General features: G+C 53.2%; 3 protein-coding genes across 5 annotated transcripts in view; 2 read left to right on the top strand and 1 right to left on the bottom strand.

The window, feature by feature from the left end:
- Positions 1 to 3,182: 3,182 nt before the first annotated feature.
- On the bottom strand, positions 3,183 to 22,585 carry KAT7 (lysine acetyltransferase 7). Of its 2 annotated transcripts, none has more exons than XM_056512317.1 (15): positions 22,342 to 22,585; positions 20,931 to 21,078; positions 19,624 to 19,800; positions 18,572 to 18,811; positions 16,140 to 16,222; positions 15,863 to 15,952; positions 14,122 to 14,220; positions 13,883 to 13,993; positions 12,348 to 12,539; positions 10,062 to 10,151; positions 8,115 to 8,255; positions 7,675 to 7,768; positions 6,879 to 7,025; positions 5,148 to 5,254; positions 3,183 to 3,758 (listed from the first exon to the last, which is right to left on the bottom strand). In XM_056512317.1, the coding sequence occupies exons 1-15, from the start codon at positions 22,354 to 22,356 to the stop codon at positions 3,657 to 3,659; spliced, it is 1,836 nt and encodes a 611-aa protein (XP_056368292.1). In that variant the 5' UTR covers positions 22,357 to 22,585; the 3' UTR covers positions 3,183 to 3,656. The 2 variants fall into 2 exon arrangements, with proteins under 2 accessions (XP_056368292.1, XP_056368291.1); XM_056512316.1 differs by lacking the exon at positions 22,342 to 22,585 and adding an exon at positions 21,536 to 22,076.
- A 766-nt stretch (positions 22,586 to 23,351) lies between these two features.
- On the top strand, positions 23,352 to 31,639 carry SLC35B1 (solute carrier family 35 member B1). Its single transcript, XM_056512200.1, has 9 exons — positions 23,352 to 23,548; positions 23,776 to 23,879; positions 24,371 to 24,501; positions 25,571 to 25,601; positions 26,057 to 26,214; positions 26,723 to 26,849; positions 27,946 to 28,052; positions 29,175 to 29,328; positions 31,276 to 31,639. The coding sequence occupies exons 1-9, from the start codon at positions 23,370 to 23,372 to the stop codon at positions 31,326 to 31,328; spliced, it is 1,044 nt and encodes a 347-aa protein (XP_056368175.1). The 5' UTR covers positions 23,352 to 23,369; the 3' UTR covers positions 31,329 to 31,639.
- A 6,762-nt stretch (positions 31,640 to 38,401) lies between these two features.
- Positions 38,402 to 60,473, top strand: part of SPOP (speckle type BTB/POZ protein) — a 25,317-nt gene continuing 3,245 nt past the window's right edge. Inside the window, exons 1-9 of one of the 2 annotated variants that reach the window (XM_056512298.1) lie at positions 38,402 to 38,700; positions 46,668 to 46,797; positions 48,343 to 48,464; positions 50,434 to 50,585; positions 51,398 to 51,495; positions 54,963 to 55,140; positions 56,370 to 56,425; positions 57,063 to 57,185; positions 59,619 to 59,761. In XM_056512298.1, coding sequence (XP_056368273.1) covers positions 46,720 to 46,797; positions 48,343 to 48,464; positions 50,434 to 50,585; positions 51,398 to 51,495; positions 54,963 to 55,140; positions 56,370 to 56,425; positions 57,063 to 57,185; positions 59,619 to 59,761 — 950 coding nt within the window. In that variant the 5' untranslated portion in view covers positions 38,402 to 38,700; positions 46,668 to 46,719. Of the gene's footprint in view, positions 38,701 to 46,667; positions 46,798 to 48,342; positions 48,465 to 50,433; positions 50,586 to 51,367; positions 51,496 to 54,962; positions 55,141 to 56,369; positions 56,426 to 57,062; positions 57,186 to 59,618; positions 59,762 to 60,473 lie in introns of both variants that reach the window. The other variant, XM_056512296.1, reaches the window with a different exon arrangement.

Here is a 60,473-nt window from a genome sequence, read left to right as displayed (position 1 = left end):
GATGATCCCAGGAATAGCTGAACTGCCCTGGGCAGGAGCTGCGTGGGGAGGCTCAAACCCAGAGCCAGGGACACTCAAACACTTGGGGACACTCAGGGACACTGGGGACACTCAGGGACACTGGGGGACACTCAGGAACACTGGGGACACTCAGGGACACTTGGGGACACTCAGGACACTTGGGGACACTCAGGGACACTGGGGACACTCAGGGACACTGGGGACACTCAGAACACTTGGGGACACTCAGGGACACTGGGGACACTCAGGGACACTGGGGACACTCAGGACACTGGGGGACACTCAGGGACACTGGGGACACTCAAACACTTGGGGACACTCAGGAACACTGGGGACACTCAGGGACACTGGGGACACTCAAACACTTGGGGACACTCAGGAACACTGGGGACACTCAGGAACTCTTGGGGACACTCAGGGACACTGGGGACACTCAAACACTTGGGGACACTCAGGAACACTGGGGACACTCAAACACTTGGGGACACTCAGACACTGGGGGACACTCAGGACACTTGGGGACACTCAGGAACACTTGGGGACACTCCTTGGGGACACTCAGGGACACTTGGGGACACTCAGGGACACTCAAACACTTGGGGACACTCAGGACACTTGGGGACACTCAGGAACACTTGGGGACACTCAGGGACACTCAGGAACACTGGGGACACTCAGGAACTCTTGGGGACACTCAGGAACACTGGGGACACTCAGGGACACTGGGGACACTCAGGACACTGGGGGACACTCAGGGACACTGGGGACACTCAAACACTTGGGGACACTCAGGAACACTTGGGGACACTCAGGAACACTGGGGGACACTCAAACACTTGGGGACACTCAGGAACACTTGGGGACACTCAGGACACTGGGGGACACTCAGGAACTCTTGGGGACACTCAGGAACACTTGGGGACACTCAGGAACACTGGGGACACTCAGGAACACTTGGGGACACTCAGGCACACTGGGGGACACTCAAACACTTGGGGACACTCAGGGACACTCAGGGACACTCAGGGACACTTGGGGACACTCAGGGACACTCAGGGACACTGGGGACACTCAGGGACACTCAAACACTTGGGGACACTCAGGGACACTTGGGGACACTCAGAAACACTTGGGGACACTCAGAAACACTGGGGGACACTCAAACACTTGGGGACACTCAGGAACTCTTGGGGACACTCAGGAACTCTTGGGGACACTCAGAGACACTTGGGGACACTCAGGAACACTGGGGACACTCAAACACTTGGGGACACTCAGGGACACTCAGGCACAGCCCCTGTTCCCTCCTGGCTGTGCCAGCACATCCTGTCCCATGAAAGGCAGAAGCCAGCAGGAATTCCAGCAGCAGAAGGATCAGGAGGCACAGAGCAGCTCCTGCAAATTCAGGGAATTTTCCTTCAGCACTTTCCCTCAGCTTGGGGAAAACTCTTCTTGTCCCTGGTTGTGCCAGGGTTTGGGATGGAGATCAGGGAGAAATTCCATCGTGGAAAGGGGAAACTCTTTGTCATTCCTGTAACAGCTCCAGGTTGTGCCAGGGGAGGTTTGGGATGAACAGCAGAGAAAAATTCCCTGATGGAAAGGGTTTAAAGCACTGGAAGTGTCCAGAGCAGGATATTTAGGGACAGACTCAAGGCTGCTCCAGCCCCACTCCCAAACCCCCAGGCTGGGATCCAGAGCAGCAGCGGGGGAAGCAAGGCCACGGCTGGAGCAGAACGTGCTTTTATTGAGGAGGGGGCACAGCAGCGACTGCCAGCAGGGCGGGAACAGGAGCAGGGATGGGAACCCCCCCGGGCTGCCCTGACCCCTGGGACACTCTGGGACACTCCTGGGACACTCCTGGGACACTCTGGGACACTCCTGGGACACTCCTGGGACACCCTGGGACACTCTGGGACACTCTGGGACACTCTGGGACACTCTGGGACACCCTGGGACACTCCTGGGACACTCTGGGACATTCCTGGGACACCCTGGGACACTCCTGGGACACCCTGGGACACCCTGGGACACTCTGGGACACTCCTGGGACACTCCTGGGACACCCTGGGACACTCCTGGGACACTCTGGGACACCCTGGGACACTCCTGGGACACTCTGGGACACTCCTGGGACACCCTGGGACACTCCTGGGACACTCCTGGGACACACATGGGACACTCCTGGGACACTCTGGGAATCTGCAGCAGAGTCAGGAATGCCCACACTGACACAGGGGCTGGGTGGAGGTTCCAGGATGAAGGAGGGAACTTTCCCAGTCAGGATGGGGCAGTGGGGAATGGGAATGGATCCAACCTGCCCAGGAGTGCCTCAGGGCCCAGCCTGGAGCGGGAGGAGCTGCTGGGATGGAGAAACCAGTGCTGGGATGGAGAAATCAGTGCTGGGATGGAGAAATCAGTGTCAGGACCACTGAAATTTGGGCTGGGACTGAGGAAATCAGCACTGGGATCACTGGAATCAGAGCTGGGATTGAGGAAATCAGCGCTGGGATCACTGGAATCAGCGCTGGGATCACTGGAATCAGAACTGGGATCAGGGGATCAGCACTGGGATCACTGGAATCAGCACTGGGATCACTGGAATCAGAACTGGGATCACTGGAAACAGAACTGGGATCACTGGAATCAGAGCTGGGATCACGGAATCAGCACTGGGATCACTGGAATCAGAACTGGGATCACTGGAATCAGCACTGGGATCACTGGAATCAGCACTGGGATCACTGGAATCAGTGTTTGGATCAGGGGATCAGAACTGGGATCACTGGAATCAGCACTGGGATCACTGGAATCAGCACTGGGATGCCACCAGCCCTTCCCAGAGCTGTCCCCCTGTCAGTGACACTGGAGCCACCCAGGGACAGGTGACACAAGGACAGTGGTTTTACTGGGAGGCCATTCCAGGATATTTCTGCTGATGGGAGGGAGGAATCAAAGCTTTTTGTTTTTTATCTTTCAGGGAATCCATCCCTCCCTGGGCACAGCAGCCCAACAGCTCCTGGGATTGGAGCTGGGAGCTCCTGGGGCTCTTTGGGAAAGGCCAAAGTTTGGATTCCTTCAGCCTGGGATGGGAAAAAAACCCCAAAAAACTCCACTGAAAAGGGACCTGCAACTGCAGGGAAGCTGCTCTGGGAAAAAACATCTCCAGGGGAACACACTCAGTAGGTTGTTTATGTACAGGAACTCAGCAATTCCAGGAGACACACACAGGGAAAAGGGGAATTGTAACCCAGAGGTGGCTCCAGCAGGGCTGGGGGTGCAGGAGGGGGACAGGAGCACCCAGGGGTCCCCCAGGGCAGCTCTGGCTGGACAGGAGCAGTTGAGTGAGGATGTGCTGGAGAAGGGGGGATGATCCCACTAAAGCTATGTCAGACATGGGATGGGAGCAGCACTGGGGCTGCCCCACAGGGCCAGAGGGACAGAGGGACAGAGGAGGGACAGAGGGACAGGCTCAGAGCCCCCCCAGCTCCCTGGGGCTCCAACTCTTTGCAGTCCTGGCGGCCTCACTGAGGCTGAAACTGGCCAGTTCCTCAGAACTGTGGGGAGGCCAGGGGGGTGACCTGTGAGCTGCCCTGGGGACACTGCAGCTGCTCCACTGGGGACACTGCTGGGGACACCTAGGTGCCCTTGGGGGGGCTCCACTTGAGGCAGCTGGGGTCCATGGTCTTGTTGCTGTTGGACCTCTTGGCCTCCTTGGCGATCCACTCGTCGATCAGGTCCTGGGGAGAGGGGGAGTGAGGGCTGGGGAGCACCCAGGGCAGGATGGATGGGCCAGGGAGGAGCCAAACAGCAGCAAAATAACAGAAAAATAGCAGAAAAACTGCAGCAGAACAACAGCAAAATAACAGCAAAATAACAGCAAAATGGATGGGCCAGAGAGCAGCACAACAGCAGCAAAGGAACAGCAAAATAACAGAAAAACTGCAGCAGAACAACAGCAAACTAACAGCAAACTAACAGCAAAATAACAGAAAAATGGATGGGCCAGAGAGCAGCAAAACAGCAGCAAAATAACAGAAAAATAACAGAAAAATGGATGGGCCAGAGAGGAGCCAAACTGCAGCAAAGGAACAGAAAAGTAACAGAAAAATAACAGCAAATGGATGGGCCAGAGAGCAGCACAACAGCAGCAAAATAACAGAAAAAATAACAGAAAAATAACAGAAAAATAACAGAAAAAAATAACAGAAAAAAATAACAGAAAAAAATAACAGAAAAAAATAACAGAAAAAAATAACAGAAAAAAATAACAGAAAAAAATAACAGAAAAAAATAACAGAAAAATAACAGCAAATCTGCAGCAGAACAACAGCGAAACAGCAGCAAAATGGATGGGCCAGAGAGCAGCACAACAGCAGCAAAGTAACAGCAAAATAACAGAAAAACTGCAGCAGAACAACAGCAAACTAACAGCAAACTAACAGCAAAATAACAGAAAAATAACAGAAAAATGGATGGGCCAGAGAGGAGCAAAACAGCAGCAAAGGAACAGAAAAGTAACAGAAAAGAACAGCAAATGGATGGGTCAGAGAGCAGCACAACAGCAGCAAAATAACAGAAAAAAAAAAACAGAAAAATAACAGAAAAATAACAGAAAAATAACAGAAAAAAATAACAGAAAAAAATAACAGAAAAAAATAACAGAAAAAAATAACAGAAAAAAATAACAGAAAAAAATAACAGAAAAATAACAGAAAAATGGATGGGCCAGAGAGCAGCAAAACAGCAGCAAAGGAACAGCAAAACTGCAGCAAAACTGCAGCAGAAAAGCAGCAAAAGAACAGCAAAGGAACAGCAAAATGGATGGGCCAGAAAGCAGCAAAATAGCAGCAAAAGAACAGAAAAAGAACAGAAAAATAACAGCAAAACAACAGCAAAGGAACAGAAAAATAACAGCAAAATAACAGAAAAAGAACAGCAGCAGAACAACAGCAAAACTACAGCAGAGCTACAGCAGAGCTATAGCAGAGCTACAGCAGAGCTACAGCAGAACTACAGCAGAACTGCAGCAGAGCTACAGCAGAACTGCAGCAGAGCTACAGCAGAGCTACAGCAGAACTACAGCAGAACAGCAGCAGAACAGCAGCAGGAAGGCCCAGCTGGCTGACCTGTCTCTTCAGCACCAGGTGTTTGCCCTTCCAGTACTTGAGCATCTGCAGGGCCTGCAGGGTGCTGACGATGTCCACGGGGTTCACAGCTGTCTCCTGGCTGATCTCTGCAAGCACAGCCTGCCTCAGAGCCCCCCCAAAAACAGACCCAAAACACCCCAAAAACTGACCCAAAAACTGACCCAGAGCCCAAAACAGCCTCAGAGCCCCAAACAGCCCCAAAACCAGCCCCAAAAACAGACCCAGAGCCCCAAAAACAGCCCCAAAACAGCCCCAAAAACTGACCCAGAGCCCCAAACAGCCCAAAAACAGCCCCAAAAACAGCCCCAAAAACAGCCTAAAACAGCCCCAAAAACAGCCCCAAAAACAGCCCAAAACCAGCCCCAAAAACAGCCCCAAAAACAGCCCCAAAACAGCCTCAGGGCCCCAAACAGCCCCAAAAACAGACCCAGAGCCCCAAAACAGCCACAGGGCCCCCCAAAAACAGACCCAGAGCCCCAAAAACAGCCCCAAAAACAGCCCCAGGGCCCCCCAAAAACAGCCCCAAAAACAGCCTCAGAGCCCCAAAAACAGCCACAGGGCCCCAAAAACTGACCCAGGGCCCCAAAAACTGACCCAGGGCCCCCCAAAACCAGACCCAAAGCCCCCCAAAACCAGACCCAAAAACAGCCACAGGGCCCCCCAAAAACAGCCACAGGGCCCCCCAAAAACAGACCCAGAGCCCCAAAAACAGACCCATGACACCTGGGATCCCCCAAAACAACCCAAGAACCCCCAGAACAGCCCTAATACACAGCTGGACTAAACTTTTTTTTTTTTTTTTCTGAATCTTTCTAAAATCATATTTTTTTTCACAAAGCAGCCAATCCAGCCTTTCAAAACTCTGAAAATCTTTGCTGCTGGCAGGGGTGGGAAGGAGCCATTCCCAACCACAGGAATAGCCCATTAAATATAAATATAAATATAAATATAAATATAAATATAAATATAAATATAAATATAAATATAAATATAAATATAAATATAAATTAAATAGTATAAAATATTAAAATAAAATAAATATAAATAGTATATGATAAATATTGTAAATATTATTAATATGATAAATATTATAAATATTAATATGAATATATAAATACAAGTACAAATATAAATATTATAAAATATAAAAATAAAAATAACTGTTATAACTATTATAACTATTATAACTATGATGAATATGAATATTAATGTAAATATAAATATTATAAAACATAAAAATAAATACACATATAAATATTATAAATATAATAAATGTTATAAATATTATAAATATGGATATGAATGTTAATATATAAATACAAGTACAAATATAAATATAAATTATAAAAAAAAAATAACTGTTATAACTATTATAACTATGATGAATATGAATATAAATATATAATGTAAAATATAAAACAAAATATCTATTATAAATATGATAAATTGATAAATATGATAAATATGATAAATATGATAAATATGAATATGCATATGAATATCCATAGTATAAATATATTATGTTTATAATATAAATGAATATCTATAGATCTAAAGTATAAATATAAATAAAAATAAAATTAAATAAAATAAATATAAATATAAATATAAATATAAATATAAAAATTAAAATTAAAATTAAAATAGAAATAAAAATAAAAATATAAATATATAAATGTAAATGTAAATATGCCCAAAATTCCCCCTGACCTTTGATGGAGATCTCCTTGCCCTGGAAGTTGTGCAGGTACCTCAGCAGAACTTCCTTCCAGTAGCTCCTGTAGCTGATCAGGCCCAGGTCAGACAGGGGACGCTCAGGGGAACCAACTTTTTCTTCTACTTTAGACAGCAAATAACCTAAAAAACAACAAAAAAATAAAAATAAAATATTTATTTAATTTAAACATATTTTTAAATTATTTAAACTCAGCAATGAGCCAGGATGAAAGGCTGCCCCAGCAGAGATTTCCTGGTGGAGCTGGAGGAATTTGGAAATTTTGCCCTGGAATTTCCAGGCAATTCCCTGGAATTTTTCTCCCTGGAATTTCCAGGCAATTCCCTGGAATTTCTGCCCTGGAATTTCCAGGCAATTCCCTGGAATTTTTCTCCCTGGAATTTCCAGGCAATTCCCTGGAACTTTTCTCCCTGGAATTTCCAGGCAATTCCCTGGAACTTTTCTCCCTGGAATTTCCAGGCAATTCCCTGGAACTTTTCTCCCTGGAATTTCCAGGCAATTCCCTGGAATTTCTGCCCTGGAATTTCCAGGCAATTCCCTGGAATTTTTCTCCCTGGAATTTCTGCCCTGGAATTTCCAGGCAATTCCCTGGAATTTCTGCCCTGGAATTTCCAGGCAATTCCCTGGAATTTTCTCCCTGGAATTTCCAGGCAATTCCCTGGAATTTTTCTCCCTGGAATTTCCAGGCAATTCCCTGGAATTTCTGCCCTGGAATTTCCAGGCAATTCCCTGGAACTTTCTCCCTGGGATTCCCCCTCCCCACACACTCACTGAAGTCAATGAGCATTTTGCCATAGCCTTGTCTCATGTACTGGGGCATGGTCAGGATGCAGGACACGTTGTAGTTGAGGAAGGAATTCTTCTCCTGGCAACAAGAACAGGGGGACAAAAGTCAGAATTTTTATTCTTTTAACTATTTTATTTAAAAAAAAAAAAAAAAAAAAGGTGATTAATATTTATTTTAATGCATTTTTCTCCACATTCCTTCCCATTTTTTTTTTTTTTTTCTCCCTAATGAAACTCTGCTTCCTGCAACCACCAATTCCTCAGAGCTGGTTTGGTTTTTGGCTGGGAATGAGATGGAGCAGCTGCAATCCCTCACCCAAGAGGGATTTTTGTCTTGGATTTTGTCCTGTTCCCAAAGCAGCAGAGGGGATTCAGGGCTGAAAAGGGCCCTAAATCCCATTTTTGGGAGGGGGTTTTGCACTGACCTTGGAGAAATACCCAATCAGGTGGCAGCCAGTGTTGTCAGCCTCTGTCATGACATAGAACAGGAAGGGCTCCACGTCGTAATAAAGAGTTTTGTGGTCCAGGAAAAGCTTTGCCAGCAGACACAGGTTCTGACAGTAAATCTGGGCACAAAATAAAGGAATAAATATAAAAAATAGATGCAGGTTTTTATTCCAGTGGGATACCCCAAATGTGGGCAAAACCACCTGGGAAAGGACAAGAAAAATAATTCAGAATTATCTGAGAAATGATGGGGGACAGAGCAGCTGGGCCAGGAAATAATTCCACGTGATGGGGATGGATGAACCTGGATCCTGCCCTGTGAGGAAACAAAATTCCTGCAGGAACAGGAACCCAGCAGCCCCTCTGTGAGCAGGGCCTGCAGGGCCACTGGGAGGCTCTGTAAAGGTCTGTTAAAAAGTTCTGCTTGCCCAGACCTGGGTAGTTTCCTCTGTACTTGACAAGGACTAATTGCTGCCGGATTTTTGAGATTGACACATTGTTGTGTTCATGAGAAAGTTTATGTGGTTTTGTGAAAAAAAATTGGGGAAAACTTTTTTATTTCTGTTTTTTTAAAAGGTAACACCACCCTGGACCCTTTCTAAAACAAACTAAATTGTTTTCTGAACATTTTCAGTATTAAAAAAAAAAGCATAAGAGAAAAGAAAAAGCAGTCTGAAGTTTTATTCTAAGTTTGGCTTTTTGTTTTTATTATGGTCTCTAGTAATAAAGTTTCTCCTTATATTTAAAGTTATATCTGTATTGCCTTCATCCTAATTCTATCTTAGAGAAAAAAAAATTAAAATTGGTGAAGCAAGAGCAGTAGGGCAACCCTGGTTACCTGTGGAGCCACCCTGGCCACCTTCAGGGCCACCCTGGCCCCCTGCAGAGCCACCCTGGCCACCTGCAGGGCCACCCTGGCCACCTGCAGAGCCACCCTGGCCACCTGTAGAGCCACCCTGGCCACCTCCAGGGCCACCCTGGTACCTTCAGAGCCACCCTGGCCACCTGCAGGGCCACCCTGGCCACCTGTGGAGCCACCCTGGCCACCTGCAGGGCCACCCTGGTACCTTCAGAGCCACCCTGGCCACCTTCAGGGCCACCCTGGCCACCTGCAGAGCCACCCTGGTCACCTGCAGGGCCACCCTGGCCACCTGCAGAACCACCCTGGCCACCTGCAGAACCACCCTGGCCACCTGCAGAGCCACCCTGGTACCTTCAGAGCCACCCTGGCCACCTCCAGGGCCACCCTGGCCACCTGTGGAACCATACTGGCCACCTGCAGGGCCACCCTGGTTACCTGCAGAGCCACCCTGGCCACCTGTAGAGCCACCCTGGCCACCTGCAGGGCCACCCTGGTACCTTCAGAGCCACCCTGGTCACCTGTGGAGCCACCCTGGCCACCTGCAGGGCCACCCTGGCCACCTGTGGAGCCACCCTGGCCACCTGCAGGGCCACCCTGGGTACCTGCAGGGCCACCCTGGCCACCTGCAGGGCCACCCTGGTACCTTCAGAGCCACCCTGGCCACCTGCAGGGCCACCCTGGCCACCTGTGGAGCCACCCTGGCCACCTCCAGGGCCACCCTGGTTACCTGTAGAGCCACCCTGGCCACCTCCAGGGCCACCCTGGTACCTTCAGAGCCCCCCTGGCCACCTGCAGGGCCACCCTGGCCACCTGCAGAGCCACCCTGGCCACCTGCAGAGCCACCCTGGCCACCTGCAGAGCCACCCTGGTACCTTCAGAGCCACCCTGGCCACCTGCAGGGCCATCCTGGCCACCTGCAGAGCCATCCTGGTACCTTCAGAGCCACCCTGGCCACCTCCAGGGCCACCCTGGTCACCTGCAGGGCCACCCTGGTCACCTGCAGAGCCACCCTGGTACCTTCAGAGCCACCCTGGCCACCTCCAGGGCCACCCAGACCCCTCACCTTGTTTTTCTTGCCATCCACCTCGAAGACAGAGATGGAGCCCTTGCGGTAGATCTCGTCCCCTGGGGGGTGTTTCCAGACACACTTGGCCTGTGACAGGGACACAGAGCAGGGCTGGGGACAGCCAGGGCTGCAGGGGACAGTACAGGGCTGCAGGGGACAGCACAGGGATGGGGACAGCACAGGGCTGGGGACAGCCAGGGCTGCAGGGGACAGCACAGGGCTGGGGACAGCACAGGGATGGGGACAGCACAGGGCTGCAGGGGACAGCACAGGGATGGGGACAGCACAGGGATGGGGACAGCCAGGGCTGCAGGGGACAGCACAGGGCTGCAGGGGACAGCACAGGGATGGGGACAGCACAGGGATGGGGACAGCCAGGGCTGCAGGGGACAGCACAGGGCTGGGGACAGCACAGGGATGGGGACAGCACAGGGCTGCAGGGGACAGCACAGGGATGGGGACAGCACAGGGCTGCAGGGGACAGCACAGGGCTGCAGGGGGACAGCACAGGGATGGGGACAGCACAGGGATGGGGACAGCACAGGGCTGCAGGGGACAGCCAGGGCTGCAGGGGGACAGCACAGGGATGGGGACAGCACAGGGATGGGGACAGCACAGGGCTGCAGGGGACAGCCAGGGCTGCAGGGGACAGCACAGGGCTGCAGGGGCAGCACAGGGCTGCAGGGGACAGCCAGGGCTGCAGGGGACAGCACAGGGCTGCAGGGGCAGCACAGGGATGGGGACAGCACAGGGCTGCAGGGGACAGCACAGGGATGGGGACAGCCAGGGCTGCAGGGGACAGCACAGGGCTGCAGGGGACAGCACAGGGATGGGGACAGCACAGGGCTGCAGGGGACAGCCAGGGCTGCAGGGGACAGCACAGGGATGGGGACAGTACAGGGATGGGGACAGCACAGGGCTGGGGGACAGCGCAGGGCAGCCTGGCCCCCCAGAGACCCCCAGAGCCCCCCAGGCAGGGTGTCAGAACTGTTCATGTGCAGGGCTGGGCACCAGGGACACAGCAGGATCCTTATTGGGAATGGGCCCATGGACAGAGCAGGATTCCCATTAGGAATGAGCTCATGGGACAGGATTCCCATGGGAATGGGCCCATGGACAGAGCAGCATTCCCAGTGGGAATGAACCCATGGACAGAGCAGCATTCCCAGTGGGAATGAACCCATGGACAGAGCAGCATTCCCAGTGGGAATGAACCCATGGACAGAGCAGCATTCCCAGTGGGAATGAACCCATGGACAGAGCAGCATTCCCAGTGGAGATGAACCCACCCCCAGAGCAGGATTCCCATGGGAATGAGCTCAGGAACAGAGCAGGATTCCCAGTGGAACTGAGCCCTTCAGTGGTCCCAGAGCAGAATTCCCAGCAGGAATTAAACCCTCCCCATCCATCCCCTGTACAGCACTCCCAGCAGGAATTAACCCTTCAGTGGTTGCACAGCAGCACTCCCAGCAGGACTGAACCCTTCAGGGATCCTAGAGCAGAGTTCCCAGCAGGAATGAACCCCTCCCCACCCCAGAGCAGAACTCCCAGCAGGAATTAACCCCTCCCTGGTCCCAGAGCAGAATTCCCTGCAGGAATTAACCCCATCCCATCCCCTGTACAGCACTCCCAACAGGAGTGAACCCCTCCCCATCCCACAGCAGGGTTGCCAGCAGGAGTTAACCCTTCAGGGATCCCACAGCAGGGCTCCCAGCAGGAATGAACCCCATCCCATCCCACAGTGGCACTCCCAGCAGGAATTAACCCTTCAGTGGTCCCACAGCAGGTTCCCAGCAGGAGTTAACCCCATCCCATCCCATCCCATCCCATCCCATCCCATCCCATCCCATCCCATCCCATCCCATCCCATCCCATCCCATCCCATCCCATCCCCTGTACAGCACTCCCAGCAGGAGTTAACCCTTCAGGGTCCCACAGCAGGAGTGAGCCCCTCCCCACCCCACAGCAGGCTCCCAGCAGGAGTGAGCCCCTCCCCACCCCACAGCAGGTTCCCAACAGGAGTTAACCCCTCCCCACCCCACAGCAGGTTCCCAGCAGGAGTTAACCCCTCCCCACCCCACAGCAGGCTCCCAGCAGGAGTTAACCCCTCCCCACCCCACAGCACGTTCCCAGCAGGAGTTAACCCCTCCCCACCCCACAGCAGGCTCCCAGCAGGAATTAACCCCTCCCCACCCCACAGCAGGCTCCCAGCAGGAGTTAACCCCTCCCCACCCCACAGCAGGCTCCCAGCAGCAGTGAGCCCCTCCCCAGCCCCGCCCTGACCATGTGCCTGCGCAGGATGGTCTGGCTCTTCATGTACTTGAGGCAGAACTCGCACATGTAGAGGCGGCCGAGGCGCGCGTACTCCTCGGGGTAGGGCGAGTGGTACCACGTGTCCAGCTCGTAGCGCCCGAACGCGATCGTCTTGATCATGTTACTGCCCTCCGTGATCTGCCCCTGCAGCCGCAGCTTCTCCTGCCCAGGGACAACATGGTCAAAAGCAGCTGGAGGAGAATGGGATTGGTTTGTTTTGCTGTGGGAAATTTGCTTCTGAATTGATCTTTCGTTAAACTCCTCACTACTCCCCGATCCTCTCCTGACACAGGGCAGGAGCAGCTGGGGGTGTTATCCTGGGAAAAGGGTCAGAGGACATCTCATTGCTCCCCAAAACTCCAGACACAGGAGGAGCACAGCTGGAGGAGAAGTGGGATTGGTTTGTTTTGCTGTGGGAAATTTGTTTCTGAATTCATCTTTCATTAAACTCCTCGCTACTCCTTGATCCTTTCCTGACACAGGGCAGGAGCTGCTGGGGGTGTTATCCTGGGAAAAGGGTCAGGGGACATCTCATTGCTCCCCAAAACCTCTGAAACAGGACTGGAGTGTTGTGAGGAGCACAGCTGGAGGAGAATCTGGACTTTTTTTTGTTTTCCTGTGGGAAATTTGTTTCTGAATTCATCTTTCATTAAACTCCTCGCTACTCCTTGATCCTCTCCTGACACAGGGCAGGAGCTGCTGGGGGTGTTTATTCAGGGGAGATCTCACTGCTCCCCAAAGCCCCTGACACAGGACAGGAGTGCAGTGAGGAGCGCAGCTGGAGGAGAATTGGGATTTTTTTTGTTTTGCTGTGGGAAATTGATTTCTGAATTGATCTTTTGTTAAACTCCTCACTACTCCTCGATCCTTTCCTGGACAGGGACAGGACAGGAGTGAAGGGAGGAGCTGCTGGGGGTGTTCATCCTGGGAAAAGGGTCAGGGGGGTTCTCACTGCTCCCCACAACCCCTGACAGGAGGGTGAAGCTCAGGCTCTGCTCCCAGGGAACATCAGGACAGGGGGACACAGTCCAAGCTGTGCCAGGGCAGGTTTAGGTGGACAGGAGGAGGAATTTCTTCCCAGAAAGAGGGATTGGGAATGAGAAGGGGCTGCCCAGGGAAGTGTCACCATCCCTGAGGTGTTTGGAAGGGCCTGGATGTGGCACTGGGTGGTGCCAGGTCAGGGTGGCACTCGATGATGTCACTCTGTGGCTCTGTGACACAGCCCAAGGCTCAGCCCCAGGAAAGCATCAAAGGATTGTTTGATCCCTCCCTGGGATGGGATGTGGCTTTGGGAAGCTCCACAGGAGCTGTGAGCTCACTCAGGGGCTAAGGCTGAGCTGGCTTTTGCTGCCACCAGCCCTCAGCAGGGCAGCTGGAGCTGTCACTGCCCCTGGGAGCAGCCCTGGAACGTCTCTGTGCATTCCTGACACAGAGCTCAGCTGCTGCTGCCCCTCCAGCCCTGTGCTGCCCCTGCCCTGTGCCCCCAGCCCCAGGCAGGGTCTCACCAGGTCCTCAGAGGCGCGGGCCTGGGCCCTCCTGAACAGCTCCAGGTCGTACTCGCTGGTCAGGTTCTCCAGCAGGGGCTCCCTGGTGTTGCCATAGGTTTGCCTGTGCTCCTGCAACACCAAGCACAGCACTTTGGGTCCTGGATCCTGCAGCTTTTCCAGCTGGGAATGCTGCAGGATGACTGGGAGAGCTAAACTGCACCCCAGGGGGAATGGAAGGACCAAATTCCTGCCTTTACCATGTATTTCTCCTTCTGCTCCTTGCTCAGCCCAGAGTTCCTCTTCTTCCTGAGCTCGGCCACCTTCTCTTTGTAGCGCAGCTGCCTCTCTGTGGGGGCCTGAAAACAAAACCATGAGGGGCTCCAGCCCCTCCAGACACTGCTGCACCCCCAGCACTGGGAATTCCATCCTGGCTGCTGCTCTAGGAGCTCTGAATTCCAAAATCAGGGGAAGGATTATCCTGAGAACACAGCTCTGCAGGAATCCCAGATTTAGGGAGGGATCACCCTGAGAACACAGCTCTGCAGAATCCCAGATTTAGGGATGGATCACCCTGAGAACACAGCTCTGCAGGAATTCCTGATTTAGGGAGGGATCACCCTGAGAACACAGCTCTGCAGGAATTCCTGATTTAGGGAAGGATCACCCTGAGAACACAGCTCTGCAGGAATTCCAGATTCAGGGGAAGGATTATCCTGAGAACACAGCTCTGCAGGAATTCCTGATTTAGGGAGGGATCACCCTGAGAACACAGCTCTGCAGAATCCCAGATTTAGGGAGGGATCACCCTGAGAACACAGCTCTGCAGGAATTCCAGATTTAGGGATGGATCACCCTGAGAACACAGCTCTGCAGGAATCCCAGATTTAGGGATGGATCACCCTGAGAACACAGCTCTGCAGGAATTCCAGATTTAGGGATGGATCACCCTGAGAACACAGCTCTGCAGGAATTCCAGACTCAGGGAAGGATTATCCTGAGAACACAGCTCTGCAGGAATTCCAGACTCAGGGAAGGATTATCCTGAGAACACAGCTCTGCAGGAATTCCTGATTTAGGGAAGGATCACCCTGAGAACACAGCTCTGCAGGAATTCCTGATTTAGGGAAAGGATCTCCCTGAGAACACAGCTCTGCAGGAATCCCAGATTCAGGGGAAGGATTATCCTGAGAACACAGCTCTGCAGGAATCCCAGATTTAGGGAGGGATCACCCTGAGAACACAGCTCTGCAGGAATTCCTGATTTAGGGAAGGATCACCCTGAGAACACAGCTCTGCAGGAATCCCAGATTCAGGGGAAGGATTATCCTGAGAACACAGCTCTGCAGGAATCCCAGATTTAGGGAGGGATCACCCTGAGAACACAGCTCTGCAGAATCCCAGATTTAGGGAAAGGATCACCCTGAGAACACAGCTCTGCAGGAATTCCTGATTTAGGGAAGGATCACCCTGAGAACACAGCTCTGCAGGAATCCCAGATTTAGGGAGGGATCACCCTGAGAACACAGCTCTGCAGGAATCCCTGATTTAGGGAGGGATCACCCTGAGAACACAGCTCTGCAGGAATTCCAGATTTAGGGAGGGATCACCCTGAGAACACAGCTCTGCAGGAATTCCTGATTTAGGGAAGGATCACCCTGAGAACACAGCTCTGCAGGAATTCCAGATTTAGGGAGGGATCACCCTGAGAACACAGCTCTGCAGGAATCCCTGATTTAGGGAAGGATCACCCTGAGAACACAGCTCTGCAGGAATCCCAGATTTAGGGAAAAGATCTCCCTGAGAACACAGCTCTGCAGGAATCCCAGATTTAGGGATGGATCACCCTGAGAACACAGCTCTGCAGGAATCCCAGATTTAGGGAAGGATCACCCTGAGAACACAGCTCTGCAGGAATCCCAGATTCAGGGAAGGATCACCTGAGGCTGTGGGGAAGGAGCCCAGGCTGTGCTGCAGCAGCAGCTCAGGCTGTGCCCTCACCTGGTGCCTGGTGGCGTGCCTGTTGTTGTCATCCTGCCTGTGGGCCAACATCCTCTCCTCAATCTGCTTGTCCCGGCTCTGGGCTCGCACCTGGAGGCCAAAATTCACCTGTCAGGGCTGCAGGCAGCTCCTGTGCCCCCTTCCTCCCAGGTGAGCTCCAGCTCACAGATGCTGTGCCTCACACCTGGCAGCTGCTCTCTGCTCACACATGACAAGGTCAGCACCTAAAAATGATCCCAGAGGAGGAGAAATGAGGAGGAAAAAGCATCAGTCTCACCTTGCACTCGTCTGCTGACAGGTTGTGGTACAGGGGGCAGCCCGAGATGGAGAAGTGGCGCTCGTGTTTCCCAGTCAGGTGTCCTGCAGAGGGGCAGCAACAACAAAAATCCTGAGAAATGACCCCAGGGAGGTGGGAAAGGCTCTCCAGAGGGGCAGAACCCTCAGCAGCCTGCTCAGTCACTGGTATGGGGAGGGGAGGAGGAAACTTCCCAGTTTAGAAAGCAAGGAGAATATTTCTCACACTCAACCAGAGCAATAATTTGGGATTAAAATCCTATTTCTGGCAGAAAACAGCTCCCTGCACATAAATCTGAAATTTCTCCCACACCTGAACCTCCAATCTGGTTCCTTTTCCTATCACCCCCCCCAAAAAACACCTCCAGCAACATCACCCCTGCACTTACACCTCACATCCCCTCCCCAGACCCATTTCTGACATTCCTGATCTGTTGGGAAGGATAAGGAGTTGACAGGAAGGAATCACAGTGTATAACAGAAAAATATCTGAATGTAGAATCTGAAGAAAGGATATAAATTACAGCAAGTTTTGATGTAGAAGAAAAGAATTGCTAAGTGAGTTTTACTGGGTAACTAAAAAGGTAAAGGATAAAATGAATGGGAAGGGGATTTTATGACTCTGAGCAAAGATAAATCCACCTCAAACAAAAAGATGTTTTTACCAAGCAGAAAGACTTTTTACAGATAAATAAAAGTGCCATGTTGCAAGAAGAGAAAAGATCTCAGAATTTTCCACTGCAAGAAAACTGAGAAACAACTTCTAGCTTAAACTGGAACACACAACTTTTCTAATTGAAAAACAAACAAAAAAAAATATACATATACTAGATAATAGAATATATATATATATATATACCCACAGCTCTGGGCTGGGCTCTGTCACCCATCACCCGTGGGTGCATGGCTGCATCATTTTAATATAATAAAAAGCATTTTAAATGCAATTAACAGCATATTAAATACAATAAACAGCATCTTAAAGAGCCCATCTTGGAGGTGATTTTGGAGACGATTTCGGGGGGATTTTGGGGGGAATTTGGAGGGAATTTGGAGGTGATATTGAGGTGATTTTGGAGGCGATTTTGGAGTGATTTTGGAGTAATTTTGGATGTGATATCGAGTTGATTTTGGAGGTGATTTTCGAGGGATTTTAAAGGTGATATTGAGGTGATTTTAGGGGGATTTTGGGGTAATTTTGGAGGTGATATTGAGGTAATTTTGAAGGGATTTTGGAGGTGATATTGAGGTAATTTTAGAGGTATTTTCGAGTGATCTTGGAGGTGATATTGAGGTGATTTTGGGGTACTTTTGGGCTGATTTTGGAGAGATTCTGGAGGGATTTTAGAGGTGGTATTGAGGTGATTTTGGGGTAATTTTGGAGTGATTCTGGAGGTGATTTTGGAGTGACCTTGAGTTCATTTTTGGAGTTGATTTTGGGGTAATTTTGGAGTGATTTTGGAGAGGTTTTCGAGGTGGTATTGAGGTGATTTTGGGGGGAATTTTGGAGAGATTTTAGAGGTGATATTGAGGTAATTCTGGGCTGATTTTGGAGTGATTTTGGAAAGATTTTAGAGGTGATATTGAGATTTTGGGGTAATTTTGGGCTGATTTTGGAGTGATTCTGGAGGGATTTTAGAGGTGGTATTGAGGTGATTTTGGGCTAATTTGGGAGGTGATTTTGGAGGGATTTTGAAGGGATTTTAGAGCTGATATTGAGGTGATTTTGGGGTAATTTTGGGCTGATTTTGGAGTGATTTTGGAGAGATTTTAGATGTGATATTGAGGTGATTTTGGGGTAATTTTGGAGTGATTCTGGAGGTGACTTTGGAGTGACCTTGAGTTCATTTTTGGAGTTGATTTTGGGGTAATCTTGGAGTGATTTTGGAGAGGTTTTCGAGGTGATATTGAGGTAATTTTGGGCTGATTTTGGAGTGATTTTGGAGGGGTTTTCGAGGTGGTATTGAGGTAATTTTGGGCTGATTTTGGAGTGATTTTGGAGGGGTTTTCGAGGTGGTATTGAGGTAATTTTGGGCTGATTTTGGAGTGATTTTGGAGAGATTTTCGAGGTGGTATTGAGGTGATTTTGGGCTGATTTGGGGGGGAATTTTGGAGAGATTTTCGAGGTGGTATTGAGGTGATTTTGGACTGATTTTGGAGTGATTTTGGAGAGATTTTCGAGGTGGTATTGAGGTGCTTTTGGGGGGAATTTTGGAGAGATTTTCGAGGTGGTATTGAGGTGATTTTGGGGGGAATTTTGGAGAGATTTTCGAGGTGATATTGAAGTAATTTTGGACTGATTTTGGAGTGATTTTCGAGGTGGTATTGAGGTGATTTTGGGGTAATTTTTCACACGATACCGAGCACATTTTGGAGGTGCCTGCACCCCCAGCCCTCATCTCAGCCCCCCCTCACCCAGCGAGTTGCAGCCTGGCGTGGGACACTTCATGTTGAAGTTGTAGCTCTCGTGGAAGCGGCGGCGCTTGGGCCGGTGGGACAGGTCGCTGCCCGAGTCCTTGAGCGACGGCTCCTTGGCCAGGCTCTCGTCGTGGGACGCGCTGGGGCTGGAGATGTCGATGTCCGACTCCGAGGAGGGCGCGTTGCCCGTGGGCGTGCGCGGGGGAGACTCGTCCTGCTCGGCCGCGGCCTTGGTGTCTGCGGGGGCAGCGCCGAGATGGGGCTGCCAGGGCGGCTGGGGAGGGAGGGACTGCCCGGGATTGGGGTGGGAGGGACTGCCCGGGATTGGGGAGGGAGGGACTGCCCGGGATTGGGGTGGGAGGGACTGCCCGGGATCGGGGTGGGAGGGACTGCCCGGGATCGGGGTGGGAGGGACTGCCCGGGATTGGGGAGGGAGGGACTGCCCGGGATTGGGGTGGGAGGGACTGCCCGGGATTGGGGTGGGAGGGACTGCCCGGGATTGGGGTGGGAGGGACTGCCCGGGATTGGGGTGGGAGGGACTGCCCGGGATTGGGTGGGAGCTCCCTGAGAGTGACCATTCCCTGTCTGACAGTGGCCATTCCTGTCCTTGAGTGGCCATTCCCTGTCTGAGAGTGGCCATTCCCTGTCTGACAGTGGCCATTCCTTGTCCTTGAGTGGCCATTCCCTGTCTGACAGTGGCCATTCCCTGTCCTTGAGTGGCCATTCCTGTCCTTGAGTGGCCATTCCCTGTCCTTGAGTGGCCATTCCTTGTCCTTGAGTGGCCATTCCTTGTCCTTGAGTGGCCATTCCCTGTCTGAGGGTGGCCATTCTTGTCCTTGAGTGGCCATTCCCTGCCCTGAATGACCACTCCCTGCCCTCAGTGGCCACTCCCTGCCCTCAGTGGCCACTCCCTGCCCTCAGTGACCACTCCCTGCCCCTCAGTGGCCACTCCCCGCCCCTCAGTGGCCACTCCCTGCCCTCACTGACCACTCCCTGCCCTCAGTGGCCACTCCCCGCCCCTCAGTGGCCACTCCCTGCCCCGCACACACCTCTGTCCGAGAAGTCCACGGCCTGCTCGGTCTCGGAGCCCGAGGAGCGGGTCTGGCGCAGCGGGTACTTCTTGGGGGTGACAGGGGCCGGCTGCTGCTGGCTGCGGGTCACCCTCCGGGTGGAGTACACGGGCTCGTCCGGGCCCAGCGACGGCGCCGTGCGCACCGGGCTGGAGTCTGGGGGGACAGGTTACAGGGGGGACAGGGTTACAGGGGGGGACAGGTTACAGGGGGGGCAGGGTTACAGGGGGACAGGGTTACAGGGGGACAGGGTTACAGGGGGGGACAGGGTTACAGGGGGGGACAGGGTTCCAGGGGGGACAGGGTTACAGGGGGGACAGGGTTACAGGGGACAGGGGCAGAGGAACATACGGGACAGGACAGTTATACAGGGGGGACAGGGTTACAGGGGGGGACAGGGGGGACAGGGTTACAGGGGGGACAGGTTACAGGGGGGGACAGGTTACAGGGGGGACAGGGTTACAGGGGGGGACAGGGGGGACAGGGTTACAGGGGGGCAGGGTTACGGGGGGGACAGGGTTACGGGGGGGACAGAGGGGGACAGGGGGGACAGGGTTACAGGGGGGGCAGAGGGGGACAGGGTTACAAGGAGGACAGGGTTACAGGGGCACAGCACAATTATACTGGGGGGGCAGGGTTACAGGGGGGACAGGGTTACAGGGGGGCAGAGGGGGACAGGGTTACGGGGGGGCAGAGGGGGACAGGGTTACGGGGGGGACAGCACAGTTATACTGGGGACAGGGTTACAGGGGGGACAGCACAGTTATACTGGGGACAGGGTTACAGGGGGAAGGAACAGCGTGGTGACAGCAGAGTTATACTGAGAGGACACAGGGTTACAGGGGGGCACAGTGTGAGGACACCACAGTTATACTGGGGGGACACCCAGGAACCATGGGGACACCAAAGAGGAGCCTTTCCCTGGTTTAAGGAGGAGCCTTTGCCCAGTTTAAAGAGGAGCTTTTGCCCAGTTTAGAGAAGCCTTTCCCCGGTTTAAGGAGAAGCTTTTGCCCAGTTTCAGGAGCAGCCTCTGCCCAGTTTCAGGAGAAGCCTCTGCCCAGTTCAGAGCAGGCTTCCCCTGGTTTCAGGAGGAGCCTTGCCCAGTTCAGAGAAGGCTTTCTCTGGTTTCAGAGGAGCTTTTGCCCAGTTTCAGGAGCAGCCTCTGCCCAGTTCAGAGAAGGCTTCCCCTGGTCTCAGAGCAGCCTTGCCCAGCTCAGAGCAGGCTCTCCCCGGCCTCAGAGCAGCCTTGCCCAGTTCGGAGCAGCGTTCCCCGTCCCCAGGCTCACCCTGGGAGCTCTGGCTGAGGCGGGCCGAGGAGCGGGTGACGCGGGCGGACCTGCGGGAGGTGCCATCGCTCTCCGAGCTGTCCGTGTGCTCGGGGTCCGTGGAGAAATCCGAGTCCTCCGTCCCGTCCGAGCTGCTGCCCGCGTTCCTCTGAAACACAGCGTTAACTGCACCCCTCTCGTTAAAGAAACACAAAAATGGGAGCGGGTATTTCACCTTCTCCACCCCTCCCAGCCACTTCAGCTTGGGAGGTTTATGTGGTTTATCCCACCTCAGCAACTCTTTTTTTCCCCCTTTCTTTTCCTGTCTCCTGCTCTGCCAGTGAGGCAGAGTTTCTTCAATAAGAAACTAGGATAGGTGATCCCACCTGGCTCCCACCACAGAGCATCATTCCCACTCTATAAACTGAAGGAATTTTCGGGAATTATCCCAAAGTGGGGGGAGCACTCTGGATATCGAAAGGGGGCCTGGAAACTATCAGCAATTGCTACTTTTTCTCTTTCTATTACCACAGTTATTTAACACTATTACAGCATTTTACTCCACTTCTCATTATTAAACAGTACGTGTATCAACCTACAAGCTTTAATTTTGTTTCCCCCCATACCAGGTTTGTGCGTAATTTGCAGCTGCGGTTAAGCCGTAACACCTTGAGGGGACACCGGGAGTCTGGGGGTGGCGGTGGCGGGACCCCGGGGCGGGCAGAGCCCTGAGGGGGCGCAAATGGCGGCGGCCGTGAGGGGAGCGGGGGGGGCGCGGCCGCCATGAGGGGAGCGGGGGAGGCGGCCTCGCGCCGGCCGGTTTTGTTTTGCACCCGTTGGAGCCGCGAGGGCGCCAGCCAATCACAGCGCGCGTGGGCGGCGCCGAGAGGGAAACGAACCAATCGCAGCTCGAGGAGAAAAAAGGCGGGAACAGCCGCGCGTGATTAACAGCAAGAGGCGGCCAATCAGCGCCAGGCTTGCTCCCACGGCAACGCCAACGGGGGGGGGGGGGCAGCGAGTGATGGGGGAAGGGAGAAACAAGGGCGGTGAGCGTTGTGGGGGGGACGGACAGCGGCCCCAGCCAATCAGCGCCCAGACTGGCACGGATATCCATCCAATAGACGGGCAGCGCTGCAAGCGCGCGTTCAATCAGAAACGGCAGGGGGCGGGACCGCCGCTGCCGCGGGGGAGGGAAACGGCGGCCGTTGGGGGCGATGAGTGACAGGCAGAGCGGCCAATCAGCGCCCAGCTGCTCGCGCTCCAGCCAATCAGAGCGCGCAGGGGGCGGGCGTTGGGGGCTCAAGGCCGCTGTTTTCCCCCCAGTTTTGGGCCCGGGACAGGGAGCGGAGGCGCTGCCCAAGGGCAGAAAGCAGCGGCACGAACCCGCAGGTCTCCTCGCCGGCCGCCTCTCCCGGTTCTCGGCCGTGCTCACCTTCCTGCGCTGCATCCTGGGCGGGGGCAGCGAAGTTGCCTGTTCTCCGGCGCCCGCGGCCCGCGAAGCGGCGGTGGCCGCCGCGGTGTTGGCGCTAGCAGACTCCGTGGTGCCGGCCGTGTCCCCCGGGCTGCGGCACGGCTGCTCCGTCGGCGCCAGCGCCGCTCCCGCCGCCGCTCCCCGCTCGCTCCCTCACGCTTCCGCCGGGACGCGGCCCACACCCCCCGTCACGTGACCGCGCGCCATCTTGGAGCCGGGCAGGCGGAGCCGGCGGTGAAGCTGAGCGCCGCCATCTTTGATTCGGGCAGCGAGCTGCGGGCGGGAGCGGCTGTGGCGGCCGCCATCTTTGATAAGGGCACGGGGCTGGCATGATGAGTGCGGGCAGCGCCGAGCAGCTCCCAGCACCGGCAGCTCCTCCGTGGAGGCGGGAAGCGCCCTGGGGGTGCGCTGTGCCAGCCCAGGGATTGGGAATCGTGATGGAGCTCCCGCGAGAATGAGAACTGTGAAGGGCAAAGCGCCATGGAGGGGGGCCATCCCTCCTTGGACAAAGAACTTCCCTAACTCGCTGCTCCTCGGCCCCGCCGAGCCCGCAACTTCCCAGAGGCGCGGCTTGGAGCAGCGGGGGAGTGAAGGGGGCCTGAGGACGGGGAAGGACCCCGGACGGACCCCGGAAGGCCCCGCTCGGCGCCTCTCCGCCGTTCTCACCAATCAGAGCCCGCTCCTGCTCCCCGCCCCCTCAGCGCAGCCAATGGCCGCGCTCCACATCGGGCGGTGCCTCTGCGCGCGCCGCGCACCGCGAAGGCCCCCAAGGCTGGGGTGTCCACCGCGCTGCCTGCACCGTGCCGCGCATCGCCGCTCCCACCGTGGCCAAACCGCGGCGAGCGCAGCCCCGGGGAGAGTTCGGGAATCGCGGCGCGGATCCCCCGCCCCGCCCCGCGCTGTCCCAGCGCTCCTCGCCCGCCTTTCCCCCCGCGGCGGGTCCGGCGGCGCGCGGGGCGGCGCGGGGCGGGGCGGGCGCGGCGGGGCCGATGAGGCCGCCCGGGGCGCCGCGGGATGTGGCGCTGGAGGTGCCGCCCGCGCTGAGCGCTCCCGCCGCCGCCATGGGAGCGAGCGCGGCCCCGGCGCTGCCCGAGCGCCTCCGCCTGCCCGTCTGCTTCCTCGGCGTGTTCGCCTGCTACTTCTACTACGGCATCCTGCAGGAGAGCATGTGAGGGACAGCGAGGCGGCGGGGACACGGGACGGGGACGCCGGGACACACACGGGGACACGCGGGGCTGGGGGCTGTGCAGAGGGAGCGGGGCAGAGCCGGACGCGGCCGGGGCGCTCCGCTCCGTCCCGGTGCCCGGGGTTCTGTTTCCGGTCTCACCGGTGCCTGTCCCGCTCTGTCCCCGGTGTCGCCGTGTGCCCGCCGTGTCCCCGGTGTCCGTCCCGCAGCACCCGCGGCCGTTACGGGGAGGGAGCGAAGCAGGAGAAGTTCAAGTACGCGCTGAGCCTGGTGTTCATCCAGTGCGTGATCAACGCCGCCTTCGCCAAACTCCGTAAGTGCGGGAGCCCCGGGGCAGCTGCGGCCGGGCCGGGGCCGCTGCTGAGCCCCGTCCCTGACCTTGTCCTTGTCCCCACGCCTGTCCCCATCCCTGTCCCTGTTGTCACTGTCCCCATACCCGTCCCTGTTGTTCCTGTCCTGGTCCTTGTTGTCACTGTCCCCGTCCTGTCCCTCTTGTCCCTGTTCCCGTCCCCGTTGTCACTGCCCCTGTTGTCCCTGTCCTGACACTGTTGTCCCTGTCCCTGTTTTCACTGTCCCCATCCCTATCCCTGTTGTCCCCGTCCCCGTTGTCACTGTCCCCATCTCTGTCCCTGTTGTCCTTGTCCCCATCCCTGTTCCTTTGTCCCCATCCCTGTTCCTTTGTCCCCATCCCTGTCCCCGTTGCCCCTGTCCCCGTTGTCCCTGTTCCCATCCCCATTGTCCCCGTTGCCCCTGTCCCTGTCCCCATTGTCCCCGTTGCCCCTGTCCCCATTGTCCCTGTCGCAGTGCTGCGGCTGCTGGACGCCGCCCGGCCGGACCGCACGCGCCGCTGGCTGTACGGGGCCTGCTCCCTGTCCTACCTGGGCGCCATGGTGTCCAGCAACGCCGCGCTGCAGTTCGTCAGCTACCCCACACAGGTATGTGGGGACAGGGGGACACTGAGGGGACACTGGGACAGGGCTGGGGACAGGGGGACAGGGCTGGGGACAGGGCTGGGCGCCATGGTGTCCAGCAATGCCGCGCTGCAGTTCGTCAGCTACCCCACACAGGTATGTGGGGACAGGGGGACAGGGCTGGGGGACATGGGGACATGGCTGGGACACTGAGAGGACACTGAGGGGACATGGGGACAGGGCTGGGAGACATGGGGACACTGAGGTGACATGGGGACAGGGCTGGGGGACGTGGGGACAGGGCTGGGGAACATGGGGACATGGCTGGGGACAGGGCTGGAGGACATGGGGACACGCTGGGACACTGAGGGGACATGGGGACACAGCTGGGATACTGAGAGGACACTGAGGGGACATGACTGGGACACACAGCAGACATGGGCTGGGTCACTGAGGGGACATGGGGACATGACTGGGGGACAGTGAGGGGACACAGCTAGAGGACACGAGAACATGAGCTGGGACATTGAGAGGACAGTTGGGGGACACAGGGACGTGGCTGGGGACATGGGGACACAGCAGGGACACTGAGGGGACACAGGGACGTGGCTGGGGACATGGGGACACAGCAGGGACACTGAGGGGACACAGGGACGTGGCTGGGGACATGGGGACACAGCTGGGGGACACTGAGGGGACATTGAGGGGACAGCAGCTGTGACACCAAGCCCAGCTCTCGTTTTCCTGGGGTCCCTTTGGTGTCACTGGGGGTGCAGGGAGGGGCTGAGGGGATTGTTAATTGTGGGGGGTTGTTAATTAGGAAAATTGTAAATTAGGGGGTTCTTAATTGGGGGAATTGTTAATTGGGGAATTGTTAATTAGGGGAGGGTTGTTAACTGGGGGAATTGTTAATTGGGGAATTGTTAATTAGGGGAGGGTTGTTAACTGGGGGAATTCCCTTAGGGGTGGGTGCTGAACTTTCCCTGCTGGGTCTCAGCTGCCCCAGGGGATTTCTGGGGTCTCATTTTGGGGTCTCATTTTGGGGTCTCATTTTGGGGTGTGGATCATTAACACCATTAATCTTCCCTTGCAGGTCCTGGGCAAGTCCTGTAAACCCATCCCAGGTGAGGGAATTCCCTGATCTGTGGCATTTGTGGGGATTTCTGTGCCTCCAGCAGCCCCTAAATTTATTCCAGGGAGGGCTTGGGGTCGCTCTGAGATGTTCTTTCTCCCCAGCCATGATTTGGGGGTGACATTTAAAGGATTTAATTCCTGTGAGTGGATTTTAGGGACAGTTTTTGATGTCCTGGGGGGTGATATTTTAAGGATTTAATTCCTGTGAATGGATTTTGGGGGCAGTTTTTGCCCTGCCTTGTCCCCAGTGATGATCCTGGGGTAACTTTTTAAGGATTTAATTGCTGTGAGTGGATTTTAGGGACAGTTTTTGATGTCCTGGGGGTGACTTTTTAAGGGTTTAATTGCTGAGGGTGGATTTTGGGGGCAGTTTTTCATGTCCTGGGGGTGATATTTTAAGGGTTTAATTGCTGAGGGTGGATTTTCTGCCCTCCCTTGTCCCCAGTGATGCTGCTGGGGGTGACCCTGCTGAGGAAGAGGTACCCCCCAGCCAAGTACCTGTGTGTGCTGCTCATCGTGGCTGGCGTGGCCCTGTTCCTGTACAAGCCCAAAAAGGGGACAGGGGACACTGAGCTCGTCTTTGGCTATGGGGAGCTGCTGCTGGTGAGTGCTGGGACCCCACAGAGACCCCACAGGGACCCCAAGGGTCTGGGACTTGGGGCTCACACCTGGGATAAACCCTGGGGGCTCAGGTGGGATTTAGTCCTCACCTGGGATTAACCTGGGTTTTGGGTGGGATTTATTCCTAGGAGGAGCCTTGGGGACTCAGGTGAGATTTAGTCCTGGGATTAACCTGGGTTTTGGGTGGGGTTTATTCCTGGGATAAACCCCAGACTCTCAGGTGTGCCTTGGAGCTGTGGCAGGACAGGTGGGGGCAAGAGGAGCCTTCCTGTGCTCTGCACATCCCATTAATAACAATTCCCATTAGCAGCCCTAATTAATGATCCCTAATTAACAATCCCCAACTGACAATCCCTGTTGGTAACTGCTGTAAAATGGGGGAATTGGCATTTTCCCTGGGGAGAACAACCTGAGCCTGACAGTGTCTGTGTGTGTCCCCTGTCTGTCTGTCCATCCCCTGTCTGTCTGTCCCTGCCCTGGCCATGCCCAGCTGCTGTCCCTGACCCTGGATGGGCTCACTGGGGTGTCCCAGGACCACATGAGGGCTCACTACCAGACCAGCTCCAACCACATGATGCTCAACGTCAACCTCTGGTCCACGCTGTTCCTGGGGGCAGGTGAGGAGCTGGGGCTGGACCCGCGGCCTGGGGGCACTTTGGGGCTCTCTGGGTTTTTGGGGGGGGTTTTGTTTGTTTGTTCATGACCCAGCCTTGCCACCTCCTGCAGCTCCCAGAGCAACTCCAGGTGGGAGCAGAATCAGAGCTCAGGAGAGCTGGGAGCCAAAACTGAGCCCAGAACAGCTCCTTCTCCAGGGGGGAGCAAAACCAGAGTCCAGGAGAGCTGGGAGCCAAAACTGAGCCCAGGAGGGCTGGGAGCTCCCAGAGCAGCTCCTGCTCCAGGTGGGAGCAGGAACAGGGAGCTCAGGAGGGCTGGGAACAGAATCAGGAGCTTAGAAGGGCTGGGAGATCCTAGAGCAGCTCCTGCTCCAGCTGGAGCAGAACCAGAGCCCAGGAGAGCTGAGAGATCCTGGAGCAGCTCCAGGTGGGGCAGAAATCAGAGACCAGGAGGGCTGGGAGATCCCAGAGCAGCTCCTGCTCCAGGTGGGAGCAGAATCAGGAACCCAGGAGGGCTGGGAGGTGCCAGAGCAGCTCCAGGTGGAGCAGAAATCAGAGACCAGGAGAGCTGGGAGCAGAATCAGGAACCCAGGAGAGCTGGGAGGTGCCAGAGCAGCTCCAGGTGGAGCAGAATCAGGAGCCCAGGAGGGTTGGAAGGTGCCAGAGCAGCTCCAGGTGGAGCAGAATCAGGAACCCAGGAGGGCTGGGAGGTGCCAGAGCAGCTCCAGGTGGAGCAGAATCAGGAGCCCAGGAGGGCTGGGAGGTGCCAGAGCAGCTCCAGGTGTAGCAGAAATCAGAGCACAGCAGAGCTGGGAGCAGAATCAGGAACCCAGGAGGGCTGGGAGCTGCCCCTGGCACTGCAGGAGCTTCAAGGTCCCTTCCAGCCCAGACCATTCCAGGATTAGGCAATAGCACTCCTGATTAATTAATGAGGGGCTGTTCTGTTGGAGTTTGATCCCAGTTAATGAGCTTTCTTTCACTAATTAACCAGGATTGCTTCTCCTGCTGCTGTTTCCTGTTTGTTTGTGGAACTCACTCTGTGTTTTGGGGGTTCTGAGCCCCCCTGGGCAGGGGTTGCTCACCCTGGGCTGTTTTGCAGGGATCCTGTTCACAGGGGAGCTCTGGGAGTTCCTGAGTTTCACGGAGCGTTATCCCAGCATCATCTCCAACATCCTCCTCTTCGGCCTCACCAGCGCCCTGGGCCAGGTCCGTGCCCGGGGTGGGGCTGGGGTGGGATTTTGGGGTGGGGTTTCCTCCCTGGGAGGGGCTGGGGTGGGATTTTGGGGTGGGGTTTCCTCCCTGGGAGGGGCTGGGGGTGGGATTTTGGGGTGGGGTTTCCTCCCTGGGAGGGGCTGGGGGTGGGATTTTGGGGTGGGGTTTCCTCCCTGGGCGGGGCTGGGGTGGGATTTTGGGGTGGGGTTTCCTCCCTGGGCGGGGCTGGGGTGGAATTCCCAGGGGATCTGCACCTGCCCCATCCCTGGTGTCCCTGGATGAGCTCCAAGGCCCCTCCAGCCCCTCCCAGAATTCCAAAACCACTTTAACCCACAACAAACAGGATTTGAAGGAGGATCCTTTGAGATTTTCGTTCCCTGGGATGGAATTCCCAGGGGATCTGTTCCTGCCCCAAGGCCCCATCCCAGAACTCCATCCCCCCTTTAACCCCAGATTTAGGGATCCCCTCTGGGGTTCCCTGGCAGTACCTGTGGGGTTTCCAATCCAGATTTGGGGGATCCCCTTTGGGGTTCCCTGGCAGTACCTGTGGGGTTTCCATCCCCCTTTAACCCCAGATTTTGGGGTTCCCTGGCAGTGCCTGTGGAGTTTCCAATCCAAATTTGGGGGATCCCCTTTGGGGTTCCCTGGCAGTGCCTGTGGGGTTTCTCTCCCCCTTTAACCCCGATTTTGGGGTTCCCTGGCAGTACCTGTGGGGTTTCCATCCCCCTTAACCCCAGATTTTGGGGTTCCCTGGCAGTACCTGTGGGGTTTCTATCCCCCTTTAACCCCAGATTTTGGGATTCCCTGGCAGTGCCTGTGGGGTTTCCATCCCCCTTTAACCCCAGATTTTGGGGTTCCCTGGCAGTACCTGTGGGGTTTCCAATCCAGATTTGGGGGATCCCCTTTGGGGTTCCCTGGCAGTGCCTGTGGGGTTTCCATCCCCCTTTAACTCCAGATTTTGGGGTTCCCTGGCAGTACCTGTGGGGTTTCCAATCCAGATTTGGGGGATCCCCTTTGGGGTTCCCTGGCAGTGCCTGTGGGGTTTCCATCCCCTTTAACCCCAGATTTTGGGGTTCCCTGGCAGTACCTGTGACTGTCCCTGGTGTTTTTGGGCAGAGTTTCATCTTCATGACCGTGGTGTACTTCGGGCCCCTGACCTGCTCCATCATCACCACCACCAGGAAGTTTTTCACCATCCTGGCCTCCGTGGTGCTCTTTGCCAACCCCATCAGCCCCCTGCAGTGGGTGGGCACCGTGCTGGTCTTCCTGGGTGAGGAGGGGCCTGCAATGGGAGGGGGAAACTGTGTAGAAATATGATGTACATAATGTTAAAAATATATAAAAATGGAATGTAAATAATCTAAAAAGAATCTAAATGAAATGGGAGATGGGATCACACAGCACTGGGGACAGGCTGGGAGAGTCACAGCTGGAAGTGGTTTCAGCAAGAGGGAAATAGTGTAGAAATATGATCTACATAATGTTCAAAAATATAAAAATGGAATGTAATATAAAAATAATATATAAAAAATTAATATAAATAGTCTAAAAATAAATAGTCTAAAAATAATACAAAGATAATACAAAAATAATACGAAATATAAAAATAATATAAAAAACAACTTAAATAATCTAAAAATCATCTAAAAATTGAATGTAAAGAATGTAAAAATAATCTATAAAATTTTAATATAAATAATCTAAAAATAATCTAAAAAAGTCTAAAAATTGAATGTAAATAATCTAAAAAGAATCTAAATGAAATGGGAGATGGGATCACACAGCACTGGGGACAGGCTGGGAGAGTCACAGCTGGAAGTGGTTTCAGCAAGGGGGAAATAGTGTAGAAATATGATGTACATAATGTTAATAAATATAAAAATTGAATGTAAGCAATCTATAAAAGTTAATATAAATAATTTTAAAATAATCTAAATGATAAAAAAACTAAAAATTGAATGTAAATAATCTAAAAATAATGTATAAAATGGTAATATAAATAATCTAAAAATTGAATGTAAATAATTAAAAATAATCTATAAAATTTTAATATAAATAATCTAAAATAATGTCTAAAAATTGAATGTAAATAATCTAAAAATAATATTAAAAATATAAAAAGAATATAAGAAGAATATAAGAATATAAAAAATCTAAAAATTGAATGTAAAAAACCTAAAAATAATATTAAAGTTTAATATAAATAACCTAAAAATCATCTGAAAATATAATGGAAATAATCTAAAAAGAATATAAGAAGAATTAACATAAATAATCTAAAGGTAATATAAAATATAATGTAAATAATGTAAAACCATAAAAGTTTAGTATAAAGAATATAAAAATAATATTAAATATAAAGTAAATAATCTAAAAATAATGTAAAAATTTAATATAATGAATGTAAAGTAATATATAATGTAAAAAATCTAAAAAGAATATTAAAGTTTAATATAAAGAATATACAAATAATATTTAAAATTATGTAAATAATATAAAAGTTTAATATAAAATACATAAATAACATATAAAGAATATAAAAATATAAAATACATAGTATGTAAATAATATAAAGTATATAAATAATTTTAAAATTAATCTAAAAATATAAAATAAGAGGGAAATAACAAATTAAAATTTGGATTTTCTGCCTAAACACTCCTCAATATTCAAACAAATAAAAGTTACCATATGTACTGAACCCACAAAATAAATTAAAAAAAAATTAAAGTCCCCACATGTATAAGCTGGCAAGCTAAAGCAATAAAATTGAGATTTCCCTTTATCTTCCATCATATTTCCAGTAACTGCTCAGATTCAGTCTGTGCTGCTTTGTCATGAACAATGTAAAAAAAGTTTTAATTTCACATTCAGAAAAATTCTCTGAATTCCACAGAACCATTTTTTGTCTCAGCTCAAGGAGCTTTAGGAGCAACAGGAGTTTGCACAATGATTTATATTTAAAAAAAAATAAAAAACCAGGAAAATTAACTAAGCCTTGAAAATAAAATGATGCAAACATTTGTTCAAAAATTATTTTTTTCATATATTTTAGATTCCTTCTATTTTGTAGAAATGTTTTTTAATTAAGAATCTCAATATAAAAGTGATTCACTAGGAGCTCCTTTCCCCCAGCTCCTTCCAGGGGTGAATTTGGGGATTTTCAGCTGATTTTTCCCTGGTTTGAAAACCCAAATTTTGTGTTTTTTCTCCTCAGGCCTTGGACTCGATGCCAAATTCGGGAAGGGGGTGAAGAAGACATCACACTGAGATCCCCCCTTGGAATGAACTTTTAATTTATTGTCTTGTACCTCAGAATCTGGCCTGGAACTGGACTCAGGACAGGGAATCAGAAGGAAACCATGTGGGATTTCTTTTTGGTTTGTTTTTTTTTGGTGTTTTTTTTTTTTTTTTTTTTTTAATTCTAGATTGTCTCTAAAATGTAATTCTTTATTCTGAGGTTTAATTCAGCTTTTTTTGTGTAATCAGAGCTGCCCCAGGGCTGAGCAGCAGCAGCAGATCCTTGCCTTAAACAGGAAAACACAAATCCTTCCTATCTTTATTAAAGAAACCAGACAATGGCCACTGCTCTGGGATTTTTTTGGGGTTTGGCTGATTTGGGGTCCTTTGGGGTGATCCCCTCCCAGCTGTGGGGCTTGCAGAGGGTTGGAGCAGCTCCTTGGGATTTCTGCTGCTGGGAAATCCTGTCCTGGCTCCCAGGAAATGAGAATTCCCCAAATTTGGGATCCCCCTGGGGGGAATTCCCCAAATTTGGGGCAGCTCCTCTCATCCCATGGGATCCCCCAGCAGGAATTCCCCAAATTTGGGGCACATCCCATCCCATCCCATGGGATCCCCCTGGGGGAACTCCCCAAATTTGGGGCAGCTCCCATCCCATCCCATGGGATCCCTCTGGGGGAATTCCCCAAATTTGGGGCAGATCCCATCCCATCCCCCAGCAGGAATTCCCAGAGCAGCTCTGACATTTCCCCTGGACAGGAGCAGCTCTCTGGGGTTCCCAACCCCTCCCAAAAATCCTTTGGGATGTTCCTGCCTGGATCCAGCTGTCCCTCAGGATAAACCCCAAATCCCACTGTGGGATCCAAGGAATTTCCATCCTCTGCTGCTTTTTATTCTCCTTTAGGAGGAAGATTCTGTTCTGTGGGTTTTGGGCTTTGCTCCTTTTTCCCAACCTGAGGCAGGGCTTGGATTGAGAGGGGGAAATGTCAGGAAACTCCTCCTGACCCCAGGGAAGGGCCAGGGGTGCACAAAGAACATCCAGGGAAGGGCAAAAAGGATTTTTAATTCCTGCTGCCAAGGCCCCATCCAGCCCTGGGAGGTGTGTGGATGGGATTTAAGGTCCCTTCCAGCCCCAGCCATTCCACAATTCCCAGTTCCAGTGACCTGAGGGCAGCTCAGAATTCCCAAGGGACAAATCCCAGCCCTGGGATGCAAATCCAGGTAAATAAAAGATTTTTTTTGGATTTTTCCAGCCCTGGGAGCTCCCTCTGCCTGTCAGCTTTGGGATGAAGAGCTCTTTCCCAGTGGGGAAAAGGCTCTGGAATGTTCTGGGCATCCCCGCAGGGAATTCCTGGGGTTTGTTTGGTGCAGCTCCCGTTTTTCCTCCCTCCCGGTTTTTGTTGCCTCCAGCTCCCAATTTTCACCCGTTCCCACTCAGTTACCAGCAGGGGGAACTCTGCTTTCAACCATTCCCAACAAACACCGGGAGAAAACAAAAAAAAAAAAAAAAAAAAAAAGCGGCTCCTGCTGGAGCCAAACCCAGCTGCAAATCCAGATTTCCTCCAGGTTTTTTTCCTCATTTTTCTTTGTGTTTGATCCTTCCCGGCCGCCCCCAGAGCCGGGTTTGGGGCTGGGATCCTCCCCCTGCTCCTCCCATTCCCGCTGGGATTGTCCCGGGAAGCTCGAGGGGATCAGAACCCACCCCGGGAAGGGGAGCTTGGATTGAGGAGCTGAGATTTCACTCTCAGGAGGGAATTTGGCAGCTCTGCTCCCTCTCCTTTCATCTCCCCTGCTTCTCCCAGCTCCTCCTGCAGCTCCAGCAGCAGATGGTTCAAGAAAAAAAAAAAAAAAAAGAAAAAAAAATCGCAAATGTTTGGAGAGGAGAGGTGGAAGGGATTGAATTTTTGGGTATTTTATGGGGATGGAGATAATTCTGGAAGTGATCGTTTCCTGGTGGTGAGGAATTGTTGTTGTTCCCTTGGAATGTTGGAGTTCCTCTGAAATCCCCCGAGGATGTTTTGGGGACAGCAAGGAAAGGTTTCCAGGCTGGTGAATGATTTAATGGTTTGACAATTTGCTTCCCTGCAGGTTTGGTTTAATTGTCCCCACATGGAATCAAATATTGGGGATTTTTCCCTTCATAAAATCCCTGTTTGGAGCCCCCAGGGGGGAGCTGGAGGCAGCCCTGGGGCAGGAGCAGAGGCCTCAGCTCCAAATACCCCCAAACCTGAATATTCCAAAGCAATCCTCCAAGGCAATCAACCCCTCATTTGTTAATTTTTGTTGGGAAAACAAACCCCAGGAAAGGTTTTGGGTTGGGAGGGAGCTGAAAAAAAATAAAACTGCCTTGGAATCAATTTTGGGGGATTTGGGGACAACGTTCTGGGGCCCCCCCCAAACCTGCAGGTTTTGGGAGAAGGAAACAATTCCACAGCAGGATCAGGTTTTAATGAGTCTGGGATCAAAAGCAGCCTGGAAAACAAGAGCAGCCTCATCAGGAGCTGCTGCTAACGAGCAGCAAAGCCCCGCGCAGGGCTGGGGGAGCTGCTGCCGCGGTGGATTGAAAGGATGAGTTGCTCCTCTCCTCCAAAATCAGCTTTGATGCTCCTCCAATCCAGGTAAAAATAGCAACCCAGCAGATTCCCTGCAATTAAAACCTCCGGGGCAGTGCTTGTTTGAAGCAGTGTTTGTTTTCCCCCAAACAAAAGTGGTTTTTAGTGGTGGCAACGAGGGCTGGGCCAAGGTTTCTGGAGGTGTTTGGGAGTCAGGGAGGGAAATTTGGGTGGGAAATGGGCAGAGCAGGGAATGGGGTTGGATTGAGGGGGACTGTCCCAGCAGGAATTCTCTGCTGGAAGGGCTGGTCCCAGGGGTTTGTGCTGAATTTGAGGCTGTGGTGCCTCCACCACAGAATTCCAGAGTGGGTTTGGTTGGAAGGAGCTCGAAGCTCATCCAGCTCCATCCAGGGCCACTCCCACTGGCTCAGGTGGCTCCAGCCTGGCCTGGGATCCTCAGCTTCCCTGGGAATTCCCTCCCAGCCATCCCAGAGAAGCAAAATCCACCTGAAGGAAAATCCTGTAACCCCCTGGATTCCATGAACCTGCAAGGAACCCATCCCCAACTCTTTTCCACATGTATATAACATACATCAATATTTGATTTAATTCTGTAAAAGACACCAATCTTGTTTTTTTGGAGAAGGGGCTGCAGCTCCCAGGTTTTGGTGTGAGTCTCACCTGGAAAAGGGGCTGCAGATCCCAGGTTTTGGTGTGAATCCCACCTGGAAAAGGGGCTGCAGATCCCAGGTTTTGGTGTGAGTCCCACCTGGAAAAGGGGCTGCAGATCCCAGGTTTTGGTGTGAGTCCCACCTGGAAAAGGGGCTGCAGCTCCCCAGCTCTCCATCCTCCTTCCCTGCAGGTTTCTCAGGATCCAGCAGCTCTGCCCATCCTCAATCCCTGTGTGAGCACCGAGCTCTCCTGATGAGGTGACAGGAAAATCTCCAGAGGGCCTGGGAGGAGCAGGAGATCAGTGGGGGATGGAAACACCCCAGCACCAGCAGGAGAGAATGGACTCTTAATTAACTGCAGCCCAAAAATGACCTCCTAACCATCAGAGCCTGTGATACCCACATTATTGAAGGATTTAAATTTAACATGAACCAAGCATCTCTCCAAACCCAGGGATTCCATGGCACAGCACTCCTGGTGCTCTGCAGATGGGAAATGAGCTCCACAGGTGCCCCTGGCACGGGCAGAGGGGAGCAGCACCTTGCTCTGCTTCCCTGAGCTCTGCACGAATTAAAACCTCATTAAATCTCCCCCGTGACTGAGCCGGGCTTTGTTTGGAGTGGGGTTTGTTTGGGTTCCTAACAGAGCCGGCAAATCCAGGAAATCATGAAATAACTGCGTTTTCATCCTCCCCTGATCGGGGAGTTTAATTAGCGCTGCATTTTCAATGGCCCTGATCCCGACGTGCCGCAGATCCTTCCTGGATAAGGGGATAATGATTGGAATGCTGTCCTGGAGGCTGGGCTGCTCCTGCTCATCACACAGAAACGCTGGCAGCTCTCTGCAGCTCAGCCTCTCCCTAATTACATTTCTGGAGTTTTAGTAAATTGAAAGGGAAAACGCAGGAACAAAATAATTAAACCCGAAGAGGAAGTGAATATTAAAAAGCAGCAGCTAGTTAAAATTCTTGCACACGGCTCCTCTCAGAGCTTGGTTTAATCAGCTTCCCCTGGAAATCAAACTGAGAGGAGTGACACCTCCAAACCTGGGCTGGGGCAGCGTTTGGTGTCCCTTGTCCCAGGGAAATGCCACCTGCCCTGTGCCATCCAGGGGGAATTGTCCCTGGAGCTGGGAATTCAGAGCTCTCACTTCACACCCACCAAAATCCCCACCCAAATGCCCAATATTCAAATAGCTAGAATTGCCTATTTATCACAGGATTGCATCCCCAACATGAAGAAGTGACAATAATTCTCTTTTAGGGGGACAGAGCTAGGCCTAAATAACTTCTGCAAAGGGAGGAGAGGTGAAATTCCACCTCTGCTTCCACAGGTGCCCAATTTAATTTCCCATTTCCCGGGAACAAGAGAAATTTTGATCAGGAGAACCTGTAACAGAACTTGACTTCCCCAGTGCAGAGTGACACTTGGCCAGAGGTGGATTAAAGGAGAATTTCTGTTTGTTCTGGTTACAGAGAGGCTGCTGGGGAGGAGGGGGGGATCTCTTTGTTGTCTGCAAAACTGCTGCTGTAATTTCCTCTGCTACTCCAACTCTGAGAGGAGAAACACATTGCTTAGGTGGGAATCAAAATGGGAATGGGAAGGGGGTGAAAAGAGAGAAATGGGAATGCAAACACCAACCCTGTACCTCAGAGCCAGCATCACCAGCTGCTCTGTCACCACGGACATGAAGGAATGCAGCAACATCCAAGGATTTCAGGATTTGGAGGAGACACTTGCCAGGAAGGCATTGTGGAGAATATTCCCAAAAATCCAGCTGTGGGTGGATGTGGCAGCCCCTGGCCAGCAGCAGCAGCTCTCACCTGGGAGAAGGAGAGAGAAAACAAAAATATTTTGCATTTTCAGTCTCAAAAAGCGTGGCTGTGCTATGGGAACCTGGGTGATTTGGTTTTTGGGGTGGTTTGTAATGGAATTAATTCACCCTGAGGCTGGAAAGTGGCAGGAGGGGAAGGCTGGCCCTGGATAAGCTTCTCTACAAACATTCTGGTAATTAAGGATTGGTCATGATGACATCTTTGCCTCACTGATTCAAACCATTATGAAGTAGAAGAGAAGAGCCATACCAACAAATTAATTGCTTCCTTTGCTGAAAATTTATAAATAAGTAAAAAAGTTTTATATCAGCGTGGGTGTGGGGGAACTTTGTCAGCCACACACGAGCCCGGGCCAAGAAGAAAGCAAGGCCTGACTTGATAACACTGAAAAACAGGGGTGGAGTCTTATATTTCATGGTGTTTTTGGAGGATTTTAGTTAATGTTTCCTCACAGAGCTGTAAGGGGAAACAGCTCCCCCCATTGCCCAGGCAGCCAGACCCTCATGGAGCCGTGAGGGGAGATGGTTCCCACCATTCCTCAGGAACGTGTTCCCTCATGGAGCTGAGGGGAGATGGTTCCCGCCATTCCCCAGGAACGTGTCCCCTCATGGAGCCGTGAGGGGAGATGGTTCCCGCCATTCCTCAGGAACGTGTCCCCTCATGGAGCCGTGAGGGGAGATGGTTCCCGCCATTTCTCAGGCAGGTGTCCCCTCATGGAGCCATGAGGGGACATGGAGCTGAGGAGAGATGGTTCCTGCCATTCCCCAGGAACATGTCCCCTCATGGAGCTGTGAGGGAATGGAGTTATGGCTCCCATCATGCCCCCAGGTAGATGTCCCCTCATGGAGCTGAGGAGAGATGGTTCCCACCATTCCTCAGGAACGTGTCCCCTCATGGAGCCGTGAGGGGAGATGGTTCCCGCCATTTCTCAGGCAGGTGTCCCCTCATGGAGTCATGAGGGGAGATGGTTCCCGCCATTCCCCAGGAATGTGTCCCCTCATGGAGCCGTGAGGGGAGATGGTTCCCGCCATTTCTCAGGAAGGAGTTCCCTCATGGAGCCGTGAGGGGAGATGGTTCCTGCCATTCCCCAGGAAGGAGTTCCCTCATGGAGCTGTGAGGGGAGATGGTTCCCACCATTCCTCAGGAATGTGCTCCCTCATGGAGCCGTGAGGGAATGGAGTTATGGCTCCCATCATGCCCCCAGGCAGGTGTCCCCTCATGGAGCCGTGAGGGGAGATGGTTCCCGCCATTCCCCAGGAATTTGTCCCCTCATGGAGCTGTGAGGGAGATGGTTCCCACCATTCCCCAGGAATTTGTCCCCTCATGGAGCTGTGAGGGAGATGGTTCCCACCATTCCCCAGGCAGGTGTGCACTCATAGAGCCATGGGGGGAGATGGTTCCTGCCATTCCCCAGGAACGTGTTTTCCTTCATTTCCACCATTCCATCAGGAAGGTATCTGTGAGGGGAGATCGTTCCCACCATTTCCCAGGCAGGTGTCCGTGAGGGAAGATGGTTCCCGCCAGTCCCTCAGGCAGGTGTTCCCTTACAGAGCTGTGAGGGGAAATGTTTCCCACCATTCCTCAGGCAGGTGTCCGTGAAAGGAGATGGTTCCCGCCATTCCCCAGGCAGGTGTCCCCTCACAGAGCTGTGAAAAAAAGGGCGATGGCACACCTGGAAACTTCCCTAAGGACCGAGGGAAGGCGGTGCCGCCTGCGAAGGCCGTGTGGGGCAGGGCTCTGTGGCACACACAGTGGCGGTGGAACAGCACAGCGAGGCACACGGCGCACGCTGCGCGGCGCTGCCACACGAGCATCCACCAGCGGGGCAGCAGGAGGGGCAGGGCCGCCAGGGCACCCCTGCCACAAAGTGATCTGTTTGTGAAATCGCAGCAGACACAGCACCTGCCACAAAGAGAGGCGTGAGGGACAGCGCATGCGTAGGAGCCGGCCCGGCCGGGAGAGCTCTCGCGCGACGGGCGCGCGGCTATAAAAGGCGGTGGGCGTGGCCGGCGGCGTCAGCCTCGCACTGCGCGTGCGCGGCCGTGAGGGAAGCGCTGGGCAGCGCCATATCCCGGCCCCCCCCGCCGGCCCGGCCCTGCGCGCATGCGCGCTGAGCTGCTGCGGGCACCTGCGCAATAGTGATCCCTAGGTCGCGCTCGGCGGAGACCGGCCCGGGAGGACATGCTGCCAAATAGTGATCCCTGGCTGCTGGTGGTCTCCTGAGGGGGCTGCGGGGTCCGGGCGCCGTCCCCACACACCGCACCTGCCCGGGCAGCGCTCCCCGCCTCCCTCCGGCCTCCCAGCAGCGCCGCACCCCCGGCGGGGCCGCTCCTCGGGCCGCGAGGTGAGAGCGGAGGGGAAGGAGTTGTGAGGGGAGGTGGGGGGAGAGCAGGGCCTGAGGGACTGGGGAGGGGGGGCAGCGGGGAAAAGTTGGGTGAAAACACGGAACAAGCATTCCTGGAGATCGGCAGGCTGGAGGAGAGGAGCTGCGGGGTGCCTGGAGCCGGCTGAGGGAACACGAGTGGGAGAAAGGGAAGCGGGCCGGAGTGGGAGCGCTGCGATGGGATGGATCAGGCGGGAGGGGTGACAGCTTGTGACCCGGCCGGCACCTCCAGCACCTTCCCGAGGCCGGAGACAAGCTCGGCTGGGTGCGAATCACAGCCGCGACCGCGGCTGCTGCTCCCCAGGCCGGTGTCGGGCCTGTGGTGCTGCTTGGAGGAAATGGTGCATCATCCTGCAGTGAGCTAAAGGGAAATAATTCCCTTTGCCGGGGAGCCGGGGCCGTCCTGGAGCGCTGCTGCTGCTCCAGAGGGGGAGCACAGTGCCTGGGTGGGAGCTGGGGCTGGCTGGCTCTGGCAGCAGCTCTGAGCTCAGGTGTGATGAGATGTGCTGGCAGCTCTCTGTAGCTCAGCACGGCTGAACGTGTTTGTGTTGTGGTTCTACAGCATCGCCCTGACACAAGGGAAAAAAAAAAACACTTTTCCCTCATTTCCTCCTTTTTTCACTTCACCTTTCAAGTTCTGAGTGCTGGCTTATTGTAAGAGTCTGAAGAATGACATTTATGCTTTATAAAACAGAACTCTAAACCCTGAATTAAGTAAAACATCCACCTGATTTCACTTTCAGTGACATTTTCCCTACCAACTGCCCACAACGTTTTGGTGTCATTTTATCCCTTGTTTTGTTGTGACCTGAAGAAACCATAGATGTTTTTTTCAGATGTTTTTTTCCCCTTTTTGGTACTTTGTTAGAGCTCAGGACACCCAGCAGCAGGAGTGCTCAGCAGAGGACAGTGACACAGAGCTGTGCCCATCAAGTGGAAACTGCTCCCACGTTTGACAGCCTGGAGTGCAATTCCTGTTCTAAATCCACCCATTTTCTCCCCAAAATCTCGGGGATTTGGGCACAAACACATATCAGGGAGAGGGGTTAAAGTGAGTCCATCACTGCTGGCCCAGCCCACAGCGAAGTTTTAGGAAAACATTGTTTCTTGTGCCAGCCTCACTCCAGTTTGCTGCTCTTTTCCTGTGGAGGGGGCTCGGGTGCTGCCGAGATCCCTGATAAAGAAATGTTGATCCCAGTTAACCCAGTTTGCCCTGGGGCAGCTCTGGGGTTAATCTGGGACTGCAGGGATGCAGGCTGACCTTGTTCCCAGCGGGGTTTTTCAGTCCCAGCCTCACTCCAGCGTTTCTCTCTGGGGTTTGTGGGGTTTGCTGTTCATTCCTGGCCCCTGGGAGCTCGGGATCATCCCAGTCCCAAGGGTTGTTATCCCTGCAGGAGGCTGGGAACGCTCTGGTTCCCTGTACTGGGGAATTCCTCAGGAATTCAGTGGGATCCCAGCTCCTCAGGAATTCAGTGGGATCCCAGCTCCTCGGGAATTCTGTGGGATCCCAGCTCCTCAGGAATTCAGTGGGATCCCAGCTCCTCGGGAATTCTGTGGGATCCCAGCTCCTCAGGAATTCAGTGGGATCCCAGCTCCTCGGGAATTCTGTGGGATCCCAGCTCCTCAGGAATTCAGTGGGATCCCAGCTCCTCTGGAATTCTGTGGGATCCCAGCTCCTCAGGAATTCTGTGGGATCCCAGCTCCTCAGGAATTCAGTGGGATCCCAGCTCCTCGGGAATTCTGTGGGATCCCAGCTCCTCAGGAATTCAGTGGGATCCCAGCTCCTCGGGAATTCTGTGGGATCCCAGCTCCTCAGGAATTCAGTGGGATCCCAGCTCCTCTGGAATTCTGTGGGATCCCAGCTCTTTAGTAATTCTGTGGGATCCCAGCTCCTCGGGAATTCTGTGGGAATTCTGTGGGATCCCAGCTCCTCAGGAATTCTGTGGAATCCCAGCTCTGTGAGGATTCTGTGGGATCCCAGCTCTTTAGGAATTCTGTGGGATCCCAGCTATGTGGGAATTCTGTGGGATTCCAGCTGTTTAGGAATTCTGTGGGATTCCTGCTCCTCTGGAGTTCTGTGGGATCCCAGCTCTGTGGGAATTCTGTGGGATCCCAGCTCCTCGGGAATTCTGTGGGAATTCTGTGGGAATTCTGTGGGATCCCAGCTCTGTGAGAATTCTGTGGATCCCAGCTCCCTAGGAATTCTGTGGGAATTCTGTGGATCCCAGCTGTGTGGGAATTCTGTGGGAATTCTGTGGATCCCAGCTCCCTAGGAATTCTGTGGGAATTCTGTGGATCCCAGCTCTCTGGGAATTCTCTGAGAATTCTGTGGATCCCAGCTCCCTAGGAATTCTGTGGGAATTCTGTGGATCCCAGCTCTCTGGGAATTCTGTGGGAATTCTGTGGGTCCCAGCTCCCTGGGAATTCTGTGAGAATTCTGTGGATCCCAGCTGTGTCGGAATTCTGTGGGAATTCTGTGGGAATTCTGTGGATCCAAGCTGTGTGTGAATTCTGTGTGAATTCTGTGGGAATTCTGTGGATGCCAGCTCCCTGGGAATTCTCTGGGAATTCTGTGGGAATTCTGTGGATCCCAGCTGTGTCAGAATTCAGTGGGAATTCTGTGGGAATTCTGTGGATCCCAGCTCCTCAGGAATTCTGTGGATCTCCCTGGGATTTGCTGCACGCCTGGAGGATTATGTAAGATCTCGCTGATTCCTCCAGCCTCGCTCTGCTGGGGTTTGCAGCTCGGTGCAGGGAGGAAACACAGCAAAAACCTGTTAGAAAATGGAGAGAGCCCAAAATAAACAAACGGGAAGGGCCAAAAAAACCCTTTAATCGGGAGGGAGCTGCTCCTTCCTCAGTGCTGCTGCTGCTGCGAGGTGTCTGAGCTCAGAAATAAAAACGTGTGGCCAAGTCCAGAGACACCCGAGGGAGCAGGAACCTGTGGGATTGAGGTGCTTGTGCCCCCGAGGAGGTGGAGGAGCAGCTCAGAAGCTGATCTGGAAACAGATTCGATTCTTTTTGTTGCTGCTTTTTGTGTTTTTAAATGTCCTGTCGCTGCTTGCTGTGGGGGAAGGAGTTGAGTGATCATGGAGTGATAATCGAGTGCTGAGCTCTTCTCTCCCAGGGCTGTGTCAGGAGGGATTTTGGGGATTTAGGGTGGATTTAGAGAAAAGTTCTTCCCCCAGAGGATGCTGAGGCACTGGAGCAGCTCCCCAGGGAATGGGCACATCCTTGGGAATCCAGGATGGGATTTTGGGATGTCCTGTGCAGGGCCAGGAGCTGGGGGTGATCCCCAGGGGTTTTGTGCTGCTCCATCAGAATTCTGGAAGTCTCTGTGCTGCTGAGGAGGAGCAAAACACGGAGCTGGAACTGGGGTTTGGGGGTTTTCCCTCCAGGATTTTAGGGCTGGAAAGGCTCCAAAGCACCGAGTGTGGCCCGTGCCTGGGGAATTGTTGGGAATTCCTGGGAGGGAATTCTCTGGCTGCAGGCAGGGCTTGCACTGCTGGGATCTGAGGTGCCGCTGGCCTCGGGGCTCCAGGGATTTTGAGGCATCTGTGGAGTTTATAAAGTTTATTTTTAGGCATCTGCAGAGTTTATAAAGTTTATTTTTAGGCACTTGTGGAGTTCATCAAGTCAGGATCATGGCAGGGATTAAACATTCCCATCTGGAAGGTGCTGCTTGGCCATGGATGCAGCAGAATCTGCTGATTTTAGAGCAAATAGGGCTGAAATTTTCATGGTAAGACCTCAGCTCAGCTTTTCTCAGCCTGTGTTACAGATCCTCCTGGGAAGGCTCTGGTCTGGGATTTAAAAATGGCTTTAGGCACAAACACAAGGTTTAAGTTGAACGTTTGAGGCTGGCTCTGGTGTCACACTCGGGCTGAGAATTAAACACAGCAACTTTGTTCCAGCTTGTGATAAAAGAAATCATTTTGCAGCAGCAGGGAATGGCCTTGTGCACACCTGGGACAGAATTAAACACAGCACAAATCCGGAGTTTAATCTGAAAATGGGCTTGTTTTGGATAGTAGGGGTCTTGTAAGGTCAGTGATGCTGGTGAAAATACTCCTGAGTGCTCAGGATGGAAACATTTCATTGTATTCATTCAGGGACGTTTTGGGTCACTCCCATCTCTGTGGGGTCACTGTGTGGGGTCACCCCTTCCCTTCCCTTCCCTTCCCTTCCCTTCCCTTCCCTTCCCTTCCCTTCCCTTCCCTTCCCTTCCCTTCCCTTCCCTTCCCTTCCCTTCCCTTCCCTTCCCTTCCCTTCCCTTCCCTTCCCTTCCCTTCCCTTCCCTTCCCTTCCCTTCCCTTCCCTTCCCTTCCCTTCCCTTCCCTTCCCTTCCCTTCCCTTCCCTTCCCTTCCCTTCCCTTCCCTTCCCTTCCCTTCCCTTCCCTTCCCTTCCCTTCCCTTCCCTTCCCTTCCCTTCCCTTCCCTTCCCTTCCCTTCCCTTCCCTTCCCTTCCCTTCCCTTCCCTTCCCTTCCCTTCCCTTCCCTTCCCTTCCCTTCCCTTCCCTTCCCTTCCCTCATGGGGTGAGAATCACTCTGATTTTCACTCAATCCCGAGCCAGGAGTTTGTTATTTATAGCCAAGGAGTAGCAAACTCCTACTGTACACACGGGGCTATAAAATAATATTTGCAGTTTTGTTTCCTGTGGTTTGATATTTCTGCCTGTGCCTCTCCTGAGCTGTGATATCTGAATTATTTCCCAAATATTTCCCTCAGACCTGCCCTGCTTTTCCATCTAGCCCCATTGTGGAGGTGCCAGCCCTGCTGGGGAGGTGACACCTGGTGACACCTGAGGTGTCCTGAGCAGGCAGACCCAGCCCATGCAGAATTCCCTGTGGAGGGAATCGCTCTTTCAGTAGATTCCAAAGTTATTTTAAGTTGATTTCATTTTTTTTCATCCATCCTTTTAACTCTTTTTAACCAAAACCTGCATTTTCAGACATCAAAACACCTTGTGTGGCAACATTAGTTAAAACCAAATCACTGAAATTACTGCAATTTTACCAGCAAAATCCAATTTCACAGCCTGCTCTGGTGCTTTATTTATTTACCCTCCTGCTGCAGCCTTCCCAGCCCTGACCATCTTGCAGCTCAGCGTGCAGACAGGTGGCCAGTCCCCAAATCCCTGCCTGCTGTCCCTGCTGTCCCTGTGGTGAGTGAGGAGCTGCAGGACACAAAGCCACGAGCAGAAGGCTCAGCCCGGGCTCTGCCCTCTGCCAAACCCTCGGTGCTGGCCCCAGCCTTGGCTCTGTGCTTGGGGGAGATGGACACTGCAGCCTTTCCCTGCAGCGTCACCTTTGGAGGAATTTAACCCTCCAGTGCTTTGATTTCTGCTCAGTTTCTGTTTCTGTGCCCTCCAGGTGCAGCTGAGCTCCCATTTCCATGCTGGTTGTTGATGGTTCTGATGGTTTCTCTCTCTCTAAGTGGAGTTCAGCTCCATTTCCCTGCTGGTTGTTGATTTCTGTGGTTTCTCCAGGTGGAGTTCAGCTCCATTTCCCTGCTGGTTGTTGATTTCTATGGTTTCTTTCTCTCCCCAGGTAGAGTTCAGCTCCATTTCCATGCTGGTTGTTGAAGGTTCTCATGGTTTCTCTCTCTCTAAGTGGAGTTCAGCTCCATTTCCATGCTGGTTGTTGAAGGTTCTGATGGTTTCTCTCTCTCCAGGTGGAGTTCAGTTCCATTTCCACACTGGTTGTTGATGGTTCTGATGGTTTCTCTCTCTCCAGGTGGAGTTCAGCTCCATTTCCATGCTGGTTGTTGAAGGTTCTGATGGTTTCTCTCTCTAAGTGGAGTTCAGCTCCATTTCCATGTTGGTTGTTGATTTCTATGGTTTCTCTCTCTCTAAGTGGAGTTCAGCTCCATTTCCCTTCTGCTTGTTGAATTCTGTGGTTTCTTTCTCTCCCCGGTGGAGTTCAGCTCCATTTCCACACTGGTTGTTGAAGGTTCTGATGGTTTCTCTCTCTAGGTGGAGCTCAGCTCCATTTCCATGCTGCTTGTTGATTTCTGTGGTTTCTCTCTTTCCCCAAGGTACAGCTAAACTCCCATTCCTGTGCTGGTTGTTGGTTCTGATGGTTTTTCTCTCCCCAGGTACAGCTCAGCTCCATTTCTTCACAGGTTGTTGCTGGTTTCTGATGGTTCCTCTCCCCCCAGGTGCAGCTGACCCCATTTCCTACTGGTTGTTGATGTTTGTTGCTGGTTGTTGCTGGTTTCTGATGGTTGTTTCTGGTTTCTGATGGTTGTTGCAGGTTGTTGCTGGTTGTTGCTGGTTTCTGATGGTTGTTGCAGGTTGTTGCAGGTTGCTGATGGTTGTTGCTGGTTTCTGATGGTTCCTCTCCCCCCAGATGCAGCTGACCTCATTCCCTACTGGTTGTTGCAGGTTGTTGATGGTCGTTGCTGGTTGTTGCAGGTTGTTGCTGGTTTCTGGTGGTTGTTGCTGGTTGTTGCTGGTTGTTGCAGGTTGTTGCTGGTTTCTGATGGCTGTTGCTGGCTGTTGCTGGCTGTTGCTGGCTGTTGCTGGTTTCTGATGGTTGTTGCAGGTTGTTGCAGGTTGTTGCTGGTTTCTGATGGTTTTTGCAGGTTGTTGCTGGCTGTTGCTGGTTTCTGATGGTTGTTGCAGGTTGTTGCTGGTTTCTGATGGTTGTTGCAGGTTGTTGCTGGTTTCTGCTGATTTCTGATGGTTTCTGGTCTCTCCCCAGGTGCACTGAGCCATTCCTTGCAGGTTGTTGCAGGTTGTTGCTGGTTGTTGCAGGTTGTTGCTGGTTGTTGATGGTTTCTGGTCTCTCCCGAGGTGCACTGAGCCATTCCCTGCAGGTTGTTGCAGGTTGTTGCTGGTTTCTGATGGTTGTTGCTGGTTTCTGATGGTTTCTGGTCTCTCTCTCCCCCAGCTGCACTGACCCCTGCTGGTTGTTGATGATTGTTGCAGGTTGTTTCTGGTTTCTGATGGTTTCTGATGCTTTCTGGTCTCTCCCCCCAGGTGCACTGAGCCATTCCCTGCAGGTTGTTGCTGGTTGTTGCTGGTTGTTGATGGTTTCTGGTCTCTCCCCAGGTGCACTGAGCCATTCCCTGCAGGTTGTTGCTTGCTGTTGCAGGTTGTTGCTGGTTTCTGATGGTTGTTGCTGGTTGTTGCTGGTTTCTGATGGTTTCTGGTCTCTCCCCAGGTGCACTGAGCCATTCCCTGCAGGTTGTTGCAGGTTGTTGCTGGTTGTTGATGGTTTCTGGTCTCTCCCGAGGTGCACTGAGCCATTCCCTGCAGGTTGTTGCTGGCTGTTGCAGGTTGTTGGTGGTTGTTGCTGGTTTCTGATGGTTGTTGCTGGTTTCTGATGGTTTTTCTCTCCCCAGGTGCACTGAGCCATTCCTTGCAGGTTGTTGCAGGTTGTTGATGGTTGTTGCTGATTGTTGCAGGTTGTTGCTGGTTTCTGATGGTTCCTCTCTCCCCAGGCGCTCTGAGCCATTCCCTGCTGGTTGTTGCAGGGTTGTTGCTGGTTGTTGCAGGTGGTTTCTGATGGTTTCTGGTCTCTCCCCAGGTGCCCTGAGCCATTCCCTGCAGGTTGTTGCAGGTTGTTGCAGGTTGTTGCTGGTTTCTGATGGTTCCTCTCTCCCCAGGTGCCCTGAGCCATTCCCTGCTGGTTGTTGCTGGTTGTTGCTGGTTGTTGCAGGTTTCTGATGGTTCCTCTCTCCCCAGGTGCCCTGAGCCATTCCCTGCTGGTTGTTGATGATTGTTGATGATTGTTGCAGGTTGTTGCTGGTTTCTGATGGTTCCTCTCTCCCCAGGTGCCCTGAGCCATTCCCTGCTGGTTGTTGCTGGTTGTTGCTGGTTGTTGCAGGTTGTTGCTGGTTTCTGATGGTTCCTCTCTCCCCAGGTGCCCTGAGCCATTCCCTGCTGGTTGTTGCTGGTTTCTGATGGTTCCTCTCTCCCCAGGTGCCCTGAGCCATTCCTGCTGCCGTGCCCCTGCCCCTCTCCCAAGCTGGCGATGTCCCGGGTGCCGAGTCCCCCCCCTCCGGCAGAGATGTCCAGCGGCCCCGTGGCCGAGAGCTGGTGCTACACACAGGTCAGTCAGTCAGTCAGTCAGTCCTGGGGTACACACAGGTCAGTCCTGGGGTACACACAGGTCAGTCAGTCAGTCAGTCCTGGGGTACACACAGGGCAGTCAGTCCTGGGGTACACACAGGTCAGTCAGTCAGTCCTGGGGGTACACACAGAACAGTCAGTCAGTCAGTCCTGGGGTACACACAGGTCAGTCAGTCAGTCCTGGGGTACACACAGGTCAGTCAGTCAGCTCTGGGGGTACACACAGGTCAGTCAGTCCTGGGGTACACACAGGGCAGTCAGTCAGTCCTGGGGGTACACACAGGTCAGTCAGTCCTGGGGTACACACAGGTCAGTCAGTCAGCTCGGGGGGTACACACAGGTCAGTCAGTCCTGGGGTACACACAGGGCAGTCAGTCAGCTCTGGGGGTTACACACAGGTCAGTCAGTCAGCTCTGGGGGTACACACAGGTCAGTCAGTCAGTCCTGGGGTACACACAGGGCAGTCAGTCAGTCCTGGGGGTACACACAGGTCAGTCAGTCCTGGGGTACACACAGGGCAGTCAGTCAGTCCTGGGGTACACACAGGTCAGTCAGTCAGCTCTCGGGGTACACACAGGTCAGTCAGTCAGTCCTGGGGGTACACACAGGTCAGTCAGTCAGTCCTGGGGTACACACAGGGCAGTCAGTCAGTCCTGGGGGTACACACAGGTCAGTCAGTCCTGGGGTACACACAGGTCAGTCCTGGGGTACACACAGGTCAGTCAGTCAGTCAGTCCTGGGGGTACACACAGGTCAGTCAGTCCTGGGGTACACACAGGTCAGTCAGTCAGCTCTGGGGGTACACACAGGTCAGTCAGTCAGTCCTGGGGTACGCACAGGTCAGTCAGCTCTGGGGGTACACACAGGTCAGTCAGTTCTGGGGGTTACACACCAGTTACACACAGGGGTTACACACGAGAGGAGTTACACAGTGAGCAGTTGTACACACTGGGAGTTATGGCAGTTACACAGCAATCACTGCAGTTACACAGCACTTACACAGCAGTTACACACAGCAGTTACACACACAGCAGTTACACAGGAATCACTCAGCAGTTACACAGCAGTTACACAGCAGTTACACAGCAGTTACACAGCAGTTACACAGGAATCACTCAGCAGTTACACACAGCAGTTACACACAGCAGTTACATCAGTTACACAGCAGTTACACACAGAAATTACAGCAGTTACACAGCAGTCACTGCAGTTACACTTGGCAGTTACACACAGCAGTCACTGCAGTTACACACAGGAATTACAGCAGTTACACAGGACAGTTACACACAGCAGTTACACAGTAGTTACACAGCAGTTACACAACAGTCACTGCAGTTACACAGCAGTTACACACAGCAGTCACTGCAGTTACACAGTAGTTACACAGCAGTCACTGCAGTTACACACAGGACAGTTACTCAGCAGTTACACAGGACAGTTACACACAGGACAGTTACTCAGCAGTTACACAGGACAGTTACTCAGCAGTTACTCAGCAGTTACTCAGCCCCCGTTCTCCCCCCAGATCAAGGTGGTGAAGTTCTCCTACATGTGGACCATCAACAACTTCAGCTTCTGCCGTGAGGAGATGGGGGAGGTGATCAAGAGCTCGACCTTCTCCTCTGGAGCCAACGACAAACTCAAGTGGTGAGAGCAGGGACAGGGCAGATTTGGGATTTGGGGACATCAGGGACAGGGCAGATTTGGGATTTGGGGAGAGCAGGGACAGGGCAGATTTGGGATTTGGGGACAGGGGACAGATTTGGGAGAGCAGGGACAGGGGGCAGATTTGGGATTTGGGGAGAGCAGGGACAGGGCAGATTTGGGATTTGGGGACAGCAGGGACAGGGCAGATTTGGGATTTGGGGAGAGCAGGGACAGGGCAGATTTGGGATTTGGGGACAGGGGACAGATTTGGGAGAGCAGGGACAGGGGGCAGATTTGGGATTTGGGGAGAGCAGGGACAGGGCAGATTTGGGGACAGGGCAGATTTGGGGAGAGCAGGGACAGGGCAGATTTGGGATTTGGGGAGAGCAGGGACAGGGGGCAGATTTGGGGTTTGGGGACAGGGCAGATTTGGGGACAGCAGGGACAAGGGGCAGATTTGAGGACAGGGGGCAGATTTGGGAGAGCAGGGACAGGGGTCAGATTTGGGGACAGGGGACAGATTTGGGATTTGGGGACAGGAGTCAGATGTGGGGGCTGGGACACAGGGAATCCATGGGAACATCCAGGGACAGGGGTTCATCTTTGGGATGGGATTTGGGGGCAGCAGGGACAGGGTTTCATCTTTGGGGTGAATTTTGAGGGCTTTGGGACACAAGGAATCCGTGGCAGCCTCGTTATCCTGCCCAGCACAGCCCCAGTGCCTCAGCAGAGTTTGCACACAAACCAAACCAGATGTATTCACCTCCAGACCAGGTTTCTGTGCCAGGCCCAGGTCAGGCTGTGGGGCTGTGGGCCCATTTCACCCTCCCAGTTCCTTGGGGCTCAAAAGGGACTTTCTGCTGCTGTGAATCCCTTCCTGTCAACAGCAGCTTTCAGTGGGGAGCACAGGGCTGAGGAAGTGCCAGTGTCTCCTCCCTGCTGCCCCACTGGGGCCTTTCCCTTCCCCTGAACCTCCCTTTTCTCCCTGAGGCCTCAGTCATTTCCAGTAGCTCTGAGTGGGCTTTGCTCTGAGCCCTGTCCTGCTGCAGCCCTGGGCTCTGTCCTGCTTTTGTTCAGAATTTCCCTCTGCACACCCCAGGATGAGCTGTATCCCTGGGATCCACTGGGATCTGTCCCGTGGGTGCAGAGCTGTGCTTTCCCTGCCCTGCCTTTGTTCCTTCACCTCTGTGCCCTCCCTGCCCCATCTGGCTCTGTGCATTTTGCTCCCTGTGTGTGGGAGCTGTTCATTATCTGTCTGCTTTTTGTTCTTGCTGCATTCTGTGGCAGCCTTCAGGTCATGGAGGAGCCTCTTCCTGCCTTTTCTTCACACAGGAGGAGTTTTTCCTTTTAACCCTAGTTGGTTTTATTTTTTTTTTTTAAGAACCACCAACCTTCCAGAAATCCCTTGTTCCTCACAGTTACCTCCTGTGGAATTTTATCAATTTTGTTGCACTTCCTCCAACCCATTCCCTCCATTTTATTTATTTCACTTTCCTTTTGTGAGGATTGGTATCCAGGAGGTTTCTCACCATTCCAGCCCTTCTCCCTGGGATTTGTTGGCTTGCCCATAACCCCTGGCTGTTTTTCTCAGTGTGGGGGTGCAGCTGTACCCCAGCTCTGCTCCTTTCACCCTCCTGTGCTCCCCTGGAGCTCTGGAGTTGTTACCAGCCCTGGTTTGCTGTGCAAATGTGGGAATCCCACATGGAAAAATCCCACTCCTGACCCTGCCTGTGCCCCTCTGCAGGTGTGGGAATCCCACAGTGCTCATCCCTGACCCTGCCCTGTGGGAATGTGGGAATCAATGTGGGAATCCCACATGGAAAAATCCCACTCCTGACCCTGCCTGTGCCCCTCTGCAGGTGTGGGAATCCCACAGTGCCCATCCCTGACCCTGCCCTGTGGAAATGTGGGAATCAATGTGGGAATCCCACATGGAAATCCCACCCTGACCTGCCTTGCCCCTGTGCAGGTGTTTACGTGTGAACCCCAAGGGCCTGGATGAGGAGAGCAAGGATTACCTGTCCCTGTACCTGCTGCTCGTCAGCTGCCCCAAAAGTGAGGTCAGGGCCAAGTTCAAGTTCTCCATCCTCAACGCCAAGGGAGAGGAGACCAAGGCCATGGGTGAGTGAGACCCTTGTGGAGGGGGAGAAACCCTTCCTGGGGTGGGGAAACCCTCTTTGGGAGGGAGAAACCCCTCTTGGGTGAGGGAAACCCTTCCTGGGGTGGGGGAAACTCTTCTTGGGGTGTGAGGCCCCTCCTTGGATGAATGAAACCTATTTTTGTGATAGTGAGACCCCTCCTGGGGTGTGTGACCCCTCTGGGGTGGGTGAGACCCCCCTGGGGTGGGTGAGACCCCCCTGGGGTGGGTGGGACCCCTCTTTGTGTGAATGAAACCCCTCCTGGAGTGGGTGAGAGCCCTGTGGGTGGGTGAGACCCTCCTGGGTGTGTGAGACCCCTCTTGGTGTGAATGGAGACCCTCCTGTGGTGTGTGAGACCCCCCTGGTGGGTGGGACCCCTGTGGGATGTATGAGACCCCTCTGGGGTGGGTGAAACCCCTCTTTGTGTGAATGAAACCCCTCCTGGGGTGTGTGAGACCTTTCTTGGGGTAGGTGAGACCCCCCCTGGGTGGGTGGGACCCCCGGGGCAGGCTGTGGGCCGGGTTCAGCCTGTTCCTGTGTCCCTGTGTCCCTGTGTCCCTGTCACTGTCCCTGTGTCCCTGTCCCCATCCCTGTGTCACATCCCTGTCCCTGTGTCACATCCCTGTCCCTGTGTCACATCCCTGTGTCACATCCCTGTGTCCCCATCCCTGTCCCTGTGTCACATCCCTGTCCCTGTGTCACATCCCTGTGTCCCCATCCCTGTGTCCCTGCCCTGTCCCTGTCCCACCCTGTCCCACCCCACAGAGAGCCAGCGTGCCTATCGCTTCGTGCAAGGCAAGGACTGGGGCTTCAAGAAATTCATCAGGAGAGATTTCCTGCTGGATGAGGCCAACGGGCTCCTGCCAGATGACAAACTGACCCTGTTCTGTGAGGTGAGCCCTGCTCTGGGAGCCAGCCCTGGGCAAGTCCTGCAATCCCAGGCAAATCCAGCAATCCCAGGCACGTCCTGCAGCCCTGGGCAAGTCCTGCTGCCCTGGGCAAATCCTGCAATCCCAGGCACGTCCTGCAGCCCTGGGCAAAGCCTGCAATCAGCCCTGGGCAAGTCCTGGAATCCCAGGCAGGTCCTGCAGCCCTGGGCAAGTCCTGCAGGTCCGGCTGCTAGCACTGGGCATGTCCAGCAGCCCCAGGCAGGTCCTGCCAGCCCTGGGCAAATCCAGCAGCCCCAGGCAGGTCCTGCAGGTTCTACAGCCCCAGGGAGCTCCTGCTGCCAGCCTTGGGCAAATCCTGCCAGCCCTGGGCAAATTCAGCAGCCCCAGGCAGGTCCTGCAGGTTCCACCAGCCCCAGGCAGGTCCTGCCAGCCCTGGGCAAGTTCTGCCAGCCCTGGGCAAGTCCTGCAGCCTTGGGCAGCTCCTGGCAGCCCCAGGGAGCCCCTGCTGCCAGCCCCAGGCAGGTCCTGCAGCCTTGTGCAGGTCTGACCTTTCCCCCAGCCAGTTCTCACTGCTGCCTGTCTGACCCTGTTCTGGCTGTGCCTTTCCCTCCTGCCCCATGTTCCCTGGGATGGAGATGGGATTTGGGCAGGTTGGGTGATCATTCCCCAGTGCTTTGGTGTTCCCATCTCTCTGTTTGTGCTCCCTCGTTTTGGGATAATCCCAGCCTGGAATGCCCTGCTCAGTGAAGGAGAGCTTCTCTTTATTTCCTTCAGTGGGGCTGCACAGCCAGCAGAGAGAAAAATGGCAGAAAATGGGATTTTACAGTAATCACCATTTTCTGCTCGTTGTGTTTGTGTTTTTCTACACCACCATTATTATTTCACTTGTGCTCTGCCAGGCAAAGATGCAGCCAGTTATTTCCAAACCCAGGGATTTAGGTGGGAAAACCTTAATGAGCAAACAGAAACTCTAATTTAGTGTCTTCAGAGCTTCTTCTGCCTCACTCCCATTGTCTTTTTAACTGCAAACCCCTTCCTGGAGCTGCTTTTATTTTTTTTTTTTTTGCCAGAAGAGAGCAGAACAAGTTGTTCTCTCCTTGCATCTCCTGCACTGTTTTTTTCTGGAAGTTTTTTCTTCTGCTGTGTTTCCTTTCAGGAATAAAAGAAGGGCTTCAAAGTCCTTTGACAGCTGGGATTTTTAGGGGGGTTTTGGTTTGGTTTTTGGGGTTTTTTTTTGGTTTTTTTTAGGTTTTGCCCATCTTAATCATGCACATGTTTAAATGAACAAACATCTCAAGGATGTTTGATCAGCAGCAGAAATTCCCAGGGATGGAGGGAGCCCTTCCTTGAACACAGAATGGGAGGAGAAAGGAGAGGCTGGCATGGCAGAGACAAATTCTTACCTGGTTTGGCATCCAGGGCTGGGATCTTCTCCCTTTCCTTCTTCCTTTGCTTTTTCCTTTTTCTTCTGCTTTTTGCTATTTCCTTTTGCCTTTCTTTTACCTTTCTTTTCCTTTGCTTTTCTCTTTTTCCCTTTCCTTTTTCCTTTCCTTTCCTTTCCTTTCCTTTCCTTTCCTTTCCTTTCCTTTCCTTTCCTTTCCTTTCCTTTCCTTTCCTTTCCTTTCCTTTCCTTTCCTTTCCTTTCCTTTCCTTTCCTTTCCTTTCCTTTCCTTTCCTTTCCTTTCCTTTCCTTTCCTTTCCTTTCCTTTCCTTTCCTTTCCTTTCCTTTCCTTTCCTTTCCTTTCTCCTTTCCTTTCCTTTCCTTTCCTTTCCTTTCCTTTCGCCTTTCCTTTCCTTTCCTTTCCTTTCCTTTCCTTTCCTTTCCTTTCCTTTCCTTTCCTTTCCTTTCCTTTCCTTTCCTTTCCTTTCCTTTCCTTTCGCCTTTCCTTTCCTTTCGCCTTTCCTTTCCTTTCGCCTTTCCTTTCCTTTCGCCTTTCCTTTCGCTTTTCCTTTCGCCTTTCCTTTCCTTTCGCCTTTCCTTTCCTTTCTCCTTTCCTTTCGCCTTTCGACTTTCCTTTCCTTTCCTTTCCTTTCCTTTCCTTTCCTTTCCTTTCCTTTCCATTCCTTTCCATTCCTTTTCTCCATTCCTTTTCTCCATTCCTTTTCTCCATTCCTTTTCTCCATTCCTTTTCTTTGTCCTTGATTTCCTTGTGTTTATTTGTGTTTTAGGGTGTTTAACTCTCCTGGAGTGGGATTTAATTGTGCTTTGGGGTGTTTACCTCTCCTGGAGGGGGTTTGTTTGTGCTCAGGGTGTTTAACTGCAGAAGGAGGAGCAGAGGGCACTGTGGGGTCACACCCTGCCCCTGTGGGTCTGAGCTGGGCTCTGTGGGTCCCTCTTTCCCCTGGAGGAATCCCATTCTCCCTGGCTGTTGCATTATTGATCAGGGAGGTTTCACAGTGGTGGAAGGAAAACTGGGTCAGGTGTGGTGTCTGGAAAAAATCAGGAGAGAGCAAAAATGTGGTTCCACTTCCTTCAGAAACCTCCTGATGGACGTGCTGACAGTGTGGGGCTGAGAGGGAAACCTGCTGGCATTTGGGATTTGGGGTGGTGCAGGGATCTCCTCAAAGAATCCTTTAAAAAAATCCTTTTAAAGTTTGGAACCCCCTGTGCCTGAACTGAGGGCTCTGGGCTGTGTGGGTGCCCTGGCTGGAGCAGAGCTGAGACAGAAACCTGCTGGCATTTTTTGATTTGGGGTGGTGCAGGGATCTCCTCAAGGCATCCTTTAAAAGTGGGGAAATTGGAACTTCCTGGGCTGTGTGGATACCGTGGGCTGTGTGGGTGCCCTGCCCTGGGCTGTGTGGGTGCCCTGAGGTGCCCTGGGGTGCCCTGGGGTGCCCTGCCCTGGGCTGTGTGGGTGCTCTGGGTGCCCTGTGGGTGCTCTGGGCTCTGTGGATACCCTGTGGATGCTGTGGGTGCCCTGTGGGTTCTCTGAGTGCTCTGGGGTGCTCTGGGTGCCCTGTGGGTGCCCTGCCCTGGGCTTTGTGAGTGCCCTGGTCTGTGTGGGTGCTGTGGGTGCCCTGTGGGTGCTCTGGGTGCCCTGTGGGTGCCCTGCCCTGGGTTCTGTGGGTGCTCTGGGGTGCCTGTGGGTGCCCTGTGGGTTCTCTGGATACCCTGTGGGTGCTCTGGGGTGCCCTGGGGTGCCGTGTGGGTTGTCTGGGTGCCCTGTGGGTGCTCTGGGCTCTGTGGGTGCCCTGGGGTGCCTGTGGGTGCCCTGTGGGTTCTCTGGATACCCTGTGGGTGCTCTGGGGTGCCTGTGGGTGCCCTGTGGGTTCTCTGGATACCCTGTGGGTGCTCTGGGGTGCCTGTGGGTGCCCTGTGGGTTCTCTGGATACCCTGTGGGTGCCCTGGGGTGCCCTGGGGTGCCGTGTGGGTTGTCTGGGTGCCCTGTGGGTGCCCTGTGGGTGCCCTGTGGGTGCTGTGGGTGCCCTGTTCAGCCCCAGGCACTGTCCCTGAGGCTGGCTGTCCCCAGGTGAGCGTGGTGCAGGACTCGGTGAACATCTCAGGCCAGAACACCATGAACATGGTGAAGGTGCCCGAGTGCCGGCTGGCCGACGAGCTGGGCGGGCTCTGGGAGAACTCGCGCTTCACCGACTGCTGCCTCTGCGTGGCTGGCCAGGAGTTCAAGGGCCACAAAGCCATCCTGGCAGGTATGGGGGGGTCCTGGGGGGGTCCTGGGGGTCCTTGGGGGGTCCTGGGGGTCCTTGGGGGGTCCTGGGGGGGTTTGGGGCCAGGAGTTCAAGGGCCACAAAGCCATCCTGGCAGGTATGGGGGGGTCCTGGGGTCAGGGATTGGGGCCACAGAGCCATCCTGGCAGGTATGGGGGGCTGGGGGGGTTTAGGGTTCAGGGGATGGGGTCACAGAGCCATCCTGGCAGGTAGGGGGGGGCTGGGGGGGTTTGGGGGGTCCTGGGGGGGTCCTGGGGGGTTTGGGGTCAGGGGATGGGGTTGATGGGGTCACAGAGCCATCCTGGCAGGTACAGGGGGGCTGGGGGGGTCCTGGGGTCAGGGACTGGGGCCACAGAGCCATCCTGGCAGGTACCTGGGGGGGTCCTGGGGTCAGGGATTGGGGTCACAGAGCCATCCTGGCAGGTAGGGGGAAGTGTTTGGCATGGGGAGAGTGGGGAGAATGGTTTGGCATGGGGGAATGGGGGTGTGGAAGGAATGGATTGGGATCAGGGAATGGATTGGGATCAGGGAATGGTTTGGGATGGAGGGAGCTCAGAGCTCATCTTCCCACTGCCCAGCCTGGCCTGGGGCACCTGAGGCATCCAGGGGAATGTGGGAAACCTGGTGGGAAGTGCAGGGAGCTGGGGAGGTGCTGGCAGCAGCACCCAGCCCTTCCCAGGGGCTGCAGCACCCCAGGATTCAGCACTCCCAGGGGCTGCAGCACTCCAGGGTGCAGCATTCCCAGAGGATTCAGCATTCCCAAGCAGCTCTGTTCCCCTGTTTCCCCTGTCCCCTTGTCCCCTGTTCCCTCTGTTCCCCCTGTCCCCCTGTTCCCCCTGTCCCCCTGTCCCCCTGTTCCCCCTGTCCCCCCTGTCCTCCTGTCCCCCTGACCCCCTGTCCCCCTGTCCCCCCTGTCCCCCTGTCCTCCTGTCCCCCTGTCCCCCTGACCCCTTTCCCCTGTCCCCTCTGTCCCCCTGTCCCCCTGTCCTCTGTCCCCCTGTCCCCCTGTCCCCCTGTCCCCCTGTCCCCCTGTCCCCTGTCCCCCTGTCCCCGTGTCCCCCTGTCCCCTTTCCCCTGTCCCCTGCCCTGTCCCCTGTCCCCCTGTCCCCCTGTCCCCTTTCCCCTGTCCCCTGTCCCCCTGTCCCCTTTCCCCTGTCCCCCTGTCCCCCTGTCCCCCTGTCCCCCTGTCCCCTGTCCCCCTGTCCCCCCAGCACGATCCCCCGTGTTCAGCGCCATGTTCGAGCACGAGATGGAGGAGAGCAAAAAGGTGAGGCCTGAGGGGATGGTCCTGCTCAGCTCCTGCTCAGGACATCCCCTCTGGCACCTGGAACTGCTCCTCTCCCTGAAGGGAGCAGGAAAAGAGGGATTTGGGATCCACTGTCCCTTTGTTCCCTTGGGGGTGGGGGAGGACAGGGGGAATGTGGGATACAGCTTAAAGTTATTCCATCCACATATTTTCTTTTCCTCCCTTTCTTTTCCCTTTCTTTTCCTTTTTCCTTTTTCCTTTCCTTTCCTTTCCTTTCCTTTCCTTTCCTTTCCTTTCCTTTCCTTTCCTTTCCTTTCCTTTCCTTTCCTTTCCTTTCCTTTCCTTTCCTTTCCTTTCCTTTCCTTTCCTTTCCTTTCCTTTCCTTTCCTTTCCTTTCCTTTCCTTTCCTTTCCTTTCCTTTCCTTTCCTTTCCTTTCCTTTCCTTTCCTTTCCTTTCCTTTCCTTTCCTTTCCTTTCCTTTCCTTTCCTTTCCTTTCCTTTCCTTTCCTTTCCCATTTTTTTCCCTTTCCCTGAAACTTCCCCTTCCATTTTCCCCTTTTTCAAGTCTATCACCCCTGTGACACTGCAGGATTTTGGGGTGGGGGGGAGCCCTGGGTGCCCTTGAAAAACCCCAAAAATCTCCTTTTTCCCCTTGCAGAACCGGGTGGAGATCAACGACGTGGAGCCCGAGGTGTTCAAGGAGATGATGTGTTTCATCTACACGGGCAAGGCCCCCAACCTGGACAAGATGGCAGATGATCTGCTGGCAGCTGCTGACAAGGTGGGTAACTCACAGTTCATTTATATGAATTTATATGGATTTATATGGATTCATATGGATTTATATGGATTTATATGGATTTATATGGATTTATATGGATATGGGACTGCCCTGGGATTCCCTTCCCACAGACCTGGCCTGAGCAGCTTCCTTGGCATTGGGAACCTGGACACATCTGGAGCTGCACAGCTGGAGAGCAGCAGCAGTTTCTGTCTCACTGCTCATTTCTAAACATTTCTGCTTGCAGATCTTCCCATTAAACCAGCAGGAATTTTTTGCTCTGCTGCTCATTTTTAAGGATTTTTGGGAGCTCCCAGAAGAGCCTGGCCAGAGCAGGGCCCAGGGATGTTTTCCATGTGCTTATTCCCAAATCCCAGAGCAGAGCTCTGGACACACAGTTCTGGCACGTGCTGCTGCTTTTCCTGCTGCACTGCCAGTCCCTGCTGCTCCTGGGAGCTCTGCAATTCCCTGGGGCTCTCTTGGAATTACCTGGGACTCTGCAATTCCCTGGAATTACCTGAAACTCTCTTGGAATTACCTGGGGAGCTCCTGGAATTACCTGGAATTCTCTGGGAATTCCCTGGGGAGCTCCTGCAATTACCTGGAACTCTCTTGGAATTCCCTGGAGTTCTCCTGGAATTACCTGGAACTCTCTGGGAATTCCCTGGGACTCTGGAATTCCCTGGAATTACCTGAAACTCGCTTGGAATTCCCTGGGGAGCTCCTGGAATTACCTGGAACTCTCTTGGAATTACCTGAAACTCTCCTGGAATTCCCTGGGGCCCTCCTGGAATTCCCTGGAGCTCTCCTGGAATTACCTGAAACTCTCTTGGAATTACCTGGGGAGCTCCTGGAATTCCCTGGAGTTCTCCTGCAATTACTTGGAACTCTCTTGGAATTCCCTGGGACTCAAGAATTCCCTGGAATTACTTGAAACTCTCCTGGAATTCCCTGGGGTTCCCCTGGAATTCCCTGGGGTTCCCCTGGAATTCCCTGGGGCCCTCCTGGAATTCCCTGGAGTTCTCCTGGAATTACCTGAAACTCTCTTGGAATTCCCTGGGTTTCTGCCCCCTGGTGCAGTCTCTGAAATCCTGAGATTCTCACTTTTCCTAAAATCCTGGAATTCTCCCTTCTGGAATCCTGGGATTCTCCTGTGCTGGGGGTTTTTGTGACCCTCTGTGTCCCTGGGCTCCATCCTGGGCTGGCAGAGGAGGGAAAATCCCAGAATTCCAGCAGGATTGAGGTGGGAATCAGAGCCAGGAGATGCCAGGACTGATCTCAGCCATGCCCAGGATTCCTGGGATTTTTCCAGGATTATCCAAGGCATTGCCTGGGGGAGCAGCACTGAGGGCAGGCAGAGCTTTAATTCTCATTTTTAATTCTGATTTTCCTGCCTTCTAACACAGCTTTGCTTTCCCTTTCCAGCTCCTCAAAAGCAACAATAAAAAAAAAAAATTAAAAGCAGGAATAAAAAAAAAACAGGAATAAAAAAAACTCCTCCAGGAAAACACATCAAGCATCCAATATTTACCCCTGGGACTGCAGCAGCTCCCTCAGAGCTCTGCTGTCCCTAAGGGAAAAGCTGTAATTAGCCCAAAACCAACCAAAATCCACCTCCAGGAGCTCCCAGGGCAGGTAGAGAGGGAATTAAAAAAAAAGAGGAAAGGGAAATGTTGCTGCTGAGAGCCCACAGTGGCCACTCCGGGCCAGCAGTGTAATTAAAAATGAGTTCTTTGTAGCAAAAATGGAAATAAAAAGTGGATACATGGAGGAGAATGTTCCATCTCCAGAGGGAGAGAGCCTGGCTTTGTTTGTTACATTTGAGGCTCTGACAGGCAATTATCCAACCCAGGGCTGGCCCCAGAAACTGTTCATTTATTGAGACACATCAGCAAAGAAATTTGATTTGCCCTCTCAATTTAGCAGAGAAAACTCTGCCTGTGTTATCAGGGGCTGAGGAGCTGGGACTGTGCCTTTAATCCAGAACCTAAAACCAATCAATCATCAATTAATGAATTCATTGTGATGGAGCCAATCCCAGGGCAAGGAGGCACAAAATTCCTGAAGTGGAAGAGCAGAACTTGGGGGTTCCCATCCCCTGGGGTGTTCCTGCTGGAATTCCATGATTTTATCCCAGGGTGCCCTGGAGAGGCTCAGGGTGATGGGTGAGGATATTCTGAGTACTACCTAGAGGTAATTCCAGGGATAATTCCATGATTTTATCCCAGTGTGCCCTGGAGAGGCTCAAGGTAATGTGTGAGGTACCCTGAGCAGTATCCAGCTGTAATTCAAGCTGTATTTCCAGCTGTAATTCCCTGTTTTTGTCCCAGTGTGCCCTGGAGAGGCTCAAGGTGATGAGTAAGGATGCTCTGGGCAGTACCCAGGGATGATTCCAGGTGTATTTCCAGCTGTAATTCCCTGTTTTTGTCCCAGTATGCCCTGGAGAGGCTCAAGGTGATGTGTGAGGATGCTCTCTGCAGTAACCTGTCAGTGGAGAATGCAGCTGAGATCCTGATCCTGGCTGACCTGCACAGTGCAGACCAGCTCAAAACCCAGGCTGTGGACTTCATTAATTAGTGAGTAATTGCTCCAGCATGGAAAAACCCTTCCCTTTCCCTTCTCCTTCCATTTTCCCTTCCCTTCCCCTTTCATTTCCCCTTTCCCATCCATTTTCCCTTCCATTTTCCATTTCCCCTTCCCTTTCCCCTTTCCCTTTCCCTCCTCCCTCCAAACCAACCCAGGTTTGGCTCCTTCCCAACCCAAGGTTCCAGATTTGTTCCCTGGGCTCCCAATCCATGCTGGCCATGCAGGGAAGGTTCTACTCTGTTATTTTTGAGTTCCCTCCCTGTGCTCCATGGTTCATCCAGAATTCCACACCTGGAATTGCCCCAAACCCAGCTCAGATTTATCCCCTGGGCTTCTCCAGGCTGGGAGCAGCCTGGGAGCTGCTCTGGAGCTTCCTGGGATCCCCAGGAGCTGCAGGCAGGGCAGGATCAGGGGTTCTGACCCTGGAATCCTCCTGGGACAGCACAAGGATTGTCCCTGGATGTCCCTGCCCAGGAGCTGGATGAGCTTTAAGGTCCTTCCAGCCCAAAGCATCCCATGATTTGATGCTGAGGGATTGATTCCATCCAGCAGCAGATGGAAAATCCCTGCCAAGCTTTAATAAATGGAACATTTCTGACACTCAGTGCAGCTCTTGCTGTGCTTTTTATATCGATTGAAACCATTGCTGAGCTGGGAGCTCCCAGTTCTGCCATCCCACCTGAACTGCTGGGATGAGCTCCC

The sequence above is a fragment of the Oenanthe melanoleuca genome, chromosome 27, assembly GCF_029582105.1.
Source record: "Oenanthe melanoleuca isolate GR-GAL-2019-014 chromosome 27, OMel1.0, whole genome shotgun sequence".
Classification (NCBI taxonomy): Eukaryota; Metazoa; Chordata; class Aves; order Passeriformes; family Muscicapidae; genus Oenanthe; species Oenanthe melanoleuca.
This window is presented reverse-complemented; position numbering and strand designations above follow the sequence as displayed.

What these genes read in the sequence shown, in the direction of transcription:
- SLC35B1 (XM_056512200.1), top strand. Translation starts at nt 23,370, where the DNA reads ATGAGGCCGCCCGGGGCGCCGCGGGATGTGGCGCTGGAGGTGCCGCCC. An exon ending in GGCATCCTGCAGGAGAGCAT is followed by an intron (nt 23,549 to 23,775) that starts GTGAGGGACAGC and finishes TCCGTCCCGCAG; the next exon opens with CACCCGCGGCCGTTACGGGG. An exon ending in CACGCTGTTCCTGGGGGCAG is followed by an intron (nt 26,850 to 27,945) that starts GTGAGGAGCTGG and finishes GCTGTTTTGCAG; the next exon opens with GGATCCTGTTCACAGGGGAG.
- KAT7 (XM_056512316.1), bottom strand. Translation starts at nt 21,694, where the DNA reads ATGGCGGCCGCGCCCCCCCCGCTCCCCTCACGGCCGCCGCCATTTGCG. An exon ending in CGTGGACTTCTCGGACAGAG is followed by an intron (nt 18,812 to 19,623) that starts GTGTGTGCGGGG and finishes CTGCCCCCGCAG; the next exon opens with ACACCAAGGCCGCGGCCGAG. An exon ending in TGTCAGCAGACGAGTGCAAG is followed by an intron (nt 15,953 to 16,139) that starts GTGAGACTGATG and finishes TTTGGCCTCCAG; the next exon opens with GTGCGAGCCCAGAGCCGGGA.